The sequence below is a fragment of the Gossypium raimondii genome, chromosome 11 (genome assembly GCF_025698545.1).
Source record: "Gossypium raimondii isolate GPD5lz chromosome 11, ASM2569854v1, whole genome shotgun sequence".
In the NCBI taxonomy this organism is placed as follows: Eukaryota; Viridiplantae; Streptophyta; class Magnoliopsida; order Malvales; family Malvaceae; genus Gossypium; species Gossypium raimondii.
The window spans coordinates 31,838,864-31,910,952 of NC_068575.1; the positions used below are offsets into that span (position 1 = coordinate 31,838,864).

Consider the following 72,089-nt stretch of genomic DNA (forward strand, 5'->3'; position numbering starts at 1 on the left):
ATGAGATATAAAGCTGGCAGGAATAAATGTGTCCAATAGGAATTACGCCCGTTTAGAGAAATCAGACAACTAGCTCACTTTTGATCAAACGGTGGGATCTAAAAATTTTGATCTACCCTTTATTCATGGTGAGTCATACATGACTGTACAATAGTACGAACTGCATTGACAATAAAGCCCAAGTGCATCGAAAATGGTACCTAAATAAAATAAAATTACATAATAATAAATCCCAGAAAAATTAAAAAATTTAGACCAATTTAATGGTCTCTGTCTGCTTTTGATCAATGTTCTAAAAATAGTATTTCAATCATTGGCCATTCACTTTGAACTAGTGTCCATCATGTAAATCCCTAATTGTGACCGCACCATGAGGAAATACTTCGACAACGTCGAAAGGCCCAGACCAACGAGAGCGCAATTTACCCTGGTACAGTTTTAGTCTAGAATTGAATAATAAAACTTGTTGACCCGCGATAATTGTCGCTGCAAAATAATTCTGGCATGCCATCGTTTGGTCTTTTCCTTGTAAACTGCAGTGTTTTTATAGGTATTTCACCTAATCTTCTCTAGTTTAGTGATACCCAACAACCTTTCCTTTCCAGCAACTTCATAGTCCAAGTTCACTTACTTAATTGCCTACATTGCTTTGTGCTCCAGTTCAATTAGCAGGTGACATGCTTTCCCAAAACCCAATTGATACGGCGACATCCCTAATGGAGTTTTGTATGTTGTCTGCAATACTAATAAAACGTCATCCGTCTGGAAGACCAATATTTCCTCGAAGGGTTCACAACCTTCTCAATAATGTTTTTAATTTGTTGATTTGATACTTCGACTTGTCCATTAATTTGTGGATGATAAGTAGTAGTCATTCTATGATTAACTCCATATCTCTTCAGCGCGGATGCCACTTGGTTGCAATGAAAATGTGTACCCTGATCACTAATCAATGTCTTTGGTGTGCCAAAGTGGGTGAGTATATGCTTGTGAAAAATTTTAAGCACTATCGTTGCATCATCCTTTGAGACTGCAACAACTTCAACCTACTTCAAGACATAGTCAACAACTACTAATATATAAAGATTTCCAAACGAACTTGGAAAGGGTCCTAAAAAGTCCATAACTCAAACATCGAACAATTCAACCTCCATAATATGTTGTTGGCACTATCATTGCGTAGAGATGTAGAACCAGTGCGCTGGCACCAATCACATTGATTCACAAAACTATGGGCATCTTTGAGTAATGAAGGCCAGTAGAATCTTGATTGGAGAACCTTAGCAGCCGTTTGCATGCCACCAAAATGACCTCGATAAGAAGCATCATGACAGTGCTTCAGGATTGAAAGCATCTCCTCTTCCGGAGCATAATGCCGAATAATGTTGTTGTTGCATACCTTGAATAAATACGGCTCGTTCCATTTCACTACTTCACAAAGAAATCTTTCTTTTTTATGGCCTGTGACACCCAATAGGAGTTTTCCACACACTAGATAATTCACCAAATCTGCATACCAAGGGGTTGCATCTATAGCAAATAACTTCTCATCTGGGAATGCGTCGACAATTTGAAGTATGTTTCCATCTTCGTTGCCAACTTCCAATTGAGATAGATGGTTTGAAACTTGATTTTCTGAACCCTTGCGGTCTTTTACCTTCATGTCAAATTGTTGCAACAATAAGATCCAGCGGATCAGTCTTGGTTTTGCATCCTTATTCACTAAAAGATATCTTAGTGCCAAGTGATCAGTAAATACAGTAACCTTTGCGCTGACAAGATAAGAACGAAACTTGTCGAAAGCAAAGACTACAACCAATAATTCTTTCTCGGTAGTGGTATAATTGATTTGAGCCTCTGTAAGAGTTTTGCTAGCATAATAGATGGCATGAAATATTTTTCCCTTGCGTTGTCCGAGAACAGCACCGACAGCAAAGTCGCTTGCATCGCACATAACTTCAAATGGTTGAGACCAATCTGGTGCAACGACACTTGGTGCATTTACTAGCTGCATCTTTAATTGAATGAAACATGCATCGTCAAAGAGGAATTTTTTATTCTATTCCAGTAATGAGCATAAGGGCTTTGTATTTTTTGAGAAATCTTTAATAAATCTTCGATAAAACCCCGCATACCTAAGAAAATTGTGAATACTTTTCACATTTTTCAGTGGAGGTAATTTCTCAATGATTTCCACTTGAGCTTTGTCTACCTCAATCCCTTGACTAGAGATACAATCGCCTATTACCATGCCTTCAATTACCATGAAATGACATTTTTTCCAATTTAGAACAAGATGGTGTCTTCACTTCAGTACAATACTTTATCCAAATTGTCAGCGCAATGATCAAAATCATTCCAATAGACTGAGAAATCATTCATAAAAACCTCTAAAGAATCTTCAATCATATCTGAGAATATTACCATCATGCACCTTTGAAACGTGGCTGGTGCATTATAAAGAACGAAAGGTATACTGTGAAAAGAAAAAGTACCAAAGGGACAAGTGAAAGATGTTTTCTCTTGATCCTCTAGTCCAATAGCAATTTGATTGTACCCAAAATAGTCGTCTAAGAAGCAGTAATAGGCTTTTCCAGCAAGCCTGTACAACATTTGCTTAGTGAAAGGTAGTGGGAAGTGGTCCTTCCTTGTGGCAACATTAAGTTTGGGATAGTCCATACAGACTCGCCATCCCGTAGGGATGCGTGTAGGAATCAATTCGTCTTTGTCGTTGCTAAGCACAGCGATGCCACTCTTTTTAGGAACGCATTGCACTGGACTTACCCAATTGCTATAAAAAATAGGGTAAATAATTCCAAAATCAAGCCATTTTATAATTTCTTTCTTAACATCTTCCTTCATCTATCCGTTTAATCTTCTTTGTTGCTCAATCGATTGCTTGTCTTCATCTTCCAACTTGATCTTGTACATGCAAAAAGATGGACTAATTGCTCGAATATTGGCAATACTCCAAGTAATAACTCGTTTATGTTGCTTAAGAATATTGATCAATTTCTCTTCTTGAGTTACATCCAGTGTTGCGGAGATAATAATTGGGAGAGTATTGTTATCTCCAAGAAAGACGTATTTAATATGAGTAGGTAGTGGTTTCAATCTAGAGTAGGAGCTTCCCCGATAGATGGCTTGAAAATTAGAGTTTTTCTATTGGCTAAGTCTAAGGATTCAATCTGCAATCCATGCTTGAGTTCAATATTATTAGCTTCAACCATGTTGTCATAATTATCTAAGAATTCATCATTAGATGTCACTGCAAACTCCTCAGAAATTATTGTGCTTTGTTCATTGAATTCTTCCTCAATTAGATCATCTATCACATCGACAATATGGCATTCTTCTTTATCCTTACAGTGAATATATTCGAAAAACTAAAGGTAACGTGCTCATCATTAAGTCGCATGGTTAGTTCACCTTTGTAAACATCAACAAGAGTTCGTCTGGTGGCTAAAAATGGTAGTCCCAAGATTATGAAAACCTCATTGTCTGCCTCGTAGTCAAGTATGATAAAATCAGCCAGAAAAATGAATTTATCCATACGAGCTAAGATATCTTTGATTTTTTTTATTTCAGGATGAGCCAAAGATCGATCAGCTAGTTGGAATGTCACTGCAGTGGGTTTCATGTGACCAATTCCCAACTTTTTCAAAGTAGATAGTGGCATTAGGTTGATGCTAACTCCCAAGTCGTATAAAGTCTTGCCCAAATAATGGTGGCTAATTGAACATGAGATAGTAATGCTCCCAAGATCTTTCATTTTGGAGGGCAACTTATTTGTCAAAACAGCACTATAGCCTTCTGTAAGTGCAATAGTTTCCATATCACTTAGCTTCTTTTTCTTGGACAAGAGCTCCTTCATAAATTTCCCAAAATTTAGAATTTGCACAAGAGCGTCTCCTAAAGGAATATTGACCTGAAGTTGCTTTAGTGTGTTCAGGAACTGTTGGTACAACTTATCCTGCTCATTCTCCCTAAATCTTTGTGGAAAAAGTAAAACTGGAGATACATCTGATTGCACCGACATCTGATTAGACATATGAGTGACAATTTGTGGTACTTCTTTGTCTGGTACATCGACAAGCTCTTCAGATTCAACCTTCTCACCAGGGATCACTTCACCAATATCTTAAGGTGTTACAGTAGAGTTTGTAGTCAGCTCGCCAATTTGTTTACCACATTTGAAAGTGATAGCCTTGCAATGTACTTTCCCCCTTGGACTGGGATTTTTAATGTCACTAGGTAGTGTTCCTGGTGGTCGAGTGTTCAGATTCGAAGCGTAATTGTGCCTCCAACACCCGAATAGAAGATGAATTCCCTTGCACAATAGCTTTTGTGCGAGTAATATGCTCCCACATTAAAGCCGCAAGAGCTGCTAACGGGTTAGAAGGTAAAGCTTGTGTGTACAGTTGTCGTCAATGTTCTTGAACATGTTGATTCAGCATTAAAGAGTATTGTGGCTGCATTTGATTCTGATGTTGATGTATATGGCTTTATTGAGGACGCATCTGAAAGTGCTGATTGTAGTTCTGCTGTTGTTAATTATAATTCTCTTGTCTTGAATTATAATTTCCTTGAGTGGATATATTCCCATATCAAAATGTCACAGCATTTTTTCCAACATTCTGAGTTCCCCAAGACTGTGGATTGCTTGCAAAATTATTATAAGAGGTGCGATAAGAATTGTTGCAGATGTTAATGACATAAAAGGCATTTTCTGCATGTTGTGAACAATCTTCATAACTGTGGTTGTCACTACAAATCTCATAACAAAAGGTTCCACATCAACTTGTTGAGTGACTTGGATAAGTGCAACGTCACTAGTCCCTTGCATATTTTTTATCATAGTTGCAAGAGAAGAAACTTGAGCACTAAGTGCAGATATTGCGTCCAATTCAATAACTCCCGGAGTAGCTTTTGCTTGTGCATCTCTAGAGATAGGATATTGGTAATCATTCTGAGCAATTTTCTCAAGAATTTCAATAGCATCATTATAAGTACAATCTAGCAAAGACCATTGGCTGATGCGTCAACAAGATTCCTCGTGTGTGAAATCAACCCATTAAAGAAAATCTCAATTTGTGTTTCCTGTTGAATGTCGTGCATGAGACAATGTCGAAGAAAAGATTTATAGCGTTCCCATGTGGTGTGAAGATTCTCATAATCTAGATAATGATAAGCTGTAATATTATTTCTGAGACAAGCATTCATTGTCGGCGGGTTAAATCACAAAACAAACTGTGTTGCTAGTGCATTCCAAGAAGTAATTGATCCAGTAGGTAACCCAAGGAACCAAGTACGTGCTCTTCCCTGTAAGGAATAAGGAAATAACTGCATCTTCAAAGCGTTATTAGGAACGCCTTGTTGACTAAAGGAAGCACAAATCAATAAAAATGATTTAAGATGTTCTCGTGCATCTTCATGTGCCAGTCCAACATATTGCTCATTAGAATTCAGCATTTGAAATATTACTCCCTTAAGTTCAAATTTTCCAGCTTGGATTGCTGTCCTTACAACTCCCAGTTGTAAGTCCTCCAAGACAAGTACTACAAAATCTCCCAGTTGTCTTGCGGCAACGGTGGGTTATTAGCATTTTGGTGTTGCATTTTGGTGTTGCATCAGGGTTCTTTTAATTTCTGGATCAAAGCCAACAATAAACTTCGAATTGCTTCAGGTCATACAACACCTAAAATAAAATGTGAAAATAGCGACAAAAAGAAAACAAGTTAGTAACAACTAAATAATATGAAATAAAAACAAAAAAAAACATAAACATCAAACAAACGTCATCCCTGGCAACGGCGCCAAAACTTGATCGGTTTTTAACGTGATAGCAATAATGTGCAAGCGTACACAGTCGATGCAAGCATAGTATATAGATATGAGTCTGTCAAATATCAATCGCACGAGGATGGTTGTCTTTTGTTTATCAATATCAATGCAATAAATAGATAGAAACGAGATAAATTGTGAGTGTAGTTGTCAAAGCAATAACTTGAAAACAATAAGATAAAAAGCAATAAGATAAAATATGATAATAATAAACTGGGATCCCCAACGTGAATATTCAACAGAATACTAAGTGCTCACAAGGTATAAAAGGATAGGTGATTATCGATGCATTAAATTGCAATGAATATCTTACCAAGCTTAACTTCTATATTTAATCTAAGACTTAAACATGCACATTAACCACACCTTCTGACGATGGCAATAGGACACTATTAAGAACAAGTGGATTAAATTCCTCTAATCCTCTAACAACGTCTATTGTCATGCTTGTTAGCTTAAATTGTCGCTACAGTTTCCAGTGTCAGTGATCGTAATAATACTTCCATGCTAAAAACATTCAAACCTGAAGATTAAACAGTAGAAGTAAGACTGAATAAAATAAATTTTAACTCAGAAATCATGTGTACTTCCGTACAAATATGAAATAGAAAGTAATCACCAGCGTTTAGAAAAGAAATATAAAAGAAACAAGTGGAGAGTACTATTCCTTGAAAATCTCGACTTGATCTCTCCACTCCCTCTTGTGTTGCACTCAGGGCTCCTTGTTAAGAGCTAATATGCATCCCTTTCACATCGGTTCACCAGTAGGAGGCTTAAGTTGCCATAGCCAAAAAGCTTTAAAAGATAGGTTGAAGAAGATAATACCCCAAAAAGCCTCCCCTCTTTTTCCTTTCCACATGAATATTAATATTTATCCAAATAGCACATGTGTCATTTCATCAGAATCATGCTGCCTCTATACGTACAAGTTAGTTTTCCCAGACTGGATAGCTCACACATTTCTTTTCTTATCCAGACAGCTATCAGATGTGGCGACAACTCTAAGTGCAACCTAGAAATACTCATGCAAGGACATCAGTACCAAAACATGACAAAATTAAGGATAAATAGGATAAGATCCACTGAGTTATAAAATGCAATTTACTAAACTGAAAATGTTAAAATATATGCTAAAGATAACTAAATGGGGACAAATTAACCAATAAGTAGGGAGAAAGCATATGTTATTTCTAGTACTATCATTAGGCAATTAATCTTATGCACATCCAACACCGAATAAATCAAACAAGTGGCATTCCTTAGTCGCTAGTAAACCACTCCATGGAAGCTTCATTTAAACAATCGTTAGTAAAAATTCATGCTTCACACACCGTGTTATTGATAAACAATACACCGTAAATCATTCAATAATTAAACTCAAACATGCCTCAAAATTATTATAAAACCATCAAAAATAAATGTCCAAAGTCCAAAGTCCAATTACAACCAAAGTTAAACTAATTCCTGAAAGTTCCACAATGCCCGATTACAGTCTCTAAAATGTGTAATAAGGTCTCAAGCAAGCCTAAATCTCTTCGAACTCTATTGCTCAACTCCTCAGCTTCTCAATCCCGACGATTATCTACATGAATTGTGAGGGTATCAGCTTTAAAAAGCTCAGTGAATGTTAATAAAAATGACTAGGAAATTAACATTCATTTCATGCTTAATTCACAATAAATCATTCACCAATTGTCAGCCAAAATAATTAAACATGCCAACTTAATTTCTATAAGCATTTCCAATACCAAAAATCATTTATTCATGGCTTTCAATCATCAATTGATATAGCAACAATCACACATAAATATATTGACATGCACTTCTCATAGCTTAATCGGGTGATCATACATCGAATAAACGGATCTCTGAAGTCCCACAAATATCAAATACAATCCACCAAGTTCAGCGGGCTGAAGCACACGCTCCCTTATAGTGTCTCAAATAACCCATTGAGTGGAGACTCATGCTCAACACTCCTTTATCTACTCCAAAAAAATGAATCCACCTAGAGATATATGCTCACAATGTCACAAATAAAGATGAGTACCCACAAATCCTATGACATGTCAATTATATTCAATGGATCCACCATGCATGTTGCCAAAATATTCATTCAACATAGCATATAAATCAGTCATTATTGCGCTCAATTTAATGTGACAAGATGCATATGTATGACTTGTAACATAGCCATTTAGCATCCAATTAAATAAAGTAATTCAATTGCCAATTTCCCATATTCAATTATCAATTGTAACGCCTACATATCATGATCAAAAACTTTAGTACACATGCTTTAAATCATCCTTAAAATTAATCTAATTAGATAGCACAACACCACCCAGAAGCTTAATTACCATTTTTTTTCAAAAAAAATTCAATATTTTCACATTTAATACCAATGTTGCAAAATTAGCCATTCAACCATAATTAATTAATTGAAATAATTAAATAAGCTTCTAATTAAACATATTTGAGGGTCAATTTACCAATTTTCCATTATAAACACTCATCATACAATTTTATTCTATCACAACAAGTGATCAACTAACCAATTCCAAGCTTCAATTTTAGTTATCTCGATCCTTTTCAAGCTTCAGAGCTTCGAAAGAGGTAAAGTAGACATTACCACCTTTCCAATGCTATAATAAACACAAATTTACTTAACGACGCTAATCGAAATTCTGTCACAAAGATACCTTACCATATTTGTAACATCAAGTTGAAAACTTGATTCTTCACAAAATCGATCTCTCCAGCCCTCCTAATCACTTCCAAATTTCACTAAACCAAATACACATATACTAAGCATCAATTTCACATTTAAATCAATTTCACAAAATTCTGAAAAAATTAGTTCATGAAGATGATGAAATTTGAATTTTTTCAAATTACCTCACAAATCATGTTTAATCTTGATAAATAATACCAAAAATCTTTTAATAGATCCATTTTGAGTTGGAACATCCATTGATTTGTGGATTTCCTCTCAAAATTCAAGATCCACCATTAAAGAACCATATATTCTTCAAGAAGATGACATTGATAAAAATCCTTTAATTGGCTCTCAAATCATGTAAAAAGTTTCTAATCTTCAAAAAAAAAGTTTAGAATTAAAGATTACCTTTGATTCTTTCTAAATTTGTTGATTGAAAATCTTGATTTAAGAAGCTTGAGAAATTTTAGAATTTTTTGGCTACTTTTGAGAATAATTTCGGGTGAATTGAGAGAGTATTTTGAGAAGAAAATTGGTGTGATCTATTCCCTAATGATAAATCTTTAAAACCATTCAAAGAGAACAAATTTTAAAGCTCTAATTTTATGTAAATGGTATGAAAAGTAGGCTAGATGCATTGTGTTTAAAACTGAAACAACCCACAAGAAATTTAAAAATTGGGGAATTTGCCTAATGGCCACTTCCACATTTCCCTTACTTTTCCATTTGATCCTTTCCCTCTAAAATTTTGAATTTTAAGGTTTATTTTTCATATAAATACTCTAATTTTCCCTTGTTTTATAATTAGATCCAATTTAATTAGTATTTAAATTTAACTTAAATTAACCCCTAATAAAAATTATTTTAAAATTCTTATTAGACCCAAATTGATTATTTTCACTAATAACTATTTTAATTACTTTAAAATTAATTTTCCAAAAATATTTTTTATTTTTTGGGATTATTTTTTAATCGATTTTAGATGAAATTAACCTCTTAAATTAAATTAAAATTTACTAGAAACCCTATAAATTTCTTGTTTCACACTCGAAACCCAAAACATATACCCAAAACTTCTAGACCTGGTTTAGGGATATTACACCCTTCCCATCATTGGCCTTAGCATCCAAACCCACCTAGTGCCACAGCTCCTAACCACCACCAGCAACACTGCCCAATAGCTCTCATTTGTCTAGCAGCTACACACGCCCATCGCGATCACTTTGCACACTTGCCACTTAGCCAGGCCTCACACGCTATTCCCTTGTATAGCTACCGCTCAGCTAAGCCTCGCACGACGCCACTACCTGCTGCCCACGCACCTGTTTGCACACCAGCCTTGTTGCTCACTCACGCCTGCCCTGCTCGCGCCTTGCTTGCTCATTAACTCTGCCTATATTGTTGTTGCTCCAGCGTGTTGGTGCCATTTCTTCCTTCAATCAGTGCACACCCTTGCACAAATCGCAAGGCCCTTGTCACCCTTACACCATATCACCATTAAAAATTGTTGCTACCATTATCACAATCACCTTCCAACCAACCATCATTCGAATTACTTTTCTCCCAATTTAATTTTATTATTAGGTTCTTATTTTTATTTACAAAAAGGTGGTTAATCATGCCTCGCAAAAGAACTTGAGTGTCTATCCAAGTTGAGGAATCAAAAAACAAATTTCACTGTGAAGAAGCCAAAGCAAGATACGATAGCATCTTCAGAAATCAACAACTACTCCCAGAAGAAGGCTTTACACTAAAAGAAAGAAACTATATCAATTTCATGGTGTGCATTTGACAAATTGCTGAAGCCCTCAATTGGGAGTTGTTTTGTGAGAAAAGACCTAGTGCAGATGAAGGGTTAGTTTGTAAATTTTATGCGAATTTGACCTCAAGCGAATTAGCAGAAGTTTTTGTCCAAGGAATCAAGGTACCAATAAACTCAAATGCTATTAATGAATTCTTTGAATTACTTGATTTTGAAGACGACGAATATTCCTTTTTGATGAGAAATATGGAGGCTGAATATTGTAAGAAATTCTCGAGGAACTTACAGTTTCGAGTTCTAAGTAGATTGTATTAAAGCTTGGAACTCACATTTGTCGCAGAGAATATTTGACACCACTAGTGAAGATAGACATTCTAGCCCAACATACTTTCCTTTTACGCTAACAATTGTGCTTCAAAGCTAAAATTCTTGCAAACGTAAAGAACACAGGTTTTAGCTAGGGCACAATCACAAATTGATACCTCTACCAACTGGCTAGAGATTCTATTGTAACGCCCCAAAATTTTAATTTTGGGTATTGTGAATGTGTGACACAAAATATCTGTCTGCTTTAGTGGTTATGTGTTCTAGGTGTGTTTGGGAGGCCCCAAGTTCAAGCTAGGACTTGGGCAAATTTTAGTATTTTTATGAATAAGCTCTATCTTTGGTCAGTAGGCTTTTAAGTAAAAGTTGGCAAATAATTAACAGAATGGGCCTGTTGGTCTGGTGAATAAGTGGAGTGTTGGTGTGAAGGAGGTCCTATATTCGAATCTTGGCTTGGACATTATTTTTGCTCGTGCGTCCAGGAGAGTTTGAGATGGACTAAAAATCGGAATAGTGGATTCAGTGGGGAGTTTGATGGAGCGAAATAAAGGATTGGGGTGGTTATCAAATATTCTGTTCATCTTTTTTTGTCCTTTTTTTTAATTTCCCCAAAATCCATCCACCCTCTTGTTGTTTTTCTCTTCATTGCTGCTGAATTTCTGCTCTTTCACCCTTCATCTTCTCTATTTTTCTTTTCCCACTCTGCCTCATGTCATTCCACGTTTGTTTGTGATCGTTTGTTAAGTTTTAAATAAGTGATTTGTCTCCGTTTGTTAACTTTCTTCTGAAGTGTTTTGTTTATGCCAATTAGGGGAAGATTCAAGGGCTCGTAATCACCAATCAAAGTCTTAATTTGTGTGGGAATTACTGTTCATCGGTTGAAGGTAAGGTTTAGTCACTTATGGGTTAAAACCTCGATACGAGTTCAATTTGGGATCACGTTATGTGAGATTAAATTAGTATTATTTGTTTAATTATAGGCTTTGGAGTACTCGGGGACTGTTTTAGCTTCAAACAAAACCAGGTGTGTACCTGAAACACAGAAAATGGGATTCGGCAAAAAGCCGAAATTGCTTGTTGTTTGGACACTAGCAGTAGGCTAATTTTGAAAAATCACCATCAATTGCGGAAATTGAATTAGACGATGAAATAAATATAGAATGAAAACTTATTGAGTCTAGTTTCTCATAGAAGAAATGGAGTAAGTAATGGAATTGTAAATCGTGAGATATAATAAGTTTTGTGAGACACGGTCAGAGTGAATTTGGGTTCCCCTGTTCTGACTTTGGAAAATCATTAAAAGTTGGAGAAAAATAATTAGGGGTTAAAATTTACATTTTTAAATTACTAATGAGTCTATTTTCAATAGAAACAAATGGTAACATCATCCAAATTTTGTACTAAGAGATAATTAATTTTTACCAATGAAAGGTCTAAGATGTCAAACAGCAGAACAGGGGTAAGATTAAAGATTTTACTGTACTTATTGGCTGAACCAAAAATTCTAAAAATTTTTGGTAGAAAGGTATTTGAGTCTAGAATCAAAGACATCAAGAAGACCTTAATTGGGAATTCTGTAGCTCAAGGTACAACTAATTGAGTAACAGCGACTCAAGTAGACAGCTTTGAAGGAACATATAAGTAAATAGTGAAAGCATATATGAATATTTAGCTAGCACGGGTTACATTAAAAATGGATCATGCAGTCACGGCCAATCTAGGCCGAGTGGCCACACGGGTGTGTGGGCCCACACGGGCAGGTCACATGGGTGTGTGAGCCCATTTTTTTGAAAGTTCTGTGAGGTTGAAATGGTCACCCAAGTCGACTGTAGACCTACTGTAGGGTCGGTAAGCTTTACTTAGACCCCTATATGTGCGATCTGTCTGTCTGATTTCTATACCGAGCATGACTTATGATATCTAAATGTATGTACTATTAATTGCATAATGGCATGACATATTTTGCATGTTGCATTGTATCGGGGTGGGTTGATGATATTTGGAGGAAGGGCCTAAAAGGCTATTAAGCATGTTATCTGGCAGCTCAGCTACAATCTTCTGATTATGTGTCGCATTTCGATACAGCATGGTGTGTAGGGATGGGTGGGTTGATTTAATCCCTACATGGCGTGTAGGGTTGGACGAAGATGGTGTGTAGAGGCTGGTGGGTAAGATTCTGATTTACTATATTTGCATTCTGTATCTAATATGGGTTAAGGCCCTAATGTATTTCTGAGACTGAATCTGAACGGGCTAAGGACCAAACTGCTTTTGTGATGGGCCCAGGCCCTAGACTGTATCTAATTGAATGCTGTTAAATATCTGTATGCATGTTTTCTGTAGGGATTACACACTGAGTTTGCAAAAACTCACCCTTTTTTCTATTTAATCTGTATAGGTAATCCCTAGACTTGACGTGTAGGTGTAGCGGAGGACTCGACGGTGGCCACACGTAAATTTTAGACTACTTTCTGTTAATGTCTAGAATTTATTACTTATTTGGGGTTTTTGATGTAGCTTTTGGACTATGGACTGGTGAGCTTTAAATTTGAGACTTTATACTATTTTTATGGTTTTTTTTAAACTGCAACTCAACAAAACACGATTTTTTAAAAACTAAAGTTTTCATTAATAGAAACGGTTTTCCCTAAATTAATTGGTTACAAAAGCATCCGCTAAGAGAAAAGTTTTAAAGCAAATCAACTAGTACTTATTTTTTTGAATTAAATAAAAGCTAACAAACTGTAACGATTTTAACTCGACAATCTTGTCTTCAAATCCCATTCCATGTGACATCGCCAGATTCGGCCAAAACGTCTAGGCCAGGTTTGGGGTGTTACATCTATTCTGTAGTAATGAGTCAGATTGAGGATCCCGAAGAAGAAGAAGAAGATCCCACAAAGATCGAACCAATGTAGTTAGTTGAAATCCCTGATAAGGCAGAACCAATGGAACCAATAACAGAACCTGACATGGCAACCTCAACATTCAAATTTCAATAGCCTCGACCAGATCTTCATGATGAGCTGTTAAAGTTGATGGACCTAATACAACATATGCAGTGGCAACAACAAGCTTATTGAAGATATTCAAAAATACGAGATGACTTAATGAGAAGCGCTTTTACGAAAATATTCAATGACCCGTTTATTTTTGTGCCTGAGTTTCCATATTTTGTATTTCCACCATGGAGTCCAATATCGAAAAATGAACGAAGCAATTCATGCAAAAACAAAGACGATGAAGTAAAAGATGAGTCAAATTCTGAGGGATCTACAAATAAATAAAAAGTGGGGATCTTTACCTCATTTTCTTTCTTAGGATATTTAATATTTTTAGGATTAGGTTCTATTAAGATTTGATTTCTTGCATAATAAAATAAGAGGTGGAAATCATAAATAAAAATGAACAAGTTGCAAAATAAGAAGTGTGGCAATAGATATGTACATGTCTAGGATTGGATCTAAAGAGAGCTTGGTACTTAAGTAGTCAAATTGACTCACCTCCTCTTTTCTAGAATCCTACCTGGTGTAAAGTATCTATTCACTTCTAACAATGAAGACATTTTTCATCTTAAGTAGGGGGACTGAAAAATTGATATTATTTCCTTTCAGAATAAAGTCTATAAATCAAACCATAAAATTTTTAGTTCCTTAGGAAAGTTAAGCATGCATGAAAGTTTAAGTCTCTAGAATTGACTTAGTAATTTCTTGAGGCGAAATCCTAGAAAGCATGAAATGTTAGAGATGATTTAGTCAAACTTTTGTTTGGACCGTTTGAGCCTTTCAAGCCAACTTTGATGAATTTTTATCCCTTAAAACCCAACTTTGAGACTATATGGCCTAATTTTATTTGAACATTTGCAATATCTAGCCATCATTTCTCTCATAATTATCTTTAAATTGTCCTGAACGCTAGACTTAGTTTATTTAGAATATTCTTTGAAAAAAAGTTTTGGGGAGTTGAAAAGAAGTACCAAATGCTCAAAATTGTAGTACATACAATAAAATGCTTGTGAAAAGAAAAAGAGAGAGAGCATATGTACTCGAAAGAAATATGTCGAAACCATTTTTTGAAAACAAAAATTAATAGTCGAGTGGAAAACAAAAGTTGGAGTCGCCACTGATCTTTTATTGAAGTGTGATCAGATCACCTTGAAACTAATTTTAGGTCTACGAATTTTGAGAAAATAGGTTCGAGAGTCGATTATGCACGAGGAAGGCTTAGCACCCTCGTAATGGCCAAAATTGGTAACGAATCGATTGTTTAATGTCTTGGTGTCGAAAATTTGAAAAGATTTTAAAATACGACCCTTTTAACTTGAATAAATTGAATTGAATAAGAACACACTTTTATTTCAAAGAAATAAAATGTCACACCCTATGAGTTAGGGCACAACATTTTTAATCTTCAAAATTAAGTTTATCTTTTTAAAACTCATGCATTTTGAGAAGGATATTTGGTTATTTGGGTCGAACGAAAAAACAAAACCCAGTAAGTTAAGGTTCAATTTCTCGAAGCTCCTAAACACCGAATATTGCCTTTATTTTTTAAAAAACCTTAATTCGAGGTAGCAAAATGTCATATCCAGTGGGTTAGGATCCAACATTTTGAAATCTCGAAAAACTTTTATTTAAAATTTGTATGGCTTTATTGCAAAAGAAATACTTGGTTATCTAAATTCATCGAATAGAATTGAAGCCTAGTAAGTTAGGGCACAATCTTCTCGAGAATCGTGAATATTGAGTGTTTTGAAAATTTACGAAATAAGATGATTTTAATGCTTTAATGAAACATAATTTTTAAAACAAATGTAATATGATTGAACGGCAATGTGCAATGTAAAAGGATAACTTGTAACCTAAACATACACCAAAGAGTAATAAACAAGCAATAGATAAATTCAAACAAGAATAAAGAATGATTTTAATCACATTATGCAAATATCAATATCAATATTCAAAAACTAAATAAATCTATCATCAATTTCTTAAAAGATTCACCAAGATTATAATAATAATAATAATAATAATAATAATAATAATAATTCAATATATCATATGTATAAAAGTTTTAAATAAATTTGATGTATAAGTATAACATAGATTCAAATAGAATAAAAATAAGAATTGAATAATAGTTTTTAAATAAATTTGTAGCAAAATAATATACATATATTAATTAGAATAAATAACATATAAAACTTTTAGAATATTAATAATATACACATAGGATAAGAAATAATCTAATATAAATTATATACGTATATATAAAATAGTACGTTATAAGAAATATATTCATATAAATCTTTAAAACATCGAAACATATAAAACAATAATCTAAAGAAAAACATATTATAAGAAAAATCATTAAAATATATATAAAAATAAAATAATACATTATAAACTTAAATGATAATAGTATATAGAAAAACTTTAAATAACGATATACGAGAGAATAAAATCATGTATATATAAAAGGTTAGATATATCAAGTATAAAAATATAATAATAATACTACTAATACTAATAATAGTAATAATAACAATAAATTAATTAATAAAAAAACTAAATAACAAAAAGGATTAAATCGCAATCAAAATCGAATTAACAGGAAACAAAAGAAATTAAAAACAAAATGCGGGGTTAAAATCGTAATATTCGGATTACATGGGGGCCTTGTAGGAAATATTTCCTCACCCCCAAAACGATGCGTTGCGGCATGGGTTGAAATGTAATAGCAGCAAAATGCGAGGTAAAATTTAAATAAATGACTAGGACTAATTTGCAACACCCCGTAAAAGCACGAGGGTCATTCGCGCAATTTTCCAAAATAATACAAAACGCGCAGATCCTTCCCCGGGTCGAGTCACCGCGTGGGCTATTGAAGCTGAATGGCCAATACGGCACTATTTTAAGGCCACTGAAATAGGCCCTAAACGGTGCCGTTTTACACTCCTAATAAAAGTCATTAAAAAACCCTAAATCAGATCCCCAAATCAATTTCTAAGTAAAATAGAAATCGGCCCCTGAACCACCCTTTCTGCACCGCTTCAAAATCGAAGGTCTCTCCCCTCCCATTCAACTTCGACCTGAATAGAGCAGGGATTCGGCGACGCACCGACCCCTGGTATGATTCCTAAGCCCTTTTTTATCTTTTTTTACTGCCAAGTGATGAATATAGATGCGCAAACAAAAAAGAAAAAAGAAAACAAAACAAGAATTGGAAAGCCAATCACCTTAGAAACTGTTTTTCTATTGCTTTTCTTTCAAAAATTTTCTTTGATACAATATTCGTAAAAAAGAGGCCATATTTCAGTGTTACAACTGGCTTTTTATAGCCAAAAATGAAAATAAAATAAAATAGAAAAATAGAATAAAAATGCAATCTGTAATTCTTGCTATAATTTGCATTTTCCTTCGTGTTTTTGCTATTTGTTGTTACAGGTATGGCCAGCCTGGAAGCGAGCAAGCGCACGCGCGCGGAGGTGCAACATGCACAGGGGAGACTGGGTTCGACTGCGGTGCGAACGGATGGAGGCCAGTCTGCTACTGCTGTAGGGTCTTAGGTTTTTCTTGCTTTTGGGCTTGTGGGTTGTAATTTGGGTATTGGGTTTGTAATCGGATTTGGGCCGATTTGGGTTAATTTAGACTGAATTGGGTTTAATTTTATTAGATTTGGTTTTTATTTTGGTGTTCATTTATTTAGTAACTAGGCCATATATATGTAAAATGGACTGTTTAATGGACTTTTGATTTTTTTTAAATATATAATAAGGTATATGGTCCCTAGGAAATAATTGGGCATTACTGCTGCCCCTCGTTGCTCGTTGTCATGAAACAAGAATTAAGCAAAGACTTTAAAAATGGTCAATTTTTCCCGGTCATGCTGGACCTCGGTGCTTTTCTTCTTCAAGTAGCCTCCTATCCTACTGCATCTTCAGAGGTATAAGAATTGGTGCTTCGATCCACTGCAACGCTAGGGAAATAAGATTCGTTCTTGTGGCTTCAATCTGTTTAACTGCAATCTCAGGGAAGTAAGATTCGTCGTTGTAGCTTCAATCTATTTAACTGTAATGTCGGGGAAGCAAGATTCACTGTTATAGCTTCAATCTGTTCCACTACACTGCTAGGGAAGTAAGATTCGCTGTTGTAACTTCAATCTATTTAACTGCAATGTCGGGGAGGCAAGATTCGCGGTTATAGCTTCAATCTATTTAACTGAAATGTCGGGGAAGCAAGATTCGTTGTTGTAGCATGAATCTGTTCCACTACATTGCCAGGGAAGTAAGATTCACTGTTGTAGCTTCAATCTGCTCCAATGCAATGCCAGGGCCACAAGATTCGCTATCTTTAGCTTTAATCTGTTCCACTGCAATGCCAAGGCGATAAGACTGGTGTCTTCGATCTAATTCGCTGCCAATACAGGAAGACAAGATTTGTTATCTTCAGTCTGCTCCGCTGCAACTAAGGGAGGTCAATCTGGTGTTTTTGATCTACTTCACTGCCAATACAAGAAGACAAGATTTGCTATTTTCAACATACTCCACTGCTGCTCAGGGAGATAAGAATGGTGTTTTTGATTTACTTCGCAGCCAATACAGGAAGACAAGATCTGCTATTTTTAACTTACTCCATCACGCTTTCGAGGAGACAAAGGTGGTATCTTGATCTACTTCCGCCAATACAGGAAGACAAGATCTGCTATTATCAACCTACTCCATTGCTGCTCAGGGAGATAAGGCTGAGGTCTTCGATCTACTTCGCTGCCAATACAAGAAGACAAGATCTGCTATTTTTAACCTACTCCACTATTGCCCAGGGAGACAAGGTTGGTATCTTCGATCTACTTCGCTGCCAATACAGGAAGACAATATCTGCTACTTTCAACCTACTCCATTGCTGCTCAAGGAGATAAGGCTGAAGTCTTCGATCTACTTCGCTACCAATACAGGAAGATAAGATCTTCTATTTTTAACCTACTCCACTGCTGCTCAGGGAGACAAGGCTGGTATCTTCGATCTACTTTGCTGTCAATATAGGAAGACAAGATCTGGTATTTTCAACCTACTCCACTGCTGCTCAGGAAGATAAGGCTGAGGTCTTTGATCTACTTCGCTGCCAATACAGGAAGACAAGATCTGCTATTTTTAACCTACTCCACTATTGCTCAGGGAGACAAGGCTGGTATCTTCGATCTACTTCGCTGTTAATAGAAGATCACAAGATCTGCTATTTTAAACCTACTCCACTGCTGCTCAGGGAGATATGGCTGAGGTCTTCGATCTACTTCGCTGCCAATACAAGAAGACAAGATCTGCGATTTTTAACCTACTCCACTGCTGCTGAAGGAGACAAGGCTGATATCTTCAATCGACTTCGCTGCCAATACAAGAATACAAGATCTGCTATTTTCAACCTACTCCACCGCTGCTCAAGGAGATAAGGCTGAGGTCTTCGATCTACTTCGCTGCCAATACAGGAAGACAAGATCTCTTATTTTTAACATACTCCATTGTTGCTCAGGGAGACAACACTGGTATCTTTGATCTACTTCGCTATCAATAGAAGAACACAAGATCTGCTATTTTCAACCTACTCCACTGCTGCTCAGGAAGATAAGGCTGAGGTCTTCGATCTACTTTGCTGCCAATACAGGAAGACAAGATCAGTTATTTTCACCCTACTCCACTACTGCTTAGGGAGATAAGGCTGAGGTCTTCGATCTACTTCATTGTCAATACAAGAAGACAAGATCTGCTATTTTAAACCTACTCCACTGCTGCTCAGGGAGATAAGGTTGAGGTCTTCGATCTACTTCGCTGCCAATACAGGAAGACAAGATCTGTTATTTTTAACTTACTCGACTGCTGCTCAGGGTGACAAGGCTGGTATCTTCGATCTACTTCGCTGCCAATACACGAAGACAAGATCCGCTTATTTCAACCTACTTCACTGCTGCTCAGGGAGATAAGGCTGCAGTGTTCGATCTACTTCGTTGCCAATACTGGAAGACAAGATCTGTTATTTTTATCCTACTCCACTGTTGCTCAGGGAGACATGGCCGGTATCTTTGATCTACTTTGCTGCTAGTATAGGAAGACAAGATCTGCTACTTTCAACCTACTCCACATTCGATCTACTTCGCTGCCAATACAGGAAGACAAGATCTGCTATTTTTAACCTACGCCACTGCTACTCAAGGAGACAAGGCTGGTATCTTCGATCTACTTCGCTGCCATTACAGGAAGACAAGATCTGCTATTTTCAACCTACTCCACTGCTGCTTAGGGAGATAAGGAAGAGGTCTTCGATTTACTTTGCTGCCAATACAAGAAGACAAGATCTGCTATTTTTAACCTACTGCACTACTACTCCGGGAGACAAGGCTGGTATCTTCAATCTACTTCGCTGCCAATACAGGAAAACAAGATCTGCTATTTTCAACCTACTCCACCGCTGCTCAGGGTGATAAGGCTGAGGTCTTCGATCTACTTCGCTGCCGATACAGGAAGCCAAGATCTGTTATTTTTAACCTACTCCACTGCTGCTCAGGGAGACAAGGCTGGTATCTTTGATCTACTTCGCTGTTAATACAAGAACACAAGAGTTGTTATTTTTAACATATTCCACTACAGCTCAAGGCGATAAGGCTGAAGTCTTTGATCTACTTCGCTGCCAATATAGGAAGACAAGATCTGCCATTTTCAACCTACTCCACTGCTGCTCGGGGAGATAGGATTTATGGTTTCACCAGTTTGTTCTCTATTGAACATGACCTGTATAATTCATTTTATGAACCTAATGATGCCTAGTGATTTGGATGTCATGATCAGAATGAATCAAATGCTCCTAACTAGACGTGTATGATTGCGAAATTTTATTTTTTTCGAGAATGATCCCGCTTAGGTTGTCATTACTCAAATTTCATTAAAATTCTATCGCTGACGTGCTATAACATTGGTATCTCCAAAGAAACACTTAATCAGATTGTCACCACTGTAAACTTCAAAGTTCAATCTACTGGGATGCAAAATTTGTACCATCTTTCTCCCACTGTAACCTAAGGGTAGAAAAATCTGGCCTTTTCTCAATCCTCTCCTATCACAATTCAAGGATACAGGATCTAAATCTCTCTAGTCCCTTACACCATTCCCAGGGTGTCGTACCAAATGCTCATGCACAAATGATGACTTTCTTCTCCGAGGAAACCTCTTCTTATTGCTTGGTGATCATTGCTTGCTTGTTCATTGAGGCTCTGACATCTTGTCATTTTGTTCAATCAATTTTTTGACGACAAAATCCAAAAGGATAGTCTTAATTTAGAATTTTCCTTTTTAGATATTTCCACCTTTAAACTTAGTGCGTTCTAAATAATAGTCCTGTTTTAGGTTCCTGTATTATTTAGAGACTTCTAGAGTAATATGCGAAACTTCTAAAGAACATAACGATGGGTAAAAGAGAATTGATTTGAGAGCATAGCTCGAAATGAAAAAATTATCAAGAATATCAAGAATAAAAGAGGAATTAACTTGTATCTTGAAAAAGAATGAAGTATTCCAAGAACAAGCAATTGTAGCTTGAACTTCTCTGTACAAACTTCCTGAAGAACATTCTGAGTTTGACATGTGTTTAGGAGATTTACAGTACTCTGTCAGTGCCCCAAGATGCCACATACCATTCCTACTGATTCAGGCATAACAAGATCACCGCATGCCCCATTTTGATCAACATTTGAGTAACTCTGATCACCTTATGCCTTTTCTGATCAAAATTTGAGCCGTCCTTTTCGGGTTTTCAAATCAAATCCCCTTTGGTCTAAGGCGCCCTTTGCAGGTTTTCACCTTAGCCTCTCCATTTTTACTTTTTTCATTTTTCATTTTTCATTTTTCATTTTTATTTTTTTCATTTTTTTTATGACTCAAGGTGCCCTTTGCGGGTTTTCACCTTGGTCCTTTCTCCTTCTTTAAGCGAAGTATTTCTTGACTGAATTTGAATTTACAGGACTAGGCAAGTTTTTTACTATCCATCTCACTCAAGATCAGTGCTCCTCCGGAAAAGGTTTTCTTTACAACTTTAGGACCTTTCCAATTTGGCATTCATTTCCCTCTAAAATCCTTTTGTAGAGGAAGGATCTTTTCCAACACCAAGCCCTCTCGTGGAATTCTCTGAGACGACCCTATTTCTTATGGGCTCGCATCATTTGTTTCTGGTACATCTGACCCTGATGAATAGCTTTTAACCATTTTCCTAGGTTCAACTGATCACATCGCGATTGAATCAATTCTGCTTCATCCAACTCAGCTCAACTAATACCTGGAGAGAAGGGATTTCAATAGGTAAAACTACATCAATCCCGTAAACCAAAGAGAAAGGTGTTGCCCCAGTAAAGATGTTCGACAAGCAAAGAGGGCAAATGGTAATTTCTCATGCCAGTCCTTGAAAGTCTCAGTCATTTTTCCTTCAATTTTCTTGATATTCATTTCTAAGTAATATAGTGACGAATCATGGTGTCTGATTTTGAATTGATCATAGACCTCAGTTATCATGCTTTTATTCAAGCTCAACGCATTATCCAATATAATCCTCTCTGACATTCTATATTGTCATATGACAACATTGGTGGATGAAGCAACCTTTACCCGTTTGAAGAAGTAATTAATGATCTTAACAATGAAACAATGCCCAATAAAAGTCTTCGATGATGATAACGTCCATGCCCTATTTTGCTCAAAATTTGAGTCGCCCTTTCGGGTTTTCAACTCAAATCCACCTTTGGTCACAAAGCGCCTTTTGCGGGTTTTTGCCTTGGCCTCTCCTTTTTCTTTTCTTTTTTTTCTTTTTCATCATTTTCATTTTTCAATTTTGATTTGATTTTTATTTTGATTTTAATTTTTTTTTCTTTTTTTGTTGATTGAATCTGAACTCATAGGATTAGGCAAGTCCTTGTTATCCTTTTCGATCAGAATCAATGTTTTTCCATATAAAGTCTTCCACATAAGATCTTTCACTTTCATCTTGTATGTGAAAGATCTTCTTTGGTATCAAATTTCTTTCATAGATCATGCTGGGGCAAAATTTAACTATGACAAAAAAATTTGGATCTTCTTCTTCAATTAGGATGAAATTCAACAAAAAATGCGAAGCGATGGCAACTCGACTTCAATGGGCAAAGCTATAATAAGTCAAAGAGAAAGGCATTGCCCCGACAAAGCATCGTTCATGATGTTAACCTTGAACATACTATAAATTTCTGATATCGTGCTGCTGTTCAGATTACAATGTCAGTGCTTAACCCGGGCATATCCTGTTATGACCATGTGAAGACATCTTTTGAACTCTTGAGGTAACTCAACAAGGTTTTGTGTCGTTTCTCTAGTTATGCACGTTCCCTTAAGGTCACAATCTCCATTATCTCCTTATAAGGTAAAATTTCCTTTCTGCTCAACCATCCTCAACAAGTCAGGAGATAAGCTACAACCTATGTCATTTTCAAAGCCATGAAATCCCTCTAAACACATGCCTCACTCAAAAGGAAATTCTGAGTCTGTAGCAGCATAATTCATGTCATTGATATCTGGGGACCTATAGTTGGTACCAAAGAATATACAAAGAAAGTATGAATTTATGAATACTTATTTATACAATATGATTATGAATGAATGAAAGAATGATGTGAAAGAAAATTCAAAAAATAATTATTCTAAAAGAATGAAAGAATATTGACTCAAAAATTATCGCAAAGATGTATTTCATTAAAATAATGACATTCAGACATGAGCCTATTTCACAAAGGAATTCTTATTGCCTCTAGGCTAAAAGCAACAAGTGTGTTCTGAACATTACTCTAAGTAAGCTCTAGATACTACTGAGATTTCTTCTACAATCCGATTATTTAGAACACTCCAAAGTTTATAAGGGTGGATATCTAACAAGGTCCCTTTTCAATTGTGTCTACATATACAACATTGATGTGAACGCTTCCCAACACTTCTTCATACATCGTATTCACCCCATTTTCAATGTGATTGGGTAGCGAATTTTCTGCACTAGAGGCCTCATCGAATTTGACAATGCCTATATTAATGATTCTTTCAACTATCTTTTTGAATACGATGCAATTTTCTATTGAGTGCCCGCAATTCCTACATGGTATTCACACTGGGCATTTGCATTATACCATTTAGGAAATGGGGGTAATGTTGGTTTCAAGTAGAAAGGGGACACCACATGTGCATTAAATAGGCTTTGATATAGCTCGCTATATGATATCGGTATAGGCATGAACTGAGGCCTTTCTGTATTTATCTTCGTGTAAGATTCTCACTTTAAAGGGCTCTCTGATGACTGGTGGTTTCTTTCTTTTGCCTGCCCATAATGATTGGTTTTGAGTGGCCCTTGTTATATCTGCCTGCATTATCCCCCTTATTCCTTGGGGCCTTTATAGTATCTGGGTACTCTACCCTTGCCTGTTTTATTTTTGCTGGATTATCAAGAGCAACAGGATTAGCTAAATTGTTCCTCAGATTGGATCTTGGGTCTGTCAGGCAACTCACTCGTGTCGATGTACTAGTCTAATATTATTGGGATCTGATAGTAAAGAGTGCCCCTTGTGGATGCTCATCTGGCTGGACCTAGCCACTTATCGGAGTACAACCTAGGGAATAGGCAAGATCCTCATTATCAACCCCAAAGTGGACCACCGAGTCTTTCCCTTTTTCTATCTTTCCAGCTAGCAACCGAGTTAACTGGCTCATCATAGTTCTCTGTAATTCTAGCATCTGATCTCTCATTTCCTGTTGAAATTTGGTCAATTGCTCCTTCATCTGTATTTGCATTCGCTCTAATTTCTCCAACCTTTGGTCCATTTCTTTAGTCTTTGCTTGGGTACTGTAAGGGTGTTGGTTTTCCAAATTAATTTAAATAATTTTACTCAATTAGGCTCTTTCAATGGATTTTAATGCATATGATGTCATGTAATGCAAATGCATGAAATGAATGCCTAAAGAGGTGTTGATTTTGATTCAATTATGTTTAGAAAACTTTACTAGAAGACAAATTTCTTTACATAAAGCGGATATATATACGGCTTTGCCCTCAAACTCCAGGCGAAGACATTTTCTCTTTCTTCCTCCGGATGCTAAGATAAGGCTTGTGAATTCTTCAAAAGGGGTGTCTCGTCTATCTCCTTTTTGCTAAGATCTCACGAAGACATAGGTACAGATGTATCTCGAAAGCGATCCACTATCCTGAATGGAGGTGAAAATCTCACGAAGGAATAGCTTCTCACTCCCACTTAAAAAGGTGAGACTAAACAGTCTTTATGCAATATGATGCCAAGATATAAAACTCAATTTACAGTAATCATACCACAAATAAGTGCGATGAGAGGATCGTAATTTTTCAAATCAAATTTTCAATTTTCAACAATAAGACAAAAAAAAATCAATTTTACGGCTTGACTCTCTAAGTCTCCAGCAGATCGCCAAGCTGTCGAAACCATTTTTGAAAACAAAAATTTGTAGTCGACTTAAACACGAAAATTGGAGTTGCCACAAATCTTTTATTGAGGTGTGATCGGATCACCTTGAAAACAATTTTAGGTCTACAAATTTTGAGAAAATAGGTTCGGGAGTCGGTTAGCACGAGAAAGGGTTTGCACCCTCGTAACTCCCAAAATTGGTATCGAATCGATTTTTAATGTCTTGGTGTCGAAAATTTGAAAAGATTTTAAAATATGATCCTTTCAACTTGAATAAATTGAATTGAATAATAAGACACTCTTATTTCAAAGAAATAAAATGTCACACCCTGTGAGTTAGGGCGCAACATTTTGAATCTTCAAAATTAAGTTTATCTTTTTAAAACCCATGCATTTTGAGAAGGATATTTGGTTATTTGGGTTGAACGAAAAAACAGAACCCAGTAAGTTAGGGTTCAATTTCTCGAAGTTCCTAAACACCGAATATTGCCTTTATTTTTTAAAAAACCTTAATTCGAGGTAGCAAAATGTCATATCCAGTGAGTTAGGATCCAACATTTTGAAATCTCGAAAAACTTTTATTTAAAATTTGTATGGTTTTATTGCAAAAGAAATACTTGGTTATCTAAATTCATCGAATAGAATTGAAGCCTAGTAAGTTAGGGCACAATCTTCTCGAGAATCGTGAATATTGAGTGTTTTGAAAATTTACGAAATAAGATGATTTTAATGCTTTAATGAAACATAATTTTTAAAACAAATGTAATATGATTGAACGGCAATGTACAATGTAAAAGGATAACTTGTAACCTAAACATACACCAAAGAGTAATAAACAAGCAATAGATAAATTCAAACAGAATAGCAACAATGATTTTAATCACATTATGCAAATATCAATATCAATATTCAAAAACTAAATAAATCTATCATCAATTTCTTAAAAGATTCACCAAGATAATAAAATAAAAATAATAAAAATAAATCAATATATCATATGTATAAAAGTTTTAAAATAAATTTCATGTATAAATATAAAATAAATTCAAAATAGAATAAAAAATAAGCATCGAATAATAGTATTTCAAATAAATTTGAAGCAAAATAATATACATATATTAATTTGAATAAATAACATATAAAAACTTTTAGAATATCAATAATATACACATAGGATAAGAAATAATCTAATATAAATTATATACGTATATATAAAATAGTACGTTATAAAAATATATTCATATAAATCTTTAAAACATAGAAACATATAAAAATAATTTAAAGAAAAACATATTATAAGATAAAAATCATTAAAATATATATATAAAAATAAAATAATACATTATAAACTTAAATGATAATAGTATATAAAAAACTTTAAATAAAAAATATACAAGAGAATAAAATCATGTATATATAAAAGGTTAGATATATCAGTATAAAAATATAATAATAATACTAATAACAATAACAATAATAGTAATAATAACAATAAATTAATTAATAAAAAACTAAATAACAAAAAAGATTAAATCGCAATCAAAATCGAATTAACAGGAAACAAAAGAAATTAAATACAAAATGGGAGGTAAAAATCGTAATATTCGGATTACATGGGGACCAGATAAGAAATATTTCCTCACCGCCAAAACGATGCGTTGCGGCATGGGTTGAAATGTGACAGCAGCAAAATGCAAGGTAAAATTTAAAGAAATGACTAGGACAAATTTGCAACACCTCGTAAAAGCACAAGGGTCATTCGCGTAATTTGCCCAAACAATACAAAACGCGCAGATCCTTCCCCGGGTTGGGTTACCTCGCGGGTTATTGAAATTGAACGGCCAATACGGCACCGTTTTAAGGCCACTGAAATAGGCCCTAAACGGTGCCGTTTTACGCTCCTAATAAAAGTCACTAAAAACCCCTAAATCAGATCCCTAAATCAGTTTCTAAGCAAAATAGAAATCGGCCCCTAAACCACCCTTTCTGCGCCGCTTCAAAATTGAAGGTCCCTCCCATTCAACTTCGACCTGAACGGAGGAATGATTTGGCGAGGCACCGACCCCCGGTATGATTCCTAAGCCCTTTTTTTATCTTTTTTGTACTGCCAAGTGATGAAAACAGATGCGCAAACAAAAAAGAAAAAGAAAAAATAAAACAAAACAAGAATTGGAAAGCTAATCACCTTAGAAACTATTTTTCTATTGCTTCTCTTTCAAACATTTTCTTTGATACAATATTCGTAAAAAAGAGGCCCTATTTCAGTGTTACAATTGGCTTTTTATAGCCAAAAATGAAAATAAAATAAAATAGAATAATAGAATAAATATCCAATTTGTTATTCTTGCTGTTATTTGCATTTTCCTTCATGTTTTTTCTATTTGTTGTTTCAGGTATGGCTAGCCTGGAAGAGAGGAAGCGCACGCGCGTGGAGGTGCAACACTCGCAGGGGAGATTGGGTTTGGCTGCGGCGCGAACGGACGGAGGCACGGTCTGCTGCTGCTGCTAGGGTCTTAGGTTTTTTCTTACTTTTGGGCTTGTGGGTTGTAATTTGGGTATTGGGTTTGTAATCGGGTTTGGGCCGATTTGGGTTAATTTAGACTGAATTAGGTTTAATTGTATTAGATTTGGTTTTTATTTTGGTATTCATTTATTTAGTAACTAGGCCACATATATGTAAAATAGACTATTTAATGGACTTTTGATTTTTTTTTAATATATAATAAGGTATATGGGCCCCGGGCAATAATTGGGCATTACAAAATAGATGTACAAAAGAGTATGTAAAAGCAACATGAGTTGGTGTATTGAAGGCAATCATTTCGAAGGTCCAATGCAAGCTGAGTCTAGGGTTTTTTAGCCTAAATTTATCTATCTTTTATCTACCCCTAGCCTAGCCAAGTTACAATCTAATTAAAAGACCTATTGATTCAAGATTTTGTGCTACCTACATTAGTGGAGAGAAATTGCTATGTTCAACATATGAAGACATAGATTAAACTTAATGATTGCAACTTAATCTTAAAGAAGGGAATAAAATCAAATTGGTAGGGATTTAACATGTCTTTATTGAGAAATCATTTAGTCTATTTTTTCCATCATAATAATAATTGAGATTAATTTGAACGATATGTATACTTAAGTAGCGTAGATCTCAAAATTTTTTGTTCTTGAGCATAAGTATACTAAATTCATAATTTTGAGAAGAATGTTTTCTGAAGGAATATTTCAAAGGTGTTTCCAAGAAATTCTTTTCAATTTGTTCATTACTCGGGACAAGCAATGAATTAAGTTTGGGGGTGTGGAAACACAAAAACATATAGAATTTTCATGCCCTTTTTAACTCAAATTCATGCAGTTTCGTAGTAATTCTTGTCGAAAAATATAATATAATTATAAAATAATTAAATTGTACTTAAATTATTAACATATTAGATTTTAACTAATTTTATAATAAATTTTCAAAAACTTTGATTTATTTTCGACAGATTTGCACAAATGATGAACATTGGCTCGGCAGAGACTGGTAGAAGCTCAAAACTGTGAAGCAATTTTTGAAGCATTGAGACGAATTAATTTTTCAGCCTAAGACGGTCCAAATGATGAATATTAATACATAATATAATTAATTTTAATTTTAATCCAATTTATTTTGGGTTAAATAATTATTATTAATTATATTATGGAAAAGAGGCCTAGTTGTGTCAAACCGAAAGACTGATCCAACCGAACAAACAGGCTACCCAAAACCGTCCAACATGCTGACCCAATCAGCTCAAATTATCTGATTTTTTGACTTGCAAATTAACCCTTGAAGTCTCCTAGAAATCACATTCAAACCCCTGCACTTTTTGTGCTTTTAAAGATTTGCCCCAAGCTAAATTTAGCAATGTTTGAAACATTCAAACTTTGCTACATGTGTGGCCGGCCAAGGGGGTATATGGCTGCTGATTTTTTGCTATTTTTAGAATCCAATCCCACCTATAAATACCCCCTTCACCTATTCATTTAACACACCTCTCATCCCACACATCTCTCTCTCTTTCACTCATTTTCTCTCTTTTATTTCCCATTTTTCCCTCCACTTCCGTTGCCGATTTCCCTCTTGGAAAATAGCCCTTCAACCACCTTGGGTAGCAGTATTCAAGTGCTTAAAGAAGCCTCAGTTCAATAGAATGAGTGAAGAAGGAGGAGCAGAGCAAACTAGTCAGGCTTCAGAGAAACTCCATATTTGATTCTAGTTTCCTATCTTTTAACTTTTATTATTGTTGTTATAAACATGTCTATGAATATTTGTTATCTTTTTATTCTAAATTTAATTAAAATGATTAAATTTAATTCGTGTTAGGTTGATTGCATTTCGTCTACTTAAGATTTTAAAATTATGTTTGTGTTGTTATAGGTCTTGGTAAATTGTTTGATTAAGGAAAACCATGATTATGCTATAATTGCATTATAATTGTAAGGTAACTAATGAATTAATTAGTAATCATATTGAAATTGTAATTAATTGACACAATACTTAATCATTGCATGTTTAATCTTCTAAGGTAGTTGAGGTTAAATTAGCTTACGGTATTAAGCGGTACATTAGCCTTGCATAACTTGCAAGATTATTGTGATTAAACTATTTTAATGTAGGAATATATTGTTACTTCACTTAATATTTTACTTGCTTATTAAAATTTATTAATTGTTTGAATTGACATAGTAATATGTTCAAGAGATTAGTTAATTTAGTAAGTCTATATGTGTTATAGTTAACAAACTACCAAATTGTCGTGAATTTATTCAGTAATAACATGAACATTGTTTTAGTAATAATAAGTTAAGAAATGTAATTGATCTAACACAATTATGTCATATTGATTAAACTTATTTTTCGAAGTCGTGCTTTGGAATTTTTACCTTTTAATTTTTCTTAGTTAATTTACTTAGTTAAAATCTAATTTTATTAAACCCTTTTTCAAAACAAAATATTTTCCTTCACCAAAGTGTTTTTAATTGCATTTCATATATATTTCTTTGCACAGTCCCTGTGGGTACGATAGCTTGAAATTTACTTGTCACTTTATTACTTGTTATGATTGTGTACACTTGCACATTTCCATCGTTCTATCAGCAAGTATACAGGTCGAGTTGTAGTATATATTTTACAACGTAGTATGTGAATGCTCCGAGGACCGTACCCAATAGAGATGAGTTCTAAATTAATCTTAATCTAAATAATTAAATATCTAATTAATACTTTAAGCCAGTTATAGTGCGAAAGTAAAATAAGAGATAAGTTTAAGGTTTCTTAAATAAAATCACATAACATAAAAGAATTGAATTTTAGGAGATATAAAGAATAAAGTGAATCAAATCTGAAGATGGGTGACAAGCTCGCTTCAGAAATCCCAATCAACTGTCGTCTTAGGTTCTTCGTCAACCAACTAATCATTACCCTAGTAGGATCTTCCGATCTCCCACTAACATACAAGTTAGCAAGGATTAGTTATCTTCGACCTCATAGTCTAGACTGGCTTGGGGTAAAGGTGTTCACAAATGGGCAAGACCAATTAGGGGTTAATTCCCACCTTGATGACTTTCTGGGGTTGTCAAGCCTAGGGTTTGTTTCACGTTCTTCCTTTCCCAAAAAATTGATCCATTGAGTAACCTTACAAAATAGTTAAGAGATCATGCTTCCACTCGCTAATCCCCTATAGAAGGATTATTTCGTCATGACTTTCAAAAACAAGGAATAGATGGAATAATTAATCATAGGGAATGGATTGAAATAAAGAGTTTAAGAAAAGCCTGATTGATATTGTTAATAAGCACGAATCCCCAACAGTTGATATCCTTTATAAATTAGAACTTTTGAAACTGACAAAGAATAAATAAACTAAAACTATGAAAACCTAAAAAAAAGTAAGAAAACAAAACTTAAACCTAAAGACAGAATCTTAGCTAGTCGAATGTCTCCATAATGTGTGCCAAAGGAGTCTATTTATAGCCTTCAGGTAGTATTCATACTTATCCCTAGGTTAGCTGACATTCCCAAGCTTTAGGTTTGATTGTGTAGACCAAAATGCCCCTGCTTTGTCTTTTGTTCTTGCCACAAAGTCGATATCATGACACACCAGGACCTGTGTCGCGACATAGTAGTCAGTCTACTCCTCTGCAATTGTCTTCAGGGGTATGTCGTGACACCCTCGGCCTGTGTCGCGACATTGAAGGTAGTTTCTCACTTTCTCTATCTTGCTCTCTATGTTGTGACATCGGATCTCCCATGTTGCTACATAACATCCAATATTGACCCGAAATGTCTTCTAATGGTCTCCTATACACTCACAAAGTACGTTAACTCTCCCTTAGGCCTCATTCGACCCTTAAGGTTAATAAAAGACTCAATGTGCATATTTTATTGAATATAAATAAAACTAAAGAAACTTGATTAAAACATAACGAAAATGCTTGTATTCAAGCTCTTTAAATGTGAAAACTAGTTTAATTTGCTACAACGAATCACGACAGATTAAACTCCCCCACACTTAAGTCATTGCTTGTCCTCAAGCAACATAAACAAAGATGAAAAAATAAAAATGGCGACCCTAGAATAATTATGGTACAACTATTAATTTTGGAGCATATGACTTAGGCATTTCATGCTTACTAACAATTTCAACATGATGAGTAGTCGACTTACCACTTTTGATCATAAACATCTAAATTCAGTATGTTACAAAATGTACAAATATTAAGGTTCTTACCCATAGGAATCCATCAACAAATCATATAAGCACTTTGATTGTCTAAGAAGAATTCAAATAGTCGTTTATGCATATGTTCAATCTGATGTCCATTCATGTATAAGGATACTTAAGTCAAATAGGGCTTTTCGACTTGTAACATTTTGCGGCATAAGACAGGTATAAAATTCAAAATCATTAAGCATCAAAATGTTAGAAACACAAAAATAGTTTGGCACATTGTATTGATCCCTATTCTTCCCCACTTAGTGACCCTTACTCGCTCATTATCTTATTTCTCCTTCTCTCAGCTTCCTTGTCTCTCCATATATAGGAAATCATAGCATGACATAGTATTACGGCTAGCCTACAAGTTTAGGTGCATTAATGAACTAGTTTTTCTATTGTTGTTACTTTGTCACTACTCTTTCAATTTTTTTTTACTCAAGAATTCTTTTTTGCCTTTCAAGTACTTTTTCTACTTGTATGGATTTTCTTTTTGGATTTTTCTTCTTGTTTTGCACTTTCAAGCTAACCTATAATCCCTAAATCACACTAATCTTTTATATTTCACTCTATTTTTACAACCTTTGCCATGATGTATCTACTTAACCCTCAATACGTATGGCCATACATCTATAGTCATATAGTGTAGGACCAAAGAAAAAAGGCAAATAAAAATTGATGTTTCCAAGCTCGGGGCTTGTAATGTGGTTTATCAAGAAGTGTCAATAGGCTCAAAAATTGGTACTAAAGGTGAATTATAGGTAGGACAATTTTTTGGCTATGGATGTGTTCCAAACAATACCTTAAGTCATCCCTAAATATCTTGACATACACAAATTTAATCAACCAAAAAAAATACAAATTCAACCATTTATCATTCGTATAAGCATGGTCGTTTCCTTGTATTTTCTATATCTCTTGGTACAAATGATAGGTTAGTACCTATTTACAGTGTAACATATAAGAACTTTAGTGTTTTAATAATAAAAAATTTAAAATCTCCTATCATCATGCCAAATTTATTCATAAACACAAGCAACCTATGTACATACTTCTAACCAATCACTTGTGTTTCTACAAGTTCAAGCACACAAAAGGACAAGAAAAATCAAAGAAAATGTAAAAATTTGAAGCAAACTTTCTATGTTACCCCCTCACACTTTAGTTGACACATTGTCCTTAATGTGTAACCCAATAATAGATAAGGAAGGAAGTTACCCGATTGATCGTGGTCGCTCCAATTGCTAATGGTGGGTGCTTCCTCCTTTGATTGTGTTAGCTTGAATTGTTTGTGTCTTCTTCATGTTAGGTTCCTACATAGAAATTTTAGCAAAGTACAACAAAAAAAAACTACTTTTTAATCCTACTCCTACAAAGTCTAAATTAAATCATCCAAAACTTAATACAAGTCGTTGAAAAGCGACAAAATAAAAATGTTCAATCCTCCTCTGAATCATCAAAGGGATGTGTCGTTTGTGAATATAGTATACAAAATGTGTAAGTATACACGTCGAATCAAGTAATATAATGATAAGTAAGATCGTCTCCACAAGGATCGAATAGGATTAACTTGGTTACGTTGTTGTTATGAAGTATGTGAATTATGCTAAGGCAAAAAAAATGAAAAAATGCAAAGGTAATCAAAATAATGATGATGTGTGTAATATGTAAACAAACAAATATTCAAAAATATACTATGGAAAAGATACCGAGAAAAAAGTAAGAGAGTTTACACTGTTGAATAGAAAGCTAGGATTACTAGAAATCTACCATTATAAACCAATAATGCCTCGGCAAATTCTTAATCAACTTACTACTCATAATGGATTTAAAATGGTCTGCTTCTTTTGAGAGCTAGACCTTAGGGTACCTCACCTAAGGAAATATATGTCTATAGACCTCAAATGTGATTCCCAGTACTGATTACTCTCTGCTTTATACGAATGTTACTCTATGTCTAGAGACTGTTATGGGTATTCTATCGAACAACCACTCGTATCAATCAATTGTGGTCCAACTAACCTAACTTTTTCAGAATTGGGTTATGTTTATAAGCATACGGTGCATTCATATGTCTAGAGATTGCATGCATGCAATTCAAAAGAACAAATTGAATGAAACAGTAAAATAGATCAGATCCAAACTTCAACATTAATGGAAAATTCAAGTATTATCCAATAATGCCAACCCAATGAAATTTAACTCATGGGTTGGTTAATCAAATCAAAATTCAAAATATCATTCAACATATTCAATAATTGATTTCGCAAAGAAACAATTTAAGAAAATAAAGGAAGAACTTCATTCGTCGATCCAGCCTTCAACTCCAGTGGCACAATATCTTGTAAAGACCAGGTTGATTGCCTTCTTCTTCTCCTTCAAGTTCTGCTCTACTGCTCAGTCTCTGCTGCTACCCTTGTTCTTCTCTCTCTTCTCCTCACTTTTTATAAGGTAGATCCTCCTCTCAGCATATAATTTTTCTCTATCTTTTAAAGGTAGATCTTTCTGGTACAATTATAGCTGGCTGAGAGTGGCACGAATTAAGTGCTGACTTAGTATCTTTCTACAATTTCCATAGCATTAATGTTGGCAATCCATCCAACCTTTTGCCATGACAAAACATCACTCCTTCATTTCTTTTCCACATTCTACACCTGCCATTCAAACACAAACAAATCATTTCCACCAACAAGTAAAAGTAACATAATAACATTTAAACACAATTAATGTTCTAAAAATACTAATATAATATCATAAAATGCAATTAAAATAAGCTAAATACAAGCAATTAATCAAGTCTAAAAGCCTAAAACAATCACACCCCCAAACCTGAGTTATTTCTTGTCATCAAGCAAAACATGCATGAATGCATGAATTGCCGTAACAACATAATTACCTTAGTAATGCCAAACCATGTAGAGCATATTTTGTAATTCAATTCTCAACAATATTTTACCTTTAAAAATTTGTTCAAGTTTCATATGCTTTAGCAAACATAGTGCATAAATTATTGCGCTAAAAATAAAAATTCTAATTACTCATGCAAGTTCGACCATAGCAAGTACCTCATAATGTACTTAGTTCATTTTTATTATCTAAACTCAGTTTCCTTTTTAAATCTGGCATTGCATAAACTTATTTACATATATTTTTATTAGGAGATTCATCTTGTCACATGGTTTCTTTACTTGACAATCTCAATGGGGCATACACTAAATTGCCAAGTGTTCTATCATGTCACAATTTGAATGGAACTCACTAATAAAGTTAAGGCTTTTGACTTAGAAGATGGATGAAGTAAACAACTACCTCATTAGCTACTCAACCTATTACTACAGTGGAGTGCCTCTAAACTACTTTCTTTTCTACTTTTTTCATGCACTCTTACTTAAACCTACTTTTCTAATCAATAACACAATGGAGCAAACAAAATGATGTTGACCTATTCGGAGATTTCAAGCATTGGAGTGTTAGAGTGTTTCATGGCATTTCTTTGATTTTCTTTTAAATCTTACTTAAACTTTGTCATTTTATTCATTATTGAGTATTGCCATTTTACTGAATTTAGCATCAAGAATCTCTAGGTTTATCAAAAGAAATTACTATAGGCTAATTGTAATTGGAATTAGGACATTCTACTTTCAAGGGTCAATTTTCAAGCAACTATCCTAAGCTACACTCACTTAATTCATTGTAACAATTTTCTAGGTTTAGTTAAAAATTAAGCTCCTCATCAAACATCATAATAAAAAATATACTCATTACAGCCTAACAATCTTTGGCATTTATGTATGTTATGGAAAAATGAATGAAAAAATGAACAAAAATACTAAAATGAACATACTTAACTAAATATCTAATGCATCCTATATGCACAACACACCCTCAAACCTAAGGGATGCATTGTCCTCAATGCATGAATACACTTTTCCCACCCCATGTCTGTGATATGGCATATAGATAAGATTTTCAATAACATGTTTTACATGCGAATCAGAATATCAGAATATGGCACGCTTAACCATGTGAATCAGATTTCATATTTTTATACATATTTTTACAATGGCATGCTTAGCATGCAAACCAAAATATTAGAACAAGGCATACTTAACATGTGAATCCATAAATCGGAAAAATGACATACAATATTTTCATATAGATCAGAATATCGATAATCATATTTTCATTAGCCATAAATCACATGACATGAGGAAAGGAAATCACATATTAACATATATTACAGAATCACCCAAACAACAAATCATCATCACAGATCTTAGAGTTTTGGGATTTACTTACTTGGTACCCCCGTGTATCAATTTTTACAGATCTTTAGGAATACGTTTGTATTCACACATAACCATATTTTCAAGAATCATATAACCAAAAATATTTCATTTATAATATTAATATTATTTACTATTTAATCAATATTATTTATTATTATCAAGAACAAGCCCCCACACCTTAGATCCGATTGAATAAATCCTAGTTTCCTCTTGATTCCTTGAGTCACTACATCATTGATTCAGTACAGATTTAACGAATAAATTACAACCCTTAATAAAAGAAATAATTGTGATTCGGTAATACTTATGCAAAAAGGTGATCAAATCATACACTATTACAAATAGGTGGTGATTCCGGGATTTTCATGTGATACTTCACAAAAGCACACAAACAAGTAGTTAGTGTCCTACTAAATCTAGAATATTGTTGTAAAAATATAACGTGAACAATAATCCTTCATACCTACGATAAAACGGAGGAAAAAGGCTCAACGATAAATTCTAAAAAGTCGATTAAAGAGGGGGATTTGGCACTATAAACATAAAATGAAAGAGTTTTAAAAACTAAGATGAAAGATGATCTTTTAATAAAAAAATCGAGATTAAGAGATTACGGAAGGAAGTTTCAAAAAAAGGAAGAGAAAAGAAAAAATAAAGAAAATCAGTGGTGGCCAACGACGATGGCGATGCAGTGACAACGATAGTAGAGGTAGGGTGGTGGTGCGGAAGCCGTGTATGGTGGTGCAGTGGAAGAGGAATAAAGTAAAAAGGCTTCAAATTTGGTGAAACAAGGAAGAAAAAGCTGAAAAATCGGTGGAGAAGGGTGTTGGACGGTAAAGAGAGGAGAGGAGAGAAAATTTGGAAAAATAAAAATGAAATGGTAGGGTTTGAGGGTGCCATGGCTAGCCAAGAGTTAGTCAAAGGAGTAATTTGGTAAGTTTGGGGACAAAGAGAGTAAAAAATGGATCATGACCAAAAAGGGGAGTGAAAAGGGGGCTTTGAATGGTATGTTGACTCAAAACAAAAGAAAAGGAAATCTACCCCTTCATGGAAAGGCTTGGACGACAAGGGGTGTGTTGATCTTCTAGAATGGTGAACAATTATGGTTGGGAAAAAAATAAATGAGAGTGTAAGGGTTTGAACATGGTACCTCTAGGATTTAATTAACACACTTAACCACTAGACAAATAATTCACTTGTGATACATACTTGCACATTTTAATAAATAAAATTTAGGGCGTGACATGTCCACTGTTTCCAAAATTTTCCCAACTTTTAGTTTTTTTATTCAAATTGATCATTGTTTAATCAATAATTGTTTTTAAGCTTTTGTACACTCAGTATTTACCTAAAATAGAATGAATAATGTCATTATACATGCTCGTATGTGTTTATTTAATATTTATTTGAGATTTTCATTAATAAATTGTATGCAATTGTTTGGTAATTGTTCGTAAAATCTCATTACTCGGGTCCGGTGATCGGATTGGGTAAGGGGTGTTACATTTATAGATATTTAATAAATTGTATGCAATTGTTTGGTAATTGTTCGTAACATCTCATTACTCAAGTCCGATGACCGGACCGGGTAAGGGGTGTTGCATTTAGAACATGCATGAAATTAAATAGGAGAGCAATTTATGACTTGTGACGATGAAATAATGATGAAACCTATTTACTTTAACTTTATTGATAAAATAACTTATGAGTCACATGCCAAAAACTTTGGTTGACTAGTTGACCAAACAAATAGTTAAGTATATATTATAAAATATGATAAAAAGAAAAGAAATATCTTCTCTTCATCATCCTTGCATGGTTGGCCATTGAAGAGAGAACACCCATACCATTCTTTTTTCTTTTTTCTTCATCTCAACTTATTTCTCATCATTTTACACAAATTTCTTGAAGTCATCACAAAACCATTATTTAGCTTCTCCATTTATCATCTCCATCATCTAAAAGGCTAAGCTTTGAGTGCTTAAATGAGAAAGTGGGTTGGGAAGTTGAAAGGATGAAATTATGGTATGCGTTTTATAGTTTACATGTCATACATGCTTAATCTTATGTTTAAAGCAAGAATTGAGTTGTTGAGCCATACTTAATGCAATTTATTGAATTATGCATTTGCAATCTTTTATCATTTCATGAAAAAACTAGAATAAGGAAAGGAGAGTTGTAGCAAAGGGAAGGAAAAGTTTGTTGATTAAGGTGGATTTAGGCTTGTCCAACACTTTTTAATATTTTTATGTGGTAAGATATATGGAAAACCTATTAAAAACTTATATAGAATTTATATTTCTTTTAATTTATAATTATTGAGTTAAATATATTATAGTATATTAATATTTAATGATCATGAAAGTTTGGACAATAACAAGAAGATAACCTTGTGAATGATTTTCATGCTAAGTTTCCTTGTAGAGATGCTAATGGAATCTTGCATATTAATTTGGTGGATTTAATATTATGAATGAAATTATTGTTTGTCTTGTAGTGGTTACTGACTCGAATGCTATTACAAATTTGAAAACTTGATTGAATATGTTAGTATTGATATCCTAGAAATATTGAAACAAGGCCCCAGTAGCTTATTTAAATAGTTAGGATACAATTGGCATGCTAGTAGGGGACTCTTGTTTTGTACATTGGTATTCATGTTTCTTGCACTTAGGCGATCTTGTTTCTAGCACTTCGGTGTGATCCTGATCTGGTCTTCGAACACTTGCCCTTCGTGGATCTTGTAAATATAGTTTTCGATAATTTGTCCCTAGTATCCTATCTTTATTTTCTAGGCATACTAAGGGATGAAGTTAACTAACTTTGAATTTTGAAAATAACTTGATTACGCCATGATAAAAACTTGTACTTAAATCGTTTGATAGAAATATTTGTACATGTTCCCATAGTACTAAATTGCTTTGAATTTTCCTGATTTGACTTTTAGATGCCATTCATGCTTCTTCTAAATGAATTATATAATCTTGTATATGATTCGAATACTAGTTTCGAAGGTAAGTCTATAAGGTTTTATTCATACTATCTTACTAAGATTTACGCTTAATGTACCGTTATTTTTGTGCGTAGGTCTTTTGAACCAAGGCTCGATGCTTCTCGAGGATCACAAGCATACACCATTGTATTCATTAAAGAGTATAAAACATATGTATTTGAAATTGATACATAGTGGCATGTACTAAAGAAATCATTTAGAGGTGCATATATTATTGTTTCATATTACTCTCAGTTGTAATGGTGATATTAACTATATCTATTTTCCTTATTTTTGTTGGCCTTGAGCCACATGCTTTTTATTTTGAATGATGCATGGGTGCTTTGGTTTTCCATGCTTTATTTGGTTATTTAATGGTTTTATATAAGTATAATATGCTAGAATAATATCTTGAATGTTTTTACATATCGGCCTCATTTTGACAATGTTTTATGAATAAGAATGTTGGTTATTTTACTTACTTTTTAACTTGTTTTATAAAATTTAGTTTGAAGTTGTATCAGAAATTGTTTTTTTACCATTAAAATATGATTTTTAAGTTACTAAATATTAATTTTTTATATAAAGTTTGGGGTTTAAAAATGAAAGCTTTTGGATAATTTTTTGCCTCACATAGCCCCAGGGGTACCGCACCCCAACTGGAAGAATGCCAAAATGAATAGTATCAAAGTTGGGGTTTGGTACCTATGGCCCTAGGTACTGCAACCCACTGTACTTTGTGTAAAAAATGTCTTTCAAGGCTCGAATTTTGTCTCAAACAATTCTGAACACTCACGAATATTGTGAAATTAATTTTAACAAGATTTTAAAACTATAAAATTTAATTTACCATTTTATATGATTTTATAAAAATGATTTATCATTTATTTTTAAGTTACTAAATATTAATTTTTTATATAAAGTTTGGGGTTTAAAAATGAAAGCTTTTGGATAATTTTTTGCCTCACATAGCCCCAGGGGTACCGCACCCCAACTGGAAGAATGCCAAAATGAATAGTATCAAAGTTGGGGTTTGGTACCTATGGCCCTAGGTACTGCAACCCACTGTACTTTGTGTAAAAAATGTCTTTCAAGGCTCGAATTTTGTCTCAAACAATTCTGAACACTCACGAATATTGTGAAATTAATTTTAACAAGATTTTAAAACTATAAAATTTAATTTACCATTTTATATGATTTTATAAAAATGATTTATCATTTATTTTCTTAAATAAAATATTGGTTTGCTCCAAATATGTTCCACTAGCATCTCTCATTCATAACGATGACCAGGACGTACAAGGGACGTTATAAATTTGATTCCTATAGTCGTATATATCATTTATACCATATGCAAATTTTTTTAATTAAAAAATCGATATTTATTGTACGAATAAAAGAGTAGATATTTATCGTCTCATACACTGTTTTTATAACTAGCAAAGTCCAAGTTATTTCTTGTTAGTCTAAACAAATGGACATCGTAAACAAATACCAAAAATTTGGTGTTTATCTCAGACAAAGAGAATAGTTAAGTTCTATTCAAATGCAAACTTATACAAAGCCATAGCTATATAAATAGTTACGTACTGTTTGATTGGATGTAATGGGTATGCCATTACAGCCCTATTCCGTGAGTCCTACCTATTTGTTTGTTTGGTTAGGAGTAATGACTTATTATAGGCTTATTACATTACGGCGCTATTCCTAAAATCAGTTGCTTTCTATTCCCTTCCAAAAGCTTACTTTTGCTTCCCCATTACAGCTCTCGATTTCATCTGCCCTATTTTACCCTCCCAACCCAAAAGTCACCTCCACCCTCTCTCTCTTCCAACATGAAACAGAAGCTGCCAGCAAATCTTTTGTTCCTGAAGGTAACTGCAAAAAAACTAGAGGACCGGCCACACCAAGTGAGTTTTTCTCAGATCTGATTCCATAACTTTTTCCTTCCTTTCAGCCGCCACAACTGCTTCTTCTTCATCACTCATCAGCAGACTACTTCTTCTTCTTCATCCGCTCACCTGCCGCCAGTCATCCGTATCCATTTTCAGACAACGGTGTCTTGACAGTTCGTATTCCGTAGGACACCAGTACGAGAGGGGAAGATTCGTGTCGGTGCTTTTCCATTCCCTGACATCCTTATACAAGAAATGTTTTTTTATTTGCTAACATTTTACATCTCATTCTGTTCTCTAAAAAAAATTTGAATTTTGATTCACTCCCATATGACTCATCACTTGAAGCAATATAAACTACAAACTGTGTGGCTTTATATTCAATCTCAACCTTAGCTAAGTTTACCTTCTTGTTGTGGTTCAAACAAGGGAGCAACTATATATGAAAAATCAAGTTTTATCTTTTTACAGAGGTTCACCATCGTTTTCACTAAAACTAACGACATTCTTCTGGTTTTTTTAGTTTGTTAGTAATATTGTTTTACCTTTTTTATTTTCATCTTGACATAACTGCAATCATAGCCGAGATTTACATTTGAAGCTTCAATGGCGATTTCATCTCTCCCTTGTATTCAACCTGTAAGAGTTCCTTTCAAAGCTTGTAGCTTCTTTCCTGCTAGTGTTTGTGGTGGATTCAACAATAAGAAAAGGATAAATGCTGTTGTTTTTTCTTCGTTGAGGAAAATTTCCAACGATATCAACATTGAATCCAAGGTACTTTTTTCTGTAATGTGTATTTGCTTGATGAAGCACCCAACTATTTTTAGTAATTATCAGCTTGTCTTTTACTCCATCAAGGCATTGGCTGATTAAATAGTTTGCAAGCATGGATATTATATGGCTTTGCCCATTACCCTTGAAGAAGAAGTGTTAAAATACTATCTAATAAAGTATATCTTTCTCAAATGAAGACATAAGGACAAGCTAGATTGATTAGCTATTAACGAATGGAAATGTCAGATAGAAGAAAAGGATTATCGAACTTCGAATTTGTTTAAGCAGTCTTGCACTAATAACTTACTTTGCCTTAGCCATGAATCCAGGCTTCTTTGCCACAACTCATGCCCATTTGATGCTGATATTATTACCGGTAAGTTAGCCCCGCATTTGCAGGCCAAGATAAAATAGTCCTGAAATAGCTAATAATGTTATTAGTATTCCTCTAACCCTATTTTCATCTGTGTTTTGACTAGTGCTTAAGAATTAACTGGAATATGGGAGGTCCCAATCTTATCCATTATGGTATGAATTATTACATATCTGGAAAATAAAATATAAGATTAATGGTAACCACCTCTAGAAGGAGTCAAATGTTTCCTGGTACTATGAGTTGAGGTACTAAGCCATTGAGGGCTTGGTGGTGATTGGCAAAACCCCTTTGCTTTCGAGCCCCTTGTCCTCTGTCTCTATGGTTTTCTGATTTCAGTTCTTGATTCTTAAAAATCAAATGTCTAATTTGTTTAAATTATATTGATTGTGGAAATTTGTTTTATTACTAGTGAAAATACAATATGGTAGTTCTTTGCACTATGTAGACGCATGGTTATAGTGAATTTGTTATTCTTGTATGGTATCTCATTGATTTTGTATATATATTCTCTTAGACTTCTCATTGAAATCTTATTGATTGCTTAATTTATGAATTTTGACATAACTGAAACTTCTCCTTTAGATAATTTACCTTGGGAAGCCTGATGGTCCTACCTGCCACACAGGGTCAGAGACATGCTATTTCACATCAATAGGTGATTTGTTTAAGGAGCAAGAAGTAAGCAGCTCTCATCTTTAACAAAAGTGCTGTCACAATCTTTTAGTTTTACTTCTACACTACCTTATACGGTATTATTTGCAAGTTCTTATTTAACTTGGTTTGTGTTTGTAGGTTGAAGAAACTAACTTGGCATTGACAACTTTATACTCATTAGAGGCTACAATTTCTAAAAGAGAATTAGAGTTAGCAGGGAAACATGGAAAGCCTTCGTGGACTAAACAGCTCTTACTTGATGAAAACTTGTTGTGCTCAAAAATCCGGTAAAGTTATATTACCTTAAGCTATAATAGTAGTATGTGTCCCATAAAAAACTGCAAAAAGTTCAAAAACAAAGAAAGTAGTGTTAAACCACTAATGAACATGTCTAGAAGTGTGTATATGGCATATGCCCCATGTTTTGAAGTCTTTACTCTTTAGCATGTCTAAGAGTATGTGTATAGTATTTGCATGTTGAATTTTATATAAGCAAATTAAGTGATCAATTTATTAATGCAGGGAAGAAGCAGATGAGTTGTGCCGAACGCTGGAGGAGAAAGAGGACAGTTCATGTACTGTCTCAGAAATGGCAGATGTGATCTACCATGCTATGGTTTTGCTAAGGCACAAAGATGTAAAGATAGAAAATGTTCTAGAAGTTCTCGGCGAAGATTCTCTCAATCGGGTATAGAGGAGAAGCAAAGCCGTGCATCAACCAAGAGTTAAATGTAAGCTGTAGTTTTGCTAAGGTCTAGATTTGCAGCTTTTATCCCATGCTTAGGTTGTTTTCAATAAATTCGAAATAACCTATCTCTGTCATAATTACCAGTTTTTTGCATTTCTTTTCGAAGTACATGTATTTTGATTTTACTTGACCTTTTCTTGTATCACAATAAGATGCATTTTGTTTCTTAAGTCCGCCATAATATTCTGTTTCTACTCTGTTTCTTGGGTGCTTGATGCCGAGGTCATGGGGTGAGTAAGGGTTGGGTCAAGTTTATGTATGGCATGACCATCATTCATATTTGTCCAAGTCGATTACAATATGAGTACATTTTATCTATACAAATTGTTAATCCAAGTCTGTTCAATCTTTAGACAAAATGAACCTTGCTAAACAAGTTATGCATGCAATTTAGTTGGAGAGGTTTTTTGTTAGGTCATGTAAGACTTTTGTTGGTTAAACTATTAGAAATTCAAGAGCAAATTGGATCCTCTAATATAAAAATGAGCAATTTAGGGTCCGTTTGTTTGGTGGAAAATATTTTCCGGAAAATATTTTCCACCTTTTCCAGTGTTTGGTTGGTGTAAAATGAATTCCTAAGGGAAAATGTTTTACAAACACGGGTAAAAAAGGCCCTAATTTATGTAAAACGTCTTACCGATTTGGAATTAGTAAGACATTTTCTGATTTTTCCAGCGTTCGTTCTCCCTTCTCTTCACTCTCGTTCTCCCTTCTCCTCTCTACACCGATCTGGTTTTGTTCTCAGGTTCGTTCTCCCTTCTCCCTTTTGTTCTCCCTTTTGTTCTCCCTTGATTTGGTTTCGGGCTCCTTTTCCCCCTTGATTTCTTCTTCTTTTTATGAATTGATTTGGGGATTTTCTGCTTGTTTTTGTCTAAGACCTTGCTTGGGTTTTCTGCTAGTTTGGCTGTGGTGTTTGGCTTATCTTGGGCAGACTTTCTTCACAGACTTGCTTGGGTTCTCTTTCGCTCGCTCTATCTCTAAATTTCTTTGGTGGATTTCTCTTGGCGTGGCGGTGTTGTTGTTGGTGTTCTCTTTGTGAACAATCTCGTCTTCACAGATTCATTATCTTATCGATCTGCACCTAACTTGTAAGTCATTTTTCTCTCAATCTGAAACCCTAAAATATCAATTCTGCCCTTCGATCTTTCTTAGATCCATAATTTATCTCATCCAGTTTTAATTATACAAATTTGATGATATATTGGGAACGTTCTCTTTACGATTACTTTAAAATGTCTTGAACTAATCTCCATTCTGCATTACATTCTCCATTCTGACTCTTATCAGTATTAGTTGCATTTGAAAAACTAGCTTTGAAATTGGACTAATAGTAAATATAAGCCTATATTTATTTAAAGTGCTATTTATTAGGCTCGAATTGGTTACTTTGCTTCTTTTAGCTCTTACAGATTTATGGAGGTCATAGAATATGAATCTCCTGTTAAGGGACTAAATTTTTACATGCTTAAATACAATACCTGACTTGCAACATTGAGTAGAACGTTAAGCGAGCAAAGCTTATTTTTGGATTCTCATTCTTATACATATATATAAATGGACATCCCATGGATATCTAGTTTACTTCTTTCCTTTGAAGGATTGGTGCTTGAAAAGCATCAAATATAATATGTAGATAATACTAGGGAGTGCATGTGTAGTTATATGTTTGTGTTGGCAGGAAAATACATTGAAGGTAATTTGGTCATGTTTTTGCATTTGAAAAATGACAATAAGTAGATTTTTGCACTGTCTGATGGATTTAGCCTCTGCTTCGAAAGAATTTGACCTTTAATTCAAATAAGAGTTAAACAGAAGTTTTGGTAGATATTAGTGTGCCCAAAAGAGGAACATACATAGCTGAATTTGGTCTTTTATGATTACTAGTTCCTAATATCACATTCGTTTATGCTTAAATATCACCTCTGCTCTCACTGATCTGTGCGTGCTTTTTTTTGTTTGATTTTAAGTGTATTTTTTAGCTGATCGAAGCTTGTTTCGCTGTTTTTGATCAATGTGTTGTTTTTTTATTTTTCTTTTGATTTTCGGTTTTTGATCAGAATTCTGTGTTTTTCTGTTTGTTTGTCACTATCTCGTTTACTAACTCGTTGAGAAAATGATTTCTACTTCGATTTTGTTTTATTATTCTGTTTTGCACGTTCTATTTCGTGCAATGCTTCATCGTATCCATGTTATGTTAGTCGTACTCAGATTTGTATATATGTATATGCATCTGATAATAATATGTTCAAAGAATTACAACATTTGATGTTGAAGAACAAGAAATTAGCTTCTTCGTTTTCTTTCTATTTTTGGTTTAAGTGATTATATTTTATGCATTAGCGATTTAGCTTATCATAGTTTCCTTTTCTTTTTTTTGGAATGTTTAGTATTTTTTTTCTCCATTTTAGTACCCAAAAAGACTAAAGTAGAAACTTCTTATTATGCTTTAAGTCTAGCATTACGTAAGCAGGGTTTGTGGTTCATGTTTTTAAGTATCTGTTTTACCTTTGTTCTCCAGAGCAGTTGAATATTTGTTTCACAGTTACATATATAGGAATTTGTGGTTCATGTTTTTAAGTATCTGTTTTAAGTATCTGTCTTACCTTCTGCAGTCATTTTTTCTCTATCAAGCCTTCCCTCCCAAAGCAGGCCAAGGTGAGGATCTTTGACTAGTTGTGAGAAGTGAAAGAAAAGCTGGTAAACGAAACTTGCATTTGTGCCATAGAGCCTCATTCGGAGGCATAGCTTTTAACACGCTGTTATATAGAAAATAGTCATAATTGAGCATAATGCAATTTCAGTTCAATATTTCATTTCATTTATGAAGGTTTCAGTTTCATATATGGCGGTGCTGCATTGTTGATATTATCCCAATTATGAGATATTATTCCAATGATGCTAAAAGAGAATGGGGTAGAGCTAACAAGAACAAATTCATAGCATGTGGATGGTTTCAAATAGTTGTGCACACACTTTGAGTGTAAAACTACTTCATGATATGGTTGTGGAAATATTGTGGGTTAAGCAAATGGCACAATTTCTGTTTTAATGTAGTAGGTTGTACATTGGTTTTGGTTGCATTTCTTGGTGGATGCCGTTTGAATAATAAATTAGAATAACTAAGATTTTTTCTTACACCGATTTTAATTTTGATTCGTATAGTGTACATTGACTAAAACATTTCACCCCGACTAATGCACGAACAATACTAAATTTTTTTTACCAACTTTAAAATTTTTTATTAACCAAATTTAAAATTTAAATATTAAAATTTAATTTTAAGTAAGGTTAACGAGCAACTTTAAAAAATTAATAAGTAAAAATTTAAATAACAAATAAACTCAAGAAAGAAAAATTCTAAATCTTTTGGAACATAATTTGTGTTTATCTTTTATTAAGCTTTCATTTTATGGATTATTCGGTTTTCTTTTATCTTTTTATGGATAATAATTTAATTAAGATACAACATAATGAAATATGGATTATTCGTTTTCTTTATCTTTTTTTGTGAATTTATTCGTTTTTCTTTATTTACAAGTAATCGATATCAAAATCTTTTACAAAAATCTGATTAGTACATCCTCAAACTAGAATCTAGATATCAAATTGGTCTCTATAATCTAGATTTTAAATTGGTCTCTATAAATTTTGATATTAAAATTATAACTTATAATGTGATTCCTTTAGTTTTTTAGAACATTAATATCCGATTATTCTTTTTCTTCCAATTATAACTTATAATGTGATTCTTTTTCTTCCAATTATAAATATATTAATATTTATTGAAGTATTGGTACAAAGAAAGTAGTTTAATTTCTCAATAAATTATTAATGCAATTATAATTAGCTTGATATGTATGTATGCACTTTAGTCATGGTAACTTTTAATATGTGATCTTATGAAAATTTTGGTAACTTTTATTTTGTGTAGATGGATCGTAATAAAGAAAGGAATGCAATTGTCGGGGTCGTGGCTTCAGTCTTAGCTTTTGGGGCTCTTTGGATTAAAAAATTAAAAACTAGGAAGGAAATTGCTTCTAGCCCTCGTGTGAATCGAGATAATGAAAGAGAAAATTATATTAATAGTATTTTATATAGTGGTGACTAGCATTGTATTGATGTGATAAGGATGAGACCGATCGCCTTTTTTAATTTATGTGATATTCTGAGTGTGAATAATTTGTTACAACCATCTAAAGTCACAACATTAGGGAGCAAGTAGTTATATTTTTACATATAATTGGTCATAATGTAAGGTTTCGAGTGATTGGATCTAGATATTATAGATCAACCGAGAGCAGCTTCACCGTTACTTTAGGGTTGTATTGAGAGCTATTTTGAAATTGTATAGACTAGTTATTAGATTACGATGAGTCAACTCCTAGTGAAATTAGAAACAATCCAAGGTTTTATCCTTATTTTAAAGATTGCATTGGAGCATTAGATGGAACTCATATTCGTGCATCCGTTCCACTTAGCATGCAAGGAAGATTTCAGTGGCAGTAAAGGGGACGACACAAAATGTATTGGCTGCCATTACATTTGATTTGAAATTTTCCTATGTTCTAGCTGGTTGGGAAGGTAGTGCACATGATTCTCGTATTTTAAGTGATTCACTTTCACGTCCAGGAGGATTAAGAATTCCGGAAGGTAATATTTATCATAAAATAGGAAATAGTTCTAATAAGCTCATAATTTATTAGTATTAATTATGTATTGTAAAATTGTAGGTAAATCATATAATGGGAGTTGATCCTAGTGATTTACTTAATCAAGGATTATACGAGGCGTCTGAGTCTGATTTGATAATACCAACTCTCACGAGCGAGAAGAAAGACAAGAAGCAAGAGAATGGTGCGCTAAGAGAGATGAAATTGCACAAACTATGTGGACTGATTATATGGCTAGAAATATTTAGGTTTAGGGCTTAGGGTTGTTGTTTCTATGTTATGTATGTTTTAGTATTTAAAATTTTTTGAATGTTGTTTTTGTAAATGTTGGTTGGATAATGATATTGAAATTTTAGTTTGTTGGATTTTGATATATGTCTTGAATTTGTTAGATATTGATTATGTTTTAAGCTTGTTGGATATTGAATTTATTATTATGTTTTAAGCTTGTTGGATATTGAAATGGTTGAATTTATTTTGTAGAATGGGTAAGGGCAACAAAGAAGGGACCTCCAAGCAATTCAGGTGGACTAAACCGATGGAACATGTTTTCCTTGAAATTCTAGCGAGAGGAGGCTCAAAAGGAAATAAACCTTCTAATACTTTCGAGCGTTTCTATTAATCGAGTTGTTGACGCCATTTCGAAAGATTCCAAGTCCAATGCGATGCGAAGCATGTGGAAAATCATTTGAGGACGATAAAAACCAAAGGGCGATTATATGCAAAATTCGAGGTGAAAGTGGTTTTGGATGGGATGATAACATGAAAATGATCACATGTGATAGAGCGACATATGATGCAAAGATGATGGTAGTATATGTATATATATGTTAAGTATATTTCAATTGTTTTTACTTGTTATTCTAATTGTGTATAATATCCAACAGCACACAAGAAGTATGAACCATTTTGAATAAAAGCATTGATCATTATGATGAAATGGCTGTGGTTGTTGGCAAAGATATGGCAACAGGGAGTTTTGCCAGAACATTTGCTGACATAGATTTGGATGACGGTAATGAAGATTCAATACCTGTAGACTGCAACAATGAAGAGGCTGAAGAGGTAAGAACAAATGTATCTTCATCTGGCACATCCAAACGTAAAAGAAAAAGTGGTCAAGAAAGTCTCGTTGATGAACAAATTAACTTTGTGGGTGAACAACTTGGCAAAATTGCTAATGCTTTGGAAAAATTTACTACCGATAATACATCACAGCTTTACGAACAAGTGATGTCGATGGAGGAAGAAGGATTAGATGAAGACTTCTTGTGTTCTGTGCTTGATTATCTAGGGAATCATGAATCAGAGGCCAAACTTTTTTTTAGTTAAAAATAAGAAGCATAAAAAAATTTGGCTTCAAAAATTTTCTCAGGGTTGAAGATATTGATACATTTATGTGGTGTAATATTATGCACTTGGACAATGTTCTTACTATGTGGTGTACCATTAATTATGTATTTGGATATATGTGATGTAATATTATTCACTTGGACAATGTTATTACTATGTGGTGTACCATTAATTATGTATTTGGATAATATTATTATTTCTAGTACTCATTCGGTTTCAAGCAATTTATAATTATTCAATACTTGTTTTTTAACACAATTACAAATAATTTATTTGATATTAATTTTTTCAATTTATAACGATTAATATTGTAGCTTAATAATTGAGTATTATTATAATTAAATCATTGCAATATATGTAAAATAATTTATTAATATATATTAATAAATATATATTAATATATGTAAAATATATGTAAAAACAACTTTTCCGGAAAATATTTTCAGAAATCGCCAAACAATGAAAATATTTTACAGATTTACCAAATGCAGCAGAAAATATTTTCCAGTAAATCATTTTACAGAAAAGTAAAACATTTTCCAGAAATCATTTTATGGAAAACATTTTACTGCCAAACAAACAGACCCTTAGTCCTTAAATAATTCGTTTTGAAGCAAACAAGTAACTTTTGAATCATTTTAATATTTTTCTTATCTAAATTCTACAGAAAATACAAAAAAAAAAAGAAGAAGAAAAGAAGTTAAAATGAAAGAAGAAAACAATATTGAAGACCAAAATTGCTGCAATTCAAAACTAGAAACAAAAATGAAATTGAGAAAATAAAATTTACGTTCTAAATTTTAGAATTCGAAATTGTTGATGCACAAACAATAGAATTCTAATTTATCAATGGACAGAAAATCACTGATGAGATGAGTTGAAAGGTGCTTTACGGTCGGAAATGGAATACATAATTGGGAATATGAAGAAAAACCCTAATTCATTATGTTGTTAAGCAAATTGAACTTGGGTTGCTGATAGTAAAGTAACAATCATAAAATCATTATTCAAAGTCAAGTTCAAATATTTTAATATTTGATAGAAGAAATTGATGAAGTTTGTTGATACAATCATAAGAATATTTAATCCTAAGAATTTTATTAAATTATATATTTTGTTAAATTATATTTAATAATAATTATTTTAAATTATATTTTATAGTATTATATATTATGATTTTAGTAAATTCATATAAGAATATTTAATATTTAATACTAAGAATTTTATTAAATTATATATTTCGTTAAATTATATTTAATAATAATTATTTTAAATTATATTTTATAGTATTATATATTATGATTTTAGTAAATTCATATATTTTATTAAATTATATACTTTTATTAAATTATATTTAATAATAATTATGTTAAAATATGATTAAATTATTTATTATTTATATTAATAATCCTATTAAAATTTAATAACAATAACAATAATCATCTACCTAAAAAAAATTTTGCTAAGGGTATTCCATTCAACCAAACACAAGAATATTATTACAGTTCTATTCCATTCCATTCAACCAAACAAAAGGATTAGCTATTACGCCTCTATTCCATTACACATCTATTCCATTACAGCGAACCAAACGTGTCCTTAATACACAACATTTCAAACCATTTGTTGTTGTGAAGAAATAGGAGTAGGGTTTTCTAATATCATACTTGATTGTTTAGGAGAGACTGCCATATAGTATTTGAGAATAGGCTTTACCTTTTCAACACTGATAATAATTCCCCAGAACATGAGACGATATATAACCACCATGCTAACCAAGATTGCAAGATCAACCCATTTAGAGTATCCCATGTCAACTTGCCAAAAGCTTCTCAAGACTTCATTACCACTAATGGTAGGAGGTCCCCCAGCTCGATCGTTGGTGAAACTCAATCCTTCATATTCATTTTTGTAGAATCCTTGATTTGTATACGTGTGAAATGCGATGTAGTACACGGGATACCTCCAAACTGGGTCAGGGAGGTCGTTAGGCAACCGAAAGAAACCACCATTTAAAAGCATTATTCCTTGGATACCAGCTCCTGTAATGATTCCCATGAGATAATTTGGCACAATGCTTGCAACAGTCATCATTATGCTCTCGACCACCGTCATGCTACTGAAGAGCAATAAGACAAAGTAGACAAAGCGACCAAAATTCTTCTGAAGTCCAACCAGGTAATAGGCTAGTGCTCCTGGGATTAAAGAGATTAAAAACAAGTAGGGGATGGATGAAATTGTGTTTCCAATAACAAATGCTCCAACCCCATAATGTCCATTCAGTCTTTCCCGACCAAAGATCTGATTTTGATGAAAGGGGAGAAAAGGAATGTCAAAAACTAATGAACCATGTACATAATGGTGAAGAAATTGAAAAAAAAAAATAGTACCTTCATGTCTTCAACAAAAGAAGGGAATCCTCCTATTGCCATGAAAGTCAAGAATGACGAAACAAACGAGAGCATGGATCCTCTAGCCTAAAAATCCCAAAGTTTTGCTAATCGGTTTATATCATCTTTACTAAAGCATGGAATAATTTCTAGTATGTCATCAAGTTACCTGAATAGAATCGTAGCTGAAGCCAACATCATGGAAGATAGTCCCAATACATAAACATAATGCACAATACATTACAAAGCGAAGCACGTAGTATCCTAAATCGCGATGCATATTAATAAAAGATCTCTTCGTAAGAACAATGCTTTGGGTAATGAAGCTAGCTTGGCTTCCCTTTCTCTCTAGAGGCCCTCCTTTCTGCAAATAAAGAACCCTTACAAGTTGGAGTAATAGGCTTTTTTTTTAGGTTTAAGTATCTATAAGACTTAAGTTTAAAATTAACATACTTGTTGGGATATCTTTAATACATTATGCTGAACTTCTTTCCATATCTCTGATGACTTGTAAGACTTGACAAGTGTGTTGATGATTTCCTCTGTGTTATTGGTACCTATTCCTTGCTCTATGTCCTAATCAACACCAATAAGCAAATTCAAAAATTGATAATTAACTTATCAAATGCATAGTTTATACTTTGAGTGTGCCAGATACTTACCTCATCAAAGTCTTTGTTGATGGTTTTAAGATAATGATCTGATGGGTTCTTTAAAGGTGGACAAGGGAGGCCATTTGTAGCAAAAAGCTAGAAACAAGTTTAGTTTGCAAAAGAAAAAAATATCAACACTCATAATTATTTTCCAATTTGCATGAATATTTGAAAAATATATGTATGCATACCATCTCAGCCATTGAAACAGGACCAAAATAGACTGTTTTGCCAGAGGAGAGAAGGTAAAGATTATGGAAAAGCTCAAAAACTTCACTACTAGGTTGATGAATGGATGCTATTACAGTCCTTCTATGCTGGCGAGCTAGCTTCACAATTCGATTCATAACATGGTAGGATGCTGCACTGTCTAGTCCACTAGTGGGCTCGTCAAGGAAGAGAAGCTTAGGCCATGTTAAGAGCTCAATACAAATGCTAACTCTCCGCTTTTGTCCTCCACTAAGTCCTTTGGAACTCCACCCTCCGATTCTAGTGTCCATGGAATCTTGCAACCCCATTTCTCTTATTGTCATCTCAGCTCTTTCTTTCTTTTCAGATATTGACATGGAATCAGGCAACTGAAGTTGTGCTGAGTAGAAAACAGCTTCCCTTACTGTAAGCGTTGTCACTAGAGCATCATCTTGAGTAACATAAGCCTAATATTGATCATTAAAAAGGTGTTGGTTAATAATTTTCTTAGGCATATAACTCCACTATAATGAACATATGGCATGTAAAGGCAAATAAACATAAGGTTTATCAATCAACAAACTCAATAACTGATACAATATTAGAATGCGAGTGAAAGAAATAAAAAATATATATATAAAAGAAAATTAAGCAATACTTTTGAGAAAATAAAAAATATTGGTAAGATAGTAAAAGAAGAGTAATGCTATTTTATTTATGTTCACAACATTGAAGTTATTAGATTTTAAGCGCTCAAATTCAAGGTTTAATAGCATGTTTGAATGGGTTAAGAAAAGGAAGGAAAACCAAGTTTCCTTGCTTCGACAGCATATTTTACTATGAAAAGGAAAATAGAATGAGTTAAACTTAAAAATTCATCACTTTCCATTGTTTTAATTTATTTTTAATACCCAATTTGTGTTAAAAGTGATAGGAAAATAATATTTAAAATATCAGTTTTACCCTTTAAACATTTTATTATAACTCTATTTTTGAAATTTGTATTCAACAAATTTTAAGACTCTATCTTGCCATAATACTATAAAAATAGCAAATTTATGGAATAAAAACTAATTACCGATAATTAACCATCCTACAATAAAATAAAACATTGAATAAATAGATATTTTTGGATTATTAAGTTTCTATGTTTTAAATTAGCTTTCAAAAATTATCAATCTCATCCTTCACTTCCTTTTTTTTTTCTTTTGATTCTTTATTTTGTAAATTTATTTTTGACATTAACCATGCCTTCATTCTTATTTAAATAAGAATATTTTGATGTATTATGATTTATAAAAAATATTTATTTTTATAATTTTTAATTTTATTATATGTTAGTATGTAAAGGTTTAAAATGAAAATTAATAAATCGTTTACTTTTCTTTCAATATTTTAACCAAACCAAATATGTTACAATTCATTTCCTTTCTTTTCCTTTACTAATTTTAAATATTCATATCATTTCCTTTTTTTTTCTTTTAATAAAATTTATCCAAACATATGTAGGGATTGGTTCTATTTTATTTTTAAAATTTAGACTACCTATGCAATCCTATTAATATATTATTTTTATTATATGATTTTGATTTATTTTTAATTAAATTTTGTTTGATTAATTGGTGACATAAAATAATAATAATAATAATAATAATGAATTTAATATTGAACAACTAACAGTCATATTTAAGTTTGAAGAGAATCGAGGGATTTGGATTGACTTAAGCTTCCAATTTAGCAACTAACAGTCATATTTAAGTTTGAAGAGGATCGAGGGATTTGGATTGACTTAAGCTTCCAATTTAGTTAATAATTTCCATACCGAAGTTCCAAAAGCAAGCGTTTCCTTGCGACCATTAACTAGGATCTCCCCTGTTTGATGAATACGCGAACTTAATAGTCTTCCTGCCAATCAAACACTTTTTATCATTTTATCATCCAATCAAAACTTAACCTTAACAATTCTTACCGAAACTATACTAACAATAATGAAAAGAAGCAATTTCACACAAAGTTCAATGGAATTACGTCAACTTCTGTAGCATGATATAACATTAATTAGTAGAATATTTTAAAGTGATAATCACCTTTTTGACGTGTTATCTCTATATAAAATAATCTTTTAATTCTCTATTTAATTTTTTTTTCTCTTTTAATTTTAAATTTATATTTTTATTAAATCATCTTAAAATAGGTGAAAAAGATAATGTTTGTCAACTTTACTAACATGACATACGTGTGGTTAACTTGTCAACATTTTATTATTTTATTAAAATTTTAAAATATTTTAAAATATATTTTTATAATTTTATATTTTCTTAATAATTTTAATTATTTTAATTTTAAAAATAAATTTTATAATTCTTTTAAATTTTTAATTTCTAAAAGAGTAATTAAATGCTTACATGTTGTCAATATGATAATCAATCCATGTTTATTTCACGTCAAGAAAATTAACAAACGTTAATTTTTCAATTAATTTTAAAGTGATTTAACCTAAAAAACACAAATTAAAAGACTAAAGAAACAAAAAGTAAATAGATTAAAATAACTTTTTTATAAAATTAGAAAGGCAAATAAATATTTATGACTAATTTTAAATCTCACACCAATATTGCTTGATATAAACAGCAACGTGGGGAGGGGCATTTCGGATCCTTTTAGTGTTCTTTCTCCAATTTTTTTTTTTGTACTTTTGGCATATTCATAGTTAAAAAATAAAAAAAAAAAGATTTGGCTTCTCCAAATATGACTCGATCATATTATATGTTTTAAGGCTTGAAAAGTGACCTACCCATCAACAATTCCCATTGGCTATGATCTAGCCATTCTGAAACATAAACTTGTTGTTTACTATTAATTTGTACTGGTAGTATCTTCAACCCGAAGTTGTCAAAAACTAGTCAAAGTGATGGACATGCCAATGCAAGAAACCCTTTTGGAAAATGAAAATAAAAAATCGAAGCAAAGATGTAAAGATATATGACCTGCCAGTGTATCAAGAAGGGTTGACTTGCCACACCCTGAAGGTCCCATGATGGCTAACATCTTCCCTGGCTCAGCATACCCAGTTAGCCCTTGTAAGATCGCCCTGCTTCCCTTTCTCCCCTTAGAAACAGTCACCCAAAGATCAGCCCATGTCAAGAAAACGCCATCACCTGGTTCTGTCTCAATCCTGAAAGACGGCGCTTCATTGTAGGAACCGACTCGTCCAGAAACCATGCTTTCTATCTCCAAGTTGTCATTCTCTGCTGCTTCAGGCTGATGGTTTTGAGAAGAATGTTCGGGGCTTGACCCCGGTGTCCATGTTGGGACGATGACTGAGGAATCCATTCTGAATAGTGAACTAAGTTAATGAATCAGAAGATATTGAGTGAAGCAACAGCCGATCCGAATATTTTATAGTGATGGTGATGCGTTTATATCTTTATATCGTATACGTGAAGATGCAAGACTTTCCTACTGAAGAACATATATTCAAAAAGTATTATATCTTTATAAGGTGGTATTGCAGCACTGCTATTAGCAGACAATTGTAGAATTGGTGACTTTAGTTTAAAGGTAAACAGGGATCCTATCGATAAACACATTTTAATTACTTTTAGTTAATAGAAGATTTTGTAAGCTTTGCAAGTTTGAAACGTTAAGCATATTATACTGGTGCGGTGAGTTAGTAAGTTGGTCAACTCTGATTTTTAAAACCACATAAATTAAATTGGTGAGTTGAAAAAAAGTTAACACGCGGATAACGTGGATAAAATCAACCCAAAGTTATTTCAATTCCTGCGTTGGTTCCGGTTATAATGTGTGGTGGGTAATGGCAATGGCGGGGATATTTTTTAATATAATTACATATATTTCAGTCCGATTTATGATAGGAGTATATATTAGATAATATCAACAACACCTATATAATAAAAATAATTATATATTATTATTTATTATTATAAAAAAATAATCTAACTAAAAGTGATCTAATTTGATTGGCTTGTTATAATGCCCCGAAAGTTACTACAGTAAGAAAGTGAAATATTATCCTTCATATAATAAAATAAAGAAATAAAGTTACAAAAAGGGGAATTTTGAGTTATGCTAGCAAAATCTGTTTGGGAAGTATATTATGATATATTAATTCAAGAAATGACTAAATCACAAAAGTGAGAAAAGTTTTGTTGCCTAAGAGTAAATACTCAATATTTGAGGGGTTAAAGTGTAAATATGAAAAAAGTTGAAGGACCAATAGTGCAAATGTTAAGGGTGGAAGGATCTAGAAACTAAGGAAAATGGATGAATTAGGACCAAATTAAATAAGTGGAAAAAGTATGAGGGGTTAAATCATAATTTTACTAAAATGAGTGATAAGTCAATGGAGGAATTTTGAAGGATCATAAGGGGCAAAATGATCATTTAGCAAGGAAGATGATTTTGAAGAATAATAATGATGTTCGTGATATTTTAGATTAAATAAATAAATAAATATTAGTTTATTAATATTTGATTTTACATTTATTTATATTTTATTAATTCTTTTTAGTATATAAGGAAAGAAAGATGAAGAATTCTCTTCATCTTTCCATGTTCTCAATGTGAGAAGAAGAAGAAAGAAAGAAAAATTTCTTTTCTTTACAATTTGGTTCTTTCACAAAAATTTACCATTTTCACTTAGAAATTAAAAGAATTTCCATAACTAGCAAGAGAGAAAGATAATAAGAAAACTATGGGGAGCTAGAATATCAAGTTAGATTCAAGAAATAAAAGTTGGAGAAGAGAAAGTTAAGTTAAAGTTTGGTTTCAAGAGAATAACGTATGGATGTTAAGGTTTTATTTTATTTTTAAGTTTAGTAGTGATAGAAAAACATAAAAATGAGCTGTATTGAATGCCATGAATATTCAGCTAGTATGAGTTTGCATTAGAAATGATTAATTTGCATGTTTTAGGCTCGTGTACTAAATTGAATTAAAGTAAAATTTTAGGGTAAATTTGTAAAATGTCAAAATGATCAAATTGCATGAAATGAATTGTTTTATTGTCTAAATTAATATATTGAAAGAAATTATTAATTTATATCAAGTGGGTTTAGAGCTTTAATTTTGTTGTATGATGATTATATAAAGTGATTTTGTTAAATATTGATTTTAGGATCAAATTGTGAAAAGGTTAAAATATTAGGGTTTTGTATTAAATTTTTATTTTATTAAGGGTTGTATGGTAGCCTAGAATATTTGGAAAAATTATTAATTGAGAAAAATTAGTTGATTTGATAGATTAACTAGTTAAGGGACTAAATTGCAAAAGTTATAAAAGTTGGGATAATCGTGTAATTCAAAAAATTGAATGGTATAAATTGTGAAATGAATTGGAATTGAAATATATGATAATGAATGAGTAATTTTATATTTTAGATCAAGATCCCGTAGATACTCGTGAAAAAAGGAAAAATAGTGGAATATTCCCTGAACTCCTGCAATTATTACAATTCAATTCAGGTAAGTTCGTATGAACTGTATTCTATATAATTTTGGTTAAAATGAATGTTAATTGGTGATTGGTAATATATATATGTTCTCTTGTTAGAATTGAATTGTTGTTAAAAAAATATTATTGAAATTAATACTCAGTTTGGATTGAATGCGAGATTTAAGTACATTCGTTATATGGCGCATGATGGCATTGGACGAAAATGACTGTGAATTACCCAAGTAAACCGGGTTCAGCATTTGTTTCGAGCTCTCGTGTTTTACTTTCTGTTTAGCTCTTACGAGCTTATATTTAACTCTTATGAGTTTCCGTTCAGCTCTTATGAGTTTCTGTTCAACTCTTAAGAGTTTCTGTTCAGCTTACGAGCTTCTGTTAACGATGTACTCATATTCGTAAGTCATTCTTCGAATGGTAAGATAACAGGAGTTGTTTTTGGATAATATATGTATATGAAGAAACAATAAAAGAATGATATGTATCATGATATGATTATATATATCAATATCTTGATATGTTGATACATAGAAATTATTTAAGTTGTGATGAGTAATAAACTCAAGTGTGATATGTTGATAAAATAAGTTTATCAATGTTGGATTTATATGAAATATGTTCAAGTGTTCTAACAAGTGTTGTTGATGCTTAGACAAGTGCCAAACTATTGGTTAAATGGTAATATGTTTATTTATATGATGCGTTGGAAGGGTAAGTGCACAAATTAAAATATACTTGTGCTCATGAAAGAGTGGTAAGCTTTAAGTTATGTAATTTCTTATGAATTGGCTTATTATGTTATTAATTTGAAAAGGGCTATGTTCAAATGCACTAGCTTGTGATTATGGTGGTATGATATGTTTATGACTAGTGTGTTATGCATATAGAATGAGTGTGGATAGTAAAGAAATTCAAATGAAAATTTAGAAATTTGGAAGAGTTAAAGTTGTTGAATATACTTCATGAATATTGTGGTATCAATATGGATTATTCTGGATATGTATAAATTCTTATTTAAAATGAATTGATATGATTAAAGTTTATACGAGCCTACTAAGCATTCATTGCTTACGTAGTTGTTTTCCTTTATTTTTCAGACTATCAGAAGCTCGATTAGGTTGGAAGCTTGTCAGAGATATATCACACTATCCATTGGTTCTATCGGTACTTTCGAATGTTTTGATTTTGGTCATAATGACATGTATAGGTATTTTGTTTAATGTTGGTCTATATGTAAATTGTTGAGAATAGCTTCTTATTATAGCTTGTGTTGAATGCCATGATATAGTTCGTAGAGGTGTGAATTATTGGGGCTAGTTTAGTAACAAATTGGATGAGAAATATGACCTGTAATATGGCCTATTTTCGTTCACATGGGCAGAGACACGGGCGTGTGTCTCAACCGTGTGTGACATACGGCCTGGTGACACGACTGCGTGTCCCCTTTATCTTAAATTTTCACAAAATAAAATGCTCACATGACCTAGCACATGGGCGGGTGGCTTGGCTTTGTGACCTAAGTAAGAGAGCTCCTAAGTATAGACATGGGCTGGGACACAATCGTGTTCCCCTGCTTCAAATGCTTACACGGCCTGAGACACGGGCGTGTCTCTTGACCGTGTAAGCCACACGGCCTAGCCACAAGGGCGCGTGTCCCTTGCACCTTTGAAAAATTTTAATAGTTTCCAAAAAAATTTCTAAGTAGCCGGTTTAGTCCCGATTTGTTTCTAATGTGTATTTTGGGCCTCGAGGCTTCCTATAAGGGACATTATGCTTGATCTTGATTGGTTTCTGATATGAATGCTATATGATATGAAATGTTTGTTATTCGATCTGTAAATTCCAGTAGTACTCTGTAACTCTGTTCCGATGATGCATTCAGGTTAGAGGTGTTACACTAATTAAGTTTCAATTATTAATTAAATAAATTATAGATCAAGTATATGTAGATAGTAATTAATTTCTAATTAATGATGAACTAATTAAAAATTAATGTTAATGTGTAAAAAGTTATATATTACAATTATGGTTTTAAATTACTCATACATCACTTTTTAACATCTAATCATCGAGAAAAGAAAGAGTCACTTCACTAAAATATTTGTGTGTTATTTTGAAAGGTTAAAACCATAATCTTTCAATATATTAAGTTATTAATGGATTTAAATATGCTTTCACATCTAATTTTACGTTTAATTTATTTTTAATGATTTGACATGATATATACTAGTTTACAATTCTAAATTTTATATATGATTTTTCAATTCTTTCAAATGATATCTGAACCTTATCATATCAAATTATTGAAAATAAATTTTATTTTATTTTAAATAATTATGCATCAAAGCTATGAAGGATTTGTTATTGGATTACTAGAAGAACTGAAAATATGATAATTGATATTAAATGATTAAATATAAAATTGATGCTTGAATTTGTCTACTTCTTCTAAGTTGATAATTATTTTTTCTTAAATTCTTTAATTTTCATTCTATCCATGATTTTGGTCATTTTCAGTAATAGCATTAAATTTGGAGATGTGACACTTTAAAATGAAGACACGTGATGTTGATGATATTATAATGATATCATCGTTTGAACAAATAAAATATATAAATTCCAAAAAAATATAAAAATTCAAAATATAAAAACTAAAAATAAAAAAAATAACAATCCAAATGTGCCTTGTTCATTATGTTCATATGGATCGTCATTCATCAATGTTTAATTATTTTTCAAATTGGCTCTTAATAAATGAAATACAGAACTTGCTTTCAGAAAAAATATCCTTTAATCCTAAACAAAATCAAAACCCAAATTCCCGAAATCATTTTCTTTTTTTTTCTTGTTTGACAACCATTGATCATTTCAGTAGCAATCTCGAAAATGTTCTTTCAACTATGAAATGGTGTAACCATCTCCATCTTTTAGCTTTTTTGACAGTTAAGATATATGTAAAAATAAAAATAGAAAGGAAACAACCCAGATTTCATTTTTCGATCCTCATGTAAAAAAGAAGACACAAAACAAAGAAAAAAAACAAGTGAAGGGAAAATAGGGTGAAGAAGCTTGACACAGGCGCCAGAGAGGAACACCACCCTGTGGACAAACATCTACCCGATTTGATTTCTTTTTTCCTAATTTTGTTGGGATCATTCTTTCTTTGGGAAGATCTTAGGTTTGCTTTCAATGCTCTTATTTCTTCTGTTACCTAAGATTAAGATATGAATGAAAAAAAAGGAAAATAATAAGAAGTGGAAATAAAAGAGAAAACAAATTCATCTCAAATGGAAAACAAATTATAAAAGCTTATGTAATACAAAGAAATGGAGCAAGAGATGAAAGGATTGTTAAAAATTAGTGCATCTTACTGGATTTTTTAATTTACTTGTTTTCTTTATCAAATAAGTTGGTTCCTATTTTATAGGGATATGATCAGACTATGTTTTGTTAGTTGAGGTTTTAGTGGGCTATTAGTTGCAGGTTTTTAGCTTTAACGTTACATGTAGTTAAGCTATTTATATGTCATTTTATCTAATGTAATTGTGTTTTTCAGTAATCAAAAACGTTCTTCAATACTTTGAGCTTTTCTTGTTATTATTTCTTTCATTACCTCGGTCATTCCCTTTTGTTTTATGGTATCTCAGAGCCAGGTTATTCATTGGTTAATTGTGTGAAAGGGTGTTTTGCTAGTTGCTGCAATTGAGGTTTCAAATGGAGGAAATAATCAGATTGGTATGGAGAAGCTTGTAGGCACTAACTACAAGTATTGGAGGAGGTGTATGGAGGCATTTCTTCAAGGCCAAGACTTGTGGGGATTGGTTGTTGACGCTGATGCAACAATCTCTCCCGGTATTTCTGAGAATGCCGAGTCACGAAGAAGGTGGAAGGTCAAGTGCGGTAAAGCTCTCTTTGCTTTGAGGACTTCTATTAGCAAAGAGTTCATTGATCATGTTCATGATGTTAACTCTCCAAAAGAAGTTTGGGAAATGCTCGAAAGGTTGTTTACCAAGAAGAATACCGCAAGGTTGCAATTGTTGGAGAACGAATTGGCCGGGTTAAAACAAGGAGGTATGTCAATTTCAGAATACTTTTTACGAGTTAAAAATATTTGTGCTGAAATTTCAGAGATAGATATGAATGAGAAAGTTAGTGAAGCTCGTTTGCGTCGTTATCTTATTCACGGTTTCAAGAAGGAGTATGGGCCTTTTGTCACTTCTATTCAAGGGTGGTCAACACAGCCTTCGGTGGAGGAGTTAGAGAATTTTCTCTCTAATCAAGAAGCTTTGGCAAAGCAGATGGTGAAAAGTTTCAAATCTGATGCCGTTCTCTTCTCAAAAGGGAAGCCAAGCAAGAAGAATGAGTTTGGAAATAAAGGTAGATCTGAAGACTCTAGTTCGGAAAAAGATGGCAACTCGCAAAGCAAAAAGTCTTTCAAATGCTTCAGATGCGGAAAGACTGGACATATCAAGAGAAATTGTCGTGTGAAGATTTCCAAGGCCAATGTCGCGTCCACGGAAGAAACCGATGATCGACTGAATTGGGAGCATTGCTTTACTGTTGAAGCTATGAAACAAAATTCATCAAAAGCTTTTGTCAATTATGCTGATAACAAGATGGAGGAGTGGATCATTGATTCTGGTTGTTCTCACCATGTAACCGGAAATGATACTTTGTTCTCGGAGATGCATGAACACCGTGGAGATTGAGTTATTGTGACTACGGATAACTCTACTCATCTGGTAGAAAAAGAGGGCATTGTGGTGATCGATGTTGCCGACGATACGAGAACTAAAAGTGTCAAATTGACTGATGTGTATCATGTTCCAGGTTTGACAAAAAATTTAGTTTCAGTTTCTCATATTACTGATTCTGGAAAATATGTCTTGTTTGACCCTAAAGATGTGAAGGTGCTTGATAATGTGAAAGAAATTTCTGCTGATGTTGTGTTTTCTGGTGAAAAGAGAGGCTCGTTGTTCATTATGTCAGCAGGTGAAGCTTATGTGAAGAAAACAAGCCAAACCGATAACGCCGCTATTTGGCAAGCTCGATTGGGTCATGTGGGGTACCAAATGCTGCAACAAATTTCTTCGAAAAGGTTGCTAGATGGGATGCCGATCTTGAAGAGTGTACGTGAAGATGTGATTTGTCAAGGTTGTGAGTATGGTAAATCTCATCGTCTTCCTTTCAAAAGCTCTTCAAATCGGAGATCTTTTTTTGCTCGAATTGGTTCATACGGACTTGACAACACAGAGTTGTAGCGGCCACTATTATGTCATGGTTTTGGTGGATGATTACTCAAGGTTCACTTAGGTGAAATTTTTGAAAGAGAAAAATGAAGCATTATCCAAGTTTGTGGAGTTCAAAGCTACTGTTGAAAAAGAGTTTGGAAAGAAGATTAATTGTTTTCGAAGTGACAATGGAGGAGAATACATGTCCGATGATTGTTTTTTCAGTATTGTGATGACAATGGCATCTGTCATCAAATGACTTGTCCAGATACTCCACAGCAGAACGGAGTTGTAGAAAGAAAGCTTGGTTATCTTGCTTCGATTTGCCTTTCATGGCTGCATGACAAGAATCTTCTTCGAGAGCTTTGGGTGGAAGCTGTTCTTTGTGCATGTCATGTGACAAATAGGCTGCCTCCTTGGCCAGGTACACAGAAATCTCTTTTTGAGATTTTATATGGTGAAAAGCCAAATGTGAATTATTTTTGAGTCTTCGGTTCTATTTGTTATGTACATTTTCCGAAATCGAAATGAACTAAACTTGATCCGAAAGCAAAGAAGTGTGTATTTGTTGGCTATGATTCTTACAGGAAGGGATGGAGGTGTATGGATCCATATACGAAGAAGTTTACTACTTCGAGAGATGTCGTGTTCGATGAAGTATCATCTTTCTACTCCACTCAAAGATTTGCTGCAGAAAATATTGTTCTTGAAGGTGATGGTGAAAACTTGGATGAGCTATTTCCAAGAGTTAATTTGCAACCATTCACTGATGATGAGTTGGAAAATGAATCTCCAACACCAACTCCAAGTCAGAATGTTCAACAACATGAGGGTGGTGAGCAACAGAGAGTGAGGAGGTCTACCAGAGAAACGAGACAACCTGAGTATCTTAGAGACTATGAGGTGCAGCTGAATCATTGCAGTATCACTTCTTGTTTCTTTGTTGGAGCGTCTGATGAAGAACCAGTAAGTTATGAAGAAGCCAAAGGCCATTCAAAATGGGAGGCAGCCATGGAAGAAGAAATTGAAGCTTTAGACAAAAATGAAACGTGGGAGTTGGTTCCTAAACCAGAAAATTGTAAGCCGATCACTTGTAAATGGGTTTTTCGCGTGAAGAAAAAATTGGATGGCACCATTGATAGATTTAAAGCTCGTCTGGTGGCTCGTGGTTTTTCTCAAAATTATGGATTGGACTATGAGGAGACGTTCAACCCAGTAGCAAAGATGGTGACGGTGAGATCGATTATTTCGCTTGCTGTGTTTAAAGGTTGAAGGCTATGGCAACTTGATGTAAAGAATGCGTTTCTTTACGGAGATTTAGATCGTGATATGGCCCTAAGCAAGCACCACGAGCATGGTATGGTAAAGTTGCTCAATATCTCATTTTTTGTGGCTTTAGAATTTCTGAATCAGATTCTAGTTTATTTATAAAATTGGAATCAGGTGCACATCTCTTGGTATTATTATATGTTGATGATATGATAATAACTGGAGATAATAAATCAGAAATTTGTAATTTGAGGAATGACTTGTCTGTTCGTTTCGAGATGAAAAATTTGGGGGAGATTGGATGTTTTGTTGGTCTAGAAGTGGAAAAATCAGATCAGGCTTACTTTGTTTCTCAAAAAGGCTATGCAAGGAATCTCTTGGAGCGTTTCGGTATGGGGGAGTCGAAAGAAAAAGCTACTCTGGTGGAGCCGGATTTGAAGTTGAAGAAAGATGATGGGAGGCCGTTGGAAGATGCAAGGAAGTTCCGACAACTTATTGGAAGCTTAATCTATTTGACCATTACAAGGCCTGAAATTTCATACTCTGTTAGTGTTGTTTATCAATTTATGCAGAATCCAACAACTATTCATATGGATGCAGCAATTTTGCGTTATGTTAAAGGAACTATTGGTTATGGTCTTCTATATAAGAGATGTGATAGCTTTATGCTGAGTGGATTTACTGATGCCGATTGGGCTGGAGATACAAACGATCGTCACTCGACTTCGGGATATTGTTTCAGCATCGATTCATCAATGGTTTCTTGGTGTAGCAAAAGCAAGGTGTTGTTGCTTTGTCGAGTACCGAAGTTTTAGTATGTGGCAAGAACTATGGTGCACAAGAGTGCATTTGGTTGAAGAGGTTGATTGGAGACATATGCAAAGTTGATTATGCTGTAAAAATCAAGTGTGATAATGAAAGTGCTATTAAGCTTGCATCGAACCCGGTTTTTCATGCTCGAACGAAGCATATCGAGGTTCGACATCATTTTGTTTGAGGAAAGGTTCTAAGTGAAGAGATTGAGCTTGTAAACATTCGCACCAACGATCAAGTGGCTGATATTTTCACTAAGGTTTTGGTGAAGCCTAAGTTTCAGCAAATTAGAGATGCTCTTGGAGTTCTTGATCGTAAGCATGCACTAAGGGGGAGTGTTAAAAATTAGTGCATCTTACTGGATTTTTTAATTTACTTGTTTTCTTTATCAAATAAGTTGGTTCCTATTTTATAGGGATATGATCAGATTATGTTTTGTTAGTTGAGGTTTTAGTGGGCTATTAGTTGCAGGTTTTTAGCTTTAATGTTACATGTAGTTAAGCTATTTATATGTCATTTTATCTAATGTAATTTTGTGTTTTTCAGTAATCAAAAACGTTCTTCAATACTTTGAGCTTTTCTTGTTATTATTTCTTTCATTACCTCGGTCATTCCTTTTTGTTTTAAGGCAAAGCAAGTACAGGGAAATAGAGCAAATTTGATGGTGATGGCTTATCTTGAATCCTACTTTAAAAATTCGAGAAAGAATATTTTATTAGATTTTTAATTTTTATAAAAATATTAAATTATAACAACGTTATTATGTCATCATTCCCATGTGTTATAGTCGGGAAATGTCGCATGTCTTAAATTTAATCCGTTGCAAAAAAAAATCATAAGTACCAATTTGAGAGAAGCGGACAAGTTTAGGTATCACTTTTATATTTCAACCTTTTAAAAAATCATTTTAGCCTTGCATGCAATTTTTATTTTTTAATCTTTAAATTTGTATTTTTATCAAATCGTCTCAAAATAGATGAAAAATTAACTTTTTAACTTTTTGACATGTCATACACATGAATTGCCACTTTGATGACACATCAATATTTAATTAATTTTTTATAAGTTTAAAATTATAAAAGGTATAAAATTATAAAAAATATTTTAATATTTTTAAGAGTTTTAAAATTAATTTAATTTTAATATGTTATCCACGCAACAATTCATGTATATATCACACAGCAAAGTTAAGAAATATTTAATTCTTGATCAATTTTGAAATAATTTGATAAAAATAAATTCAAAAATAAAAGGAGGAAAAATTAAATTAAAACTAAAATTAATAACTTTTAATAAAATTAGAGTGAGAAATAAATATTATTGCGAACTAAAAGCAAAAGGTATAAAAGACGATGCACGCTTTATGTGTATAAATAAGCATTTTTATTATTTCAACGTATGAACTGCGTTAATTTTAAGTTCTATTGATTGATTGAGTGTATGGTTTATGGATTTTTATGGATTAGGTTATGTTCTTTTGTCAATGGTTGAAATTGTTATTTTGGATTTATATTTAATGTTTGTTTGTGTGATTATGATATTCATTTAATGAATTTGATTTTAAGTTTTGGTCAATAAAATTTTGTTTTGAATTTTGTTGTACACTTGCTGTAGTATTAAAAATAGTCAGAAATTAAAAGTTTTGGCTTCTAATGATTGCATTTAAATAAATTTTATTTTGGGTTATTTTGAAAACTATAGTGTAATAAAAAATCAGTTTTGACCTTTAATTGTTGTGCTAATATTGATTGACCTAAAGGAAGGTTAATATATAACAAAATTACATATGCAACTATGTTAATAAACATGTAACGATTATTCAGTTTTACATGTGAGTAAAAATCGATCGAAAGGAAGATTTATTTTTCGACATATTTTTATTGATAGTGTTTAATTACTACAACAATGTATCACTTACAAGTTACTATTTTGTCCAAAGATAAAATATTAATGGAGCGACCGATATCTTGATATGAAATTTACTTTTATTCAATTTATTTTGGTTTAAATTTGAAGTCTTACGTGAGCTTGTTTTGTTTGATTTAGTTACTATTATACCTGCCAACATCATTACATGCATTAAGACATTTAAGGGCGTCTTGTCTGATAATATTAGCTTGGCTAATGAATTCATGACTAACATTGCAAAGAGGTTTGTCAAGAACAAAAAGTCTAAAATTGACACGTTATTAACAAATCTAACTTCAATGTGGTATATAAATAAAAATAAGAAAGTTGTGAATACAACATCGCAAGAGAAACAACAAAAGGATTCAACTAAGGATGGTTGTTTCTCTTGTAGTGCAAAAGGTGAAATTATTAATTTTGTTTAGTATAAGGTTAATTTGACTTCATTATCTAGACACTATGTGGATAGATTCTGGTGCTACAACTCACATCTGTGTGTCTGAGGAAGTTTGCCAAAACTACCAAAAGCTTAATGATGGTGAAAGATACATCTATGTAGGTGACAGTAATTCAGCAGAAGTTGAAGCAGTAGAGACTTTTAAATTATTATCATTAAGAACTGGATTTTATTAGGATTTGATTGGAACTTTTGTTGTACCGTCTATTGGGTGAAATTTGATTTCAATTTAGCACTAGACAAATTCGGTTTTTCTTGTTAATTTGGAAATGAAAATTTTATTTTTTTCATAATTCAAATTTGGTTGGTTCTAGTTCTTTATCAAGTTATGATAATTTAAATATACTTTATACCATTTCTTCATTTAATGAATCCTTCCATTATGTGGTAAGTAAGAAACACAAATTAACCATTAAGAATTTGATTTTTTTGTGGCACAAGAAATGAGGTTGTCTTTCAAAGGAGAGCTAAGAACTTGTGTTCAATAGTATTCTTGATCCTTTTGATTTTTTCCAAATACTCTGAAAAATATAAAGGTTCTAAATTTTCTGATCTACTACTAAGGCAACTTTTAAGAAGGATAATACTCATTCTTTGAGGATGTTGAATTTGTCGGGGGGAAGAATTAAGGATACTGTCTTTGAAAAAGATTTTGATATTCCTAAACATATTCTTTTAAGTGCTATTGACAATGATCAGGAACATACTATTACACATGATATTGTTTAAGTAGCAACTTTGGATCCAGACAATGTCGTTGAGCCTCTCTTTTAGAAAAAAACCGATTTGAAAATGGTTTTCTTGCACAGTAGAAAAATAAAAAATTTAAAAATCGAGCCGGTTTGTAATATTTATAACAATAAACCAATTACTGAATTCACACTTATGTTTTCAGCTAGATGGATCCTTATAGTTCTTGGCTTTCAACCAAATGACCTTCTCCACTATTATTGTACCACGAACTACTTCGAGTATAGGCTCAAACTATTCGAATCAAACACAAAACCATAACTAAATTTCTTTGTTTTAGTGTGAAAAAAAAATCTCTTCTCAAATAGAAACCGGCATAATTGTTATTCCAAAAAATAGATTTAATCCTTAGAGAATAAAACTCTTTCTCTTTTCAACCAGAGTAATAATATCTTAAAGTTGTATTTTTAGCCCTATCGTTGCCATATATTTCTAGGGAGATGAAGTAAAACCTTTGTTGAATTGTAGAAATTTATTTCAACTAGAAAAACGAACTCATAGTCTAACTAGAAGTATAGGGGCGACAACCCATATCAGGTCAATTATAAGTACTTCTTGGACTTTTAACCAAATACTTTATAATTTGATCCAAATCGATATTTATTTTTCTATTTCCCAAAATAAACATTTCAATTAGTTTCAATTAAATAATCTTCTCAACCTAATTCTAATTCTGTTAAAATCATGACAACTTTATTACCGCCTCCAGATGTACTAACATCCAGAGTGTGAATATTGCGTTAAAATATAGAATTACGAGGCGGTATTCGCAAGTATACGGGTCTAGTTGTAATATCATTTTACAACGGAGTGGATGAATACTCTAAAGATCGTTCCTAAAGAAGGCAAAGGTTAGATTAATTTTAACTTACACACTAGAAGATCTAATTAATACTTTAATCAAGTTATAGTACGGAAACGTAAATAGAAGGTTTTAGGGATTTTTACAATACTAAGAATAAAGAAAAATAACATAAAGGAAAACAAAATTTTAAGAGATAGAAAAAGTAGAAGGAATCAAATCTAATGATGGGTTGTTAGCTTGGTTCACCAATCCCAATCAACTTTTGCTTCGAGGTCCTCGTCAATCAACTAGGCGCTACCCTAGCAGGATCTTCCGATCTTCCACTAACATAACAAGTTAGCAAAGACTACTTATCTTCCGACCTCATAGTCTAGACTTGTAACACCATATACCTGGCCCGATCACCGTGCCTGAATATTAGGATGCCACACCACTGTCTTATGTCATACACAACAATTAAAAGCTCATTCTAAAAGAAACGTCTATCATACTATCACTTGTATAGGTTTTAAGTCAATCGTACTCTTTGCTTATCATCATTACATGTTAAACATACATCAAATGGTCTTATAATAATTAAACATGCATAGGGTCTATTTAGCAAAATTTTCCAAGACAATCACGTAGGTATTGATATTGGCACATGTGTATCGATATTTCCTTTAAGTGGTATCGATACCACTTGGAAATCGATACCAAAACAACATTCTATTTCTCGCCCAAAAATAAAATTCTAGAAATTATTGGTACCTTGTGAAAAGTACCGATAATTTTACCTCAAGTATTGATACTCGTGATAGGGTATCGATACCAATTTACGATTCTAACTTCTTGCACATTTCAAAATCACAAAGGTATCATTTTAAACATGAATATCAACACCTCTACTCTAGACTGGAAAAATACAACATACATGAGCATATAAATTATTCCAACATGTACAAATCCATCATGTTACATATCATCAAATAAACGTCAAAACGACTGTAATAATAGTCTCAAACATTGAAAGTAAGTTCGAGCAATAATCAACATAATACGAAAAAAATCTTATAAACTTAGGAACAAATAGTCTATGAAGGTATCCAAAACATTATGGAAAATATCAGTAAAATTCTACCACATTGCCTTATTCCCAAAATGTAAACAAATAACAATAACACCTACGGAAAAATGGAAATGAACTTGCTTGGATCACCCCTTAGAACTACACTGCTTACACCGTAACTTAACTACTATACAAGGGTTTTAAGAAAGGAGTGGGTGAGCTTAACAAGCTCAGTGAATGCTCAGAATAACCATAATGTACACACAATATCAAAGGTTAAACAAGAGCATACTACAACATGTTCACAACCATATTCTAATCAAGTCAAAATATTATATTCACATTTTATTAAATCATAAAACTAACATATACTCCTACATGTATTTAAACTCAACTCGCTTATATATAATTCATTTAACAATTATTCATCAAGACTAAAAAACGTATACATGCTTTAATAACCCACAAGTCCAGCTGATCTATTCACATGCATTCACAAGTTAAATGCAAATGATCCAAACCACGGTTACATACACAATTTACTATAATAACATACTAACATTTTCATGAAACTTAAATCGACTCATTTAGCATATTATTCGCATGTTCTTGCATCCATCTCACATCGTATTATTACAACATATAAGATCACATTTAAAGGATAATTTGCAAAGCAACCACATACTCATTTAGTCATACATCACATTACACATATATACATTTTAAGATAAGTTGACACTTGAGGCTATGAAACATAAAACTGAATTCTACCACCACACATCAGATACATGAATCTCCAACGCACTAAATGACTCATAGAGTTGAACATATCCCAAAAGTGAAGCATAAAGCTAACACCCTCCAACACACCAAATGACTCATAGAGTCGAACATATCCCAAAAGTGAAGCTCAAAGTTAACACTCTCCAACACACCAAACATGTCCCATTGAATGTAGCTTAGCTCAGATTCCCTTATCTCTCCAACATGTCCGAGGGCCTTAATGCCCAAATCACAAAACATATATAGGTGAGTACACACAATCTTATGGCAGGCCAACTATATCCAATGGTCTTAAAAAGTCACAAGGCCAAAATATCCACAATTACACAATTTTAATTACTGATTCAATGCACATCATCTCTCTTCATATTCATCAATTCACATCACAAACTTGTACACAATGCATGCTTATTGAATTCACATTTAATTGCACTTAAAGTGCCACAATAATGCTCGTTGAGCCATCACATGTCCAGCCATATATGAGTGCATTAAAATAAGTTTATTACATATATAATCTGTTACTTTAGGATTACATTCCATAATTCAACACATATGTACTTACCAATTTTTTGCACACTTTCACTACACATTTATATTCCTAAAACAACATCATCACTATTGTTCAACATATTTAATATGCCCACAACACAACACAATTCACAATAGTCATCACACATGTATCATACCACAATATTA

At 33.1% G+C, this 72,089-nt stretch overlaps 2 protein-coding genes and 1 long non-coding RNA gene across 3 annotated transcripts; 2 read left to right on the forward strand and 1 right to left on the reverse strand.

Annotated features, from left to right (window-relative positions):
- The first annotated feature begins 4,051 nt into the window (after positions 1-4,051).
- On the forward strand, positions 4,052-43,580 carry LOC105804188 (uncharacterized). The gene is given in 12 exon segments (XM_052623626.1): positions 4,052-4,159; positions 4,255-4,402; positions 4,455-4,683; positions 17,096-17,205; positions 27,524-27,621; positions 40,869-41,025; positions 41,109-41,266; positions 41,629-41,820; positions 42,779-42,874; positions 42,989-43,137; positions 43,373-43,512; positions 43,515-43,580. Coding segments are annotated over 12 exon segments (1,650 nt in total). The 3' UTR covers position 43,580.
- A 4,525-nt stretch (positions 43,581-48,105) lies between these two features.
- On the forward strand, positions 48,106-48,633 carry LOC128034878 (uncharacterized). Its single transcript, XR_008190954.1, has 2 exons — positions 48,106-48,248; positions 48,329-48,633. It is a non-coding gene; the product is annotated as an uncharacterized LOC128034878 (long non-coding RNA).
- Positions 48,634-51,065: 2,432 nt separating this feature from the next.
- Positions 51,066-56,368, reverse strand: LOC105804161 (ABC transporter G family member 1). Its single transcript, XM_012636653.2, has 8 exons — positions 55,841-56,368; positions 54,676-54,758; positions 52,856-53,320; positions 52,674-52,760; positions 52,465-52,587; positions 52,181-52,375; positions 52,012-52,098; positions 51,066-51,922 (listed from the first exon to the last, which is right to left on the reverse strand). Exons 1-8 carry the CDS (start codon positions 56,184-56,186, stop codon positions 51,236-51,238), a joined length of 2,073 nt encoding a protein of 690 aa, XP_012492107.1. The 5' UTR covers positions 56,187-56,368; the 3' UTR covers positions 51,066-51,235.
- Positions 56,369-72,089: the final 15,721 nt, after the last annotated feature.

What these genes read in the sequence shown, in the direction of transcription:
- LOC105804161 (XM_012636653.2), bottom strand. Translation starts at nt 56,186, where the DNA reads ATGGATTCCTCAGTCATCGTCCCAACATGGACACCGGGGTCAAGCCCC. An exon ending in CCTTCTTGATACACTGGCAG is followed by an intron (nt 54,759 to 55,840) that starts GTCATATATCTT and finishes TTTGATTGGCAG; the next exon opens with GAAGACTATTAAGTTCGCGT. An exon ending in TCAGCTACGATTCTATTCAG is followed by an intron (nt 52,099 to 52,180) that starts GTAACTTGATGA and finishes TGGGATTTTTAG; the next exon opens with GCTAGAGGATCCATGCTCTC.